Here is a 72,089-nt window from a genome sequence, read left to right on the forward strand (position 1 = left end):
TTAGATATTTTTAATACTATCCTTAACATCCCCACTACTGGGTAAATGATATATCCCTGTAGAGAATGTGAGAACAATATTATTGATCACTGTGACTCTCTGTAAAGACGATTTTTAATTAAGAACTTTTTGTTCGTAAAAATGAGACCTCATTACGAATATTTTGTCGTTCGTTTTGTGTTGTACTATTCACACGCACACATAATCAGCATCTATCCTCGATGTTTTTTGTTTGTATCACGCAACACACACACGTGTCTCTGAAAAATAATGAGCTTCGAATGTTTGTATTGGTAAGAGTAAGTGCGCCATTGCGGGTTGGGACATTACCGAAATAGTCTCTGGGTTTTTCCTTTATGGAATTCTGATTATGGCTATGAAACTGATAAACACAAATACATATTTCTATATCATACATAATGTCGATAAATTACAAACAAGAAGAAAAATTATAATAGTGCTCATCACTCTAATTTATGTCCTGGGTGAGAATAGAACCGACGACCTCCGGTACAGCAGTCAGAGCCACCAACCACTAGACCAACAATCCTGTTACTATGTGATATCGTATTATAGAAAACTTCTAGCAATAAGACCGTCCATTTTGGCAGCTTGTAACTATTTTTTATATTTATTTTTTTATTAAGTACTAGGTAGTCAAATCCTGTAATTATGTGGTGTGCAATTCAGAATAATCTATCTATGTATCTACTACGTCTAATACATTATCGATTGATACGATACATCATCAACAAGTTTAGTCATCAGGGCTGATATAATTCAGAGCTTTACAGAGGCATTTATTTGTCTTGGCCTGGCTTATTAATTTTTGTTATTCGTTGTGCTAATATTGCTTGGTTCTACACAATATACATCACTTTTCATCCACCGTTGCCAACCCTATTCGGTGTCTACGCCGACAAACGCTATTGTGAACAAGCCCTCACAGTCGCTCGCTTCGTGGTTCACAAGAATATCAATCAATCTATTGATATGACGTACAGTAAGGCGCAAAATTTTGTTGTTCCCATCGTCTAACCGTTTGGGATCTTTTGTTATTTCGACGCTCTTGTATTATTTATCTTTTGGGGTTTTCTTGGCCAAATGTAGGCGTTCTTTTATCGAAGTTTTAGGTGGTTGACCTATATGAATTGGTATTTAATAAATTAATTCAAGTTGTTAGATAATATATTTTATCATACGTGCTTGTTGCAATTTCACTAACGTTTCGATTGTAGAAAACTACATAGTCAAGATTTACTGCTAGCTTCAAAATCATAATTGAGAAACGAAAAACTGTGTTTTTCTGAGCAGAAAATTGCAGGTTTTTGGTAAGTCTTTATTCCAGTACAGAACAATTAATAAGTCAAGATGATGGACAGAATAATTTGCTGTTAGTTATTTGAACAAAATTGCCTGTTCAAACAATAGTCGAAAAAATTGTTCAATTCTCATACTTTTATTTCAATTTCTTCTTTGATTAGCCTATTGTGGTAAATATGGGTTGGCTACGCCTTTCAAGTTTCGGTCCAACCCGTACGGTCACGCAAAGTGTAATTGGATTTTTCTTCAGAAATGTTCATTATTCTGTAGTTTCAAATTGGCTGGAATAATTGTGTCGTGAATGTTTATGAATTTGAGGTCATGTTCATGGTCTGCCGATTGTTAGGTAATAATTAGGTTCCTTTTTTACATTTTTATATGGTATTGTTTTTCTAACGATTGATGTGGTAAGTTATAAAAAAGAAGAGTCAAAGACGAGATTTTTTCAGTACTTTTTAATACTTTTTAATTTCTCGAACATTATAATAGCTCTTCTCTTTAAACCTTTACTTTTGCAGGTTAAGCCTAATCACTAAAAAAAACCTTACCCGGTTCCCCATTTCGACTTAGAAAAATTTAAAATGCTGAGAAAACTTGATGAAATTCATTGCTATATTTATATATCAGAAACCAAAATGTCATTTCAACTTCAACATTAGTCATAATAAATCCAGAATACCCATTCAATTACCTGTTGGAATTAATTACAGCAAACATTGATTTAAGGTTAAATTTACTGCACCGCATGCAGGGGTGGTCAAGACAAGAATTGATGTATCACACATAAGCGCCATCAATAAACGTGAGCAATGAATCAAATATGATGTGTGGCCAATGCATTAATAATTCGATTTCGAATAGCTAACAAAATCGTTATTTAGTGCTTGAAAGATTTGTTTGATTTAGAGAAAATTTAATTGAATTTTTATCTTCTATTTAGGTAAGCTTGGTGATTTATTAGTGAATGAAACAGGTGATAAAACTCATTAATATGAATGATGACATTATTTTTTCAATATCCTTCTTATGTCTTACTTATTAAATAGATCCAATTACAATGAATGAAAATTGAGCGTGACGATGTCAGTGTTTAAAATTTTGAGGACCTGTTACGTCACAATCCCCTTCTAAACTTCAATATCTTTTTCTATTTTAATTTTTCTGATATGGTCCTAAATATTAAGTATAAGGTACTGAAGCTTGGTCTTAATTGATATATGTATGACTTGGCTGTTAATTAATATATGTAGCTAGATCAACTAGCTACCTGTAACGTTTATGACTTAAAAATATTTTACTATCTTATCGGAAAATTACTATAATTAGATAAAATTGCATGCCAAGATTAAAAAGCCCTTCATCATAAAATTAATAATTTTAAAATAATTACTACATAGTGTGGTGACTTAATGAGATAACACAACCATTATCCTCAAATTTAATGTTGAATAATCTGATAAAGCTCGCTTCATTAATTATGGGATAAAACACTATTTACAGTGTGGTCATACTCAACTAAATTATTCTCACACGCTGTTCACAGTGTACAAAATTTCATTATAATTACCCGTTTTAAGGATTAATGTGCTTTTGGTGTACTTACGGTGTTATTTCGTTGTTTTAATGGCAATAAAGGTGGGGATGGGAGTAAGGCTCGTGAGCTTATGAGTAATTTTCTTCATTTTATGCATTATGACTGACTTTGTCCGTCGTAATGTCTTCATATTATCATTATGGGTGGTTTAGACTTTTTCGTACGTAATGGAGAGTCTATCACCACGTCTTTAAGTAAATTATGGTTGTGGAAAATGGACGGCGTAAAGCGCCATCTCTATTTAACAACCGCAACACTAAGATGTGGTGGGAGGCCCCCAGATGAAGTTAATCGTTTAATTAATTATTTCATTGGATGACGTTTTTTTGTCATTAAATACTTCCAAGATATTTTTTATTTAAATTACATCGTATTAATGAAGATAATGTATAAAAGATGTCGAATACATTATATTACTGAGCTTTTGCTTGTTAGACTCTAATTGACAATGCACAACTTTAAAGTATTTTATATCAACATTTGTTGTTGTAACGGACGTATTTAACACGTTTTAGTAGTGGTTAAATATCAATTTTGTTTCCTGATAACCGCAAGCTTTTGCCCAAACAATTCATATTTCACGGTTCGGTGTCCCAAGTAAAAACATAAGATAATCTGAAATTCGGTAACACAAAGCAATGTGTGAACATATTTACAATGGCGCCGGCATTCCAAACTTCTTTCCTCATTTATGTACCAGTGGGGGCGACATTCCACAAAGTTAATAATGTGAGCGAGTTAGTAGGTTCTGACAAATTAAAATATATGGAAAAAGAGCCTAATGTGTTGATTACAATATTAGTCACGTTCTCATTTGTGAACATTTAAATCGTAAATGAAGGATGGGCGTCATTTTAATTAACTTTGTTCAATCAATCTGATAAGAGCTTTTTAAAACTTACTCAAACAAAGCACATACTAATAAAGAAAACTAATGACTATCGCAGAATTATTTTACAAATAGGCGAGATGGAAAGGATTAAAATGAAAAAACTTCAGAAATTCTTTAAATTTGTAAAATGACACGGAGACTACAAGGTATCAAATAAGAAATATCATTTTCATAATTCTCAAATAAAATTCAACGCTAATTAGTCTTTAAAAGGCTAATTTCCCGGTTCACGTTTCAGTTAACGAAGGACCCTCGACTAGTTTTAGTGGGTCTCTAAATTAATGTTTGAATGATACTACAAAGTTACCTCATTCAACTGGTCTCTTTGAAATTGTTGAAATGAGGTTTCCCTATTAAGAGTTAGAAGTAAATACTGGCCGTAACAAGTTGCTAGTTGACTTGTTGATACAATTTCAAAGCTGAAACGAGTAGCTTTTAAACGGATTTTTTCAGATTCTGCCATTTGATTTGGGTCTGTAGAAAATTTCTCCCTACGATAAGACCAATTTGAATGCAATCACAATAGAGACCACAAAATTACGTCAGTTGTCAAAAGGAATATAATTCACTTACAATATATGAAGTCAAGAAAACGTTTTTCTTTTCGAATGCAATTTTATAATTTGATGATTTTCAAAATTGGATGAACTCTATTGCTGTTTTCACCTCACATTGGGCAAAGAGATAATGAAGAGAGGTATTGTTTCGGCATCGCCTTCAATCTCCTCAGCAGTTTTGTAGTTACTTGGGGAAAATACATAAAAAGAAAGTTTTTTTTTAAATAATAACATTTTTCGCTGCTACAGTCAGTATAAAATAAATTACTAATGAATGCGATTACTGACAGTCATATAATCAAAATTTCTCCTTCGTTCCTTACTGTGCTCAAAATGTCTGGTTCTTATTGCCCCGTTATGAACAATACTATCTAAAAGTAAGAATGCCTAGGATTTAAATCGCCCAATTTGCCGTAAAAAGTGTGTCTGTCAATCGACATTGTTGGACGGGAATCGGGAATTAATTCGAGTGGAAAATTAGAATCGGTTACCATCCAGCCGCTGTATTTCATTTCAGAGTTTGTCTGGCCTCACCTTTGTTTAATGAACCAAATAAAATTCTAACAAAGGTTTTTCTTGTTTACCTTTTTCAGCCTGACTTTGGTTTTGTCGCTGATAGACTAGAAAAAAGGTGTAGATGGACCTTAGGAACTCAAAATTGACATATAAGTTCTAAATTCAATCAAGAATTCTGACTGTGTCATATTTTGAAACATGTCATTGATTGTGTTTTCAACGGCAACATTCTTCTAGTAGCTAGATCTTTTAGTAGCTATTTGAGCTATAGCGTTGAGAGTTGAATGCGTTTTCTTGCTTCTGATTTCCAAAACAGCAAGTACAAATTGTTAATTAGGAAGCTCGCATCCAACCGCCTTGGTGCCGAAGTAGGAACAACGTCTTTTGTTTATAAACTGTCTACTTATTTCTAGTCTGTGGTCACCAATAAAAAAGTTTATTTGATTTTGACGTTCTTTTAGTTTATTTATTTCGAAACTCGTTCTCTGAGATGGCAATTTCCGATTGCCGCGAAATATATATTTCTGTGAAACGTACTGGATTGATATTAAGCAATCAGGAGATCACGTGACTTGTGAGTAATTCTAGTTTGATTGACGGTCGTATTTCGTATCGGATATTGTCATCTCACTGAGAGGCTGCTCTGGTAAACTATTTCTTAATAATAGAATAGTTTTACTTTTTATTTGTGGAATACTATTCGATTTAGTAAGACTAAAGACAAGAAATTTAAGGTATTTCTTTTAGTTCAAGGGATGTGGTAGACAACTGCTAAATGTGTAGACTTCAGAAATGAATAGAAGGTAAAATTAAAACTATTATTAAATGACTATTTTGAAAATATAGATTTTTAGAAAAAAAAAACTCATTCTCATCCGGACTAGACCCCTACTTGTTACCAGGTACCACTTTCACACAATCCCTTATCCTAGTTACTGTTCGTGTATTACGTCACAACAGCAGATTGAACTCTCACTGGCGAACAATGTCAATGAGGTATTACTTAGTTCTAAATCTAGGTAACTGTGTGCAAAACGGATTGGTATACGACACGAAGACGGAGGCAAAATACTCTTGAACAATGATCAAGTGGTTTGCGTTATCTGATACTATAATCGATTTCAGTCGTTAGTTTATTCTTGAATAGTTGTGAAGGAAAAATCACCATTCCAGCCTTAGTATGGATCCTTCAATAAAGTTTTTTGATTCCATACTGAAAGGCACCAAGACGTAGCTAGTTCATCTGCCTATTAGCAAGCTGTATCTCATAAACAACAGCAACAATACCAGTCTAAGGATTTTTCACTGCTTTGCTCAAGCTTCTACCCCTATATGAAATTGTTAATCATTGATTACCACTGCAGTTAGGCGATTTTAGGTTCCAATACTTTGAGAATCCATGATGTTTTCCTTTCTCGTTTGTCTGTGGAGTCTTAGAATAGAGAAAGAGCAAATCTTTTAAAAAATCACATTGGTATCTTGCCTGCTTGAATTTACACCTCTTGCATTCAAGTGTCAATGACGAAACGAAATATAATATTTCTACAGTGTAGTGTGTCTATGTGTCTGCATGTTATGTGCCAATACAATCAGTTAATACAAAGTCAAAAATACTAAAATTACCTTAAAAGTATTTTTTCTTCGATCTTCTACCAATTATTATTATAAGCAACCTTTATCGTACCTAATTAGGTACCCTCCATTTTCTGTGGTATATAAGTCAACTAATATTTCATCATTTTAATCATCGTTTCCCATTATAGCTGTTTGTCTCCATAATAAGATAAACACGAGCATTATCCGATATGTGATTAATATCAAATTTTGCAATCCAATCCTCTTCAGCTATGATCAAGTGGTCTGTATACATCGAATGATCTAATCGATTAGTATCGAGAGGTAAGTAAAGCTCAATTGTTTCGTTTATTAGTAATTGAATAGTATCGGAATAATATATGTTTGTGTTTATACTTAGATCAGTATATTGGTAATACGAGACTGATTTGTTTACAACTGGTTCGCATGGTATTGGCTGTATTTAGAGATTGTATTATATTTCTAGAATTCTTCTTTTTGGTTGCTTTTTAACGACTTTTGCGAATTTCTCTGCTTTTGTCGCAGGGGTTTTTCAAATCAAACATTCAAATACACATAGGTACCTATTTAATATTAGACCACTTCTTAAGACACGGCGACTATTTAAGTGTTTTAAAAAGCGAAAGTTAGTAAGTATTATTATTAAGTGTAGAAAACTTTATTCCTCTAAGAACGCTCATTATTTATGTGAAGTTTAAATAAAAAAAAGTTACCAAGATCTTGCAGCCTTCGTTTACTCCTATTTTCAAGGATTAAAATAGTGTCCATAAAAACTCTTTCGACGTAGGTGAAGGCAGTAAATAATAAAAATACTATAATACTGACGTAAATAAACTCTTGAAAGAGGAGTTTTATATCTCAGTAAAGAAAGTATCCATTACGAGTTACGCCCACTTAGATTTATTTTGAAACATAAAAAAGGAATTTGTTTTGCCGGCAAGCAATCAAATTAATTAACACTCAACCTTTTAAATCTTTCCATTCTTTAGGAAATTTTCAAAATGAAGTTTTATTTTAACAAGCTTGAATCGTGTATAAGATCTGTTTGGTATTCATGACAGCATATTTAAGATTATGGACTTTGAATATCTACCCAGCAAAGATATTTACTTCAGGGATAATGTCTGCCTACTGCCACCTTGTAAGGTAACATAGCGGTTGAGGTCACCTACGTATTGCGGGTTCGATTCAAGCGTAGGACAAGTATTTGCGTGTTCTACGAATGCTTGAACACAGTCGGGGTGTCTTTATGCATGTGACTTGAATGTTTGTGAAACCCCATTGGAAAAAGATTCATTTTCTTCTTTAAGGCTCTGCTGTTTGTATCGGTCTGTCACCAGACTGTGTCTCATGAATCGTGGTAGTTATTCTATTGCAGCTATAACAGAACTTAAAATAGTTCACAATTTGATGACTGATATTTTTTTTATTTATAAGGAGAAGCGCTTATTGTCACGAGTTTGACTCTTTTTGGGACACTTTTTTAGTAGCAAAACAAGAACCCACTAAATAAACAAGATGTTCACAACTGGCACTGCGCTAAAAAAAAGATACTTAATTTAAAGAGCATCTTTACAGTTTATACCTACTCACTGTAGTTTTAGCAGTACTAAATAAGTTAACAGCTAACAAAAGCGCAATAGCAGAACTCTGTGTTGAGTGTGTGTAACTGATACACACACTCAACACGAGTTCGTCAACTAACGAGTCTTGTAATAGACACATGCGAATACAATCAACAACACAACCTATAACACTGACTTAACTGTCGACTTTATATCCAAGCACGAAGGTTCATTTTCGAATGGCATTGATTCTTGTGCTGTGTTGTTGTCTGTACAAAGTCCATTAGATACTGGGTACGTCAGCCATTTTACTGTTACTCGAAAAGTGACCTAAAAAGGTGGAATTTGATATGTGATGCTTCTATTTTGATTTGAATTGGAATCTCAGCTTCGTAGTGCAAGATAAAAATATATTTGTTCACTTATGAAGTTGAGTAATAAGCAGTTTATGAAAGTTTATTAACTATGATAGGCCACATGTGAAAGAAAACGGTCACCAGTCTAATTGATTGGTGTACGAAAGGTAGTTTATGCTGGTTTTTATAATTTTTTGTTAAAGCGGCAACAGAAATACCTACACAATATAAGAAAATTTCAACTGTTTAGTTAAAACGGTTCGTGAGATACAGTCTCGTATCAGACAGATAAACAGACCGAAGTGAGATTAATATCTAGTGGTTTCTTAGGTTTACGCGAATGTTAGACATTGAAATGAAACTACTTTTACGGATTTTATCGCGGTTTTAATTTTAGATTTTTGTTCCCGACGTTTCGAAACCTTTGCAGGTATCATGGTCACGGGCAGACTGAGATGGTGTTCGTCTTGACAGAAGATGTTGCTCGTTCTACCTTCATATTTTAATTAATTATTTGTGGTCCGACCTACGCAGTATGAGCTCACTGTGTCTTGATGTCTTGCAGCGCTGCTCTTGGGTTTGGCCTTGAGTTTATTTATTATTGGATCCCAAGTAGGTGATATCTTCCAGCCATCTTCTCTATTGAAATTAGGGTGTTTTTTAATCTCAATAGCCTCGCGAAACATCCTAGGTAGGAATTTGGATTCTTTAGCGAGGATCTGTGGTTGGTCAAATCTAATATAATGGCTGGAACCTTCAGCATGTTCGGCGACTGCAGACTTCGTTGAGCGGCGGTGTTTGACGTCAGCTATGTGTTCTTTAACGCGGGTCCCTATGCTTCGTTTGGTTTGACCGATGTAAGAGAGGCCGCAGTCACAATCTAGTTTGTATACTCCTGCATCTTGTAGAGGTATGTGACACTTGACAGATGGTAAGGACTGGCTAATCTTCTTGGGCGGCTTGAAGTATGTTTTAATTGAAGCTCGCTTCAGGATGTAACCAATCTTGTCAGTGACTCCTCTGACATATGGTAGTACAGCAGGCAAACGATCAACAGTGGCTGGCTTCACTCGGTTTCTGTGACGGGGCCGTGGAACTTGGAGCTTGTTGTCTCGCAGTACTTGCTTGACGTGTTGAAGCTCAGCGGCAAGGTGTCTGTCATCACAGAGTCCGTGTGCTCTCTGAAACAAAGATTTTCCCACGGTAGCTAACTGTTTAGGGTGGTGGTGAGATTCACCGTTTAAGTACCTATCTGTATGGGTCTTCTTTCGATACACGGTGTGACTTATGGTCTGATCAGGATTCCTTTTAACTAATATGTCTAAGAAGGCAAGAGATTTATTATCCTCCAACTCCATAGTGAATTGAATTTTGTTATTGATGGAGTTGAGATGTTTTAAAAATGCATTTACTTGACTAGATGGTAAAACTGTGAAAGTATCATCTACGTACCGTTTGTAGAACCTGGGAGTGAAAGGAGCTGTTTTTAAGGCTGTCTCCTCGAAGTCTTCCATGAATATATCGGCGACTACAGGGGATACAGGCGAGCCCATCGCTACACCATCTACTTGTACATAGAATTTATTGTTCCACAGTAGGTAGCCAGATGTGAGGCAGTGCTCGAGAAGTTCTGCATATTCTAGAGGTAGGTTGTTCTCTGCTAGCTTCTTGGAAACAATTTCAATACAATCCTTGACTGGTAGGCATGTAAACAAGGACTGTACGTCGAAACTAACCATTACTTCATTGTCATGAAGATGTAGATGTTTAATCTCATTGACAAAGTGGTATGAATCCTTCACAAACGCTGTAGTGTTGCCTCTGAGTGGTGAGAGTGTTTTCGCGACGTGCTGAGCCAATCTGTAGGTTGGTGTGTCGATTTGGCTTACAATAGGACGTAGCGGGGCGTTTGGTTTGTGTATCTTTGGCAACCCATACAGTTTAGGTGGTTTTGCGCATGTAGGTATTAAGTAGGTAACATCTAGACTTAATGCTTCGGAGTGTTTCTTAACCAAGGCGGTGGTAGTTGTTAACACCTTTTTGGTAGGATCAGTTTTCACTGGTTTATATGTACTTGCGTCCGACAATAGATCTTCTATTTTAGCATTGTAGTCCGATGTATCCATGACGACCGTAGCGTTTCCCTTATCTGCACGGAGTATAGTTACATCTTGTCTGTTTTTGAGGTTCTTTAAAGCGAGATGTTCGGCTTTAGGGAGGTTTGGTTTGGGCACTACACTTCGACGTAAAACAGATGATATATCTTGGCGTATCGCCTCCAAATCTTCCTTCCTCACGTTATTGTTGAACAGGCAAGTCTCAACATTGCAAATAATGTCCTCGTACGGTATTCTACGCGGTGTTACAGCAAAATTTAAACCTTTTTGTAGTACTTGCACGGTCGGTGGATCTAACGTTTGTTTTGACAGATTTATAACTGCGCGTGATTGGTTGACGTTTGGCGGGCGCGTTCCGTTTTCGTTTATTGTTTTGTTTGACGCGTTCGATTTTGAATTTAATTTTTCATATTTATTTATTAAGTTTTGTTTGCTTTCGAGATATTTGGTGTTTTCGCGCTTGTTTAGTTTTTCGAAGCATGTATTAAAATCGAAAGTTGATAAAACTGTTTTCAAATCATTAGTCACGATCTCAACGGTTTTGTTTAAATTTTGTAGGTCGGAACGAGTTTCATGAATTTTTTTCGTCGGGAACAAAAATCTAAAATTAAAACCGCGATAAAATCCGTAAAAGTAGTTTCATTTCAACGAGATTAATATCTATTAGTGAGAAAGATTTCTTTTCTCTTTTGTTTTCGTTAAAATAAATGTAATAAAATGTTTTTACTATCTTTTCTCAAGATTTTTGTAGCCATTAGAATATTATGCTTCAAAAAATATGTTGTTTTATAACGCCCGCCTACAAACGCGAGATTACGCTTCATGACTTCATAATAAATGTTTATTAGAATATAAAAAAATCTGCCATTATACATTTTGTTTTACGAGTTATGAAGAATGAATTGGAAATGAAAATTACATAGTAGAATGAAATGAAAAGCTAAATATATTTTTTTCATAAAAAAATATGTTTTTTTTTACACAAGCATACAATTTAAAGAAATATTCTTATCGAACTTACTAGTGTAAATCCTATTCATGTGACAATTACAGTAAGTAATTTAATTGAATTATGATGCAAATCGTAATCAAAAAGTTTATATTTCAGATAAGCCTTATTGAGACTGTTTCGAAATAAATATCGCTCTATTTGCCGCCTCCCTTAAATTTCATTCCTATGGAATATCCGAAAAGTACGAAAATTTGTATATATAGGTAATACATTTTAAAGGAAGCACAATTCAATCATGACATGAGATCAAAACGCAAAAAAAAATAGAATAAAAAATTAGTAATGAAAAATAGCACAAAACAAGCTAAGTCAGTCACGCCAATATAATAGATATGTAGTCCATATCAAATCCTAACAGGCATTTCAAGGCATCTGCTACAACACTGACGTGGGAGTGCATCTGAGATTCGCTACTGGTTTTGAACCATATCCAATTACAAGATCATGACAGATCCAATTACGAACATCGCTGGTTCCATGCAAAGAAATGCTTCATTGCTATCTTTTGTTTTTTTCGTTGTTGCAATTTTAGGCCAATAGATTTTGGTCGAAAATTTAAAAGCGATTACATTATGCATATAGGTTATAGTTGAACCTTACCATTATTTGGTAGACGAGGGAATCCTCATGGACACAGACCTCCTCGGGGGAGGAAGTGTGTAGTGTCAGACTTTGATTGACTAATTTTGAAGATCAACGCAACAGCGCAACGTCTCTTACGTGTTTGCCGGTACTTGGAAATGTGGTAGCTATTCATTTCGCGAATCTTATCCGAGTCCTGTTTCCTTGAAATCAATCCCACGGCTTACACATGAAAACACAGAACTATCATCTAAATTATACTAAAATAATGTACTATTGCATCACTAACAGCGACAAATCAAGCTGCATATTAATAAAACTATTACTGTAAATAGAATTCATCTTAACAAAATGGAATGAAACAAAATAACAAGTTACAACTAAGTACAACATAACTGGGTTAACCTTGTTCGCTTGTATCTAATCATGTGTTAACTGCGGTAAATACTTGAACTGTTCACAACTTCATTAATCTTCGACGTGCATTCAATAGAAAGTCTTTCATTTGGCTTAAGTGTATAAACCATTAAGGGTATGTGTAGACTAATTGTGTTGTAGTAGTATAGTATAATCGAATTTTAGAATAGGTTTTTGATTTCTGAGGATGGTACCCAAAGGGTAAAAAAGAGCCCGTTTGTGTGTCCATCTGTAAATCATGAGGCAGGAACCGTGTTACCTAGGAGGTTGATATTTTCGCAGATCATTTTCAACAAATATCAAAATGTGGTAGGTGATGAGAACTGTTGACAGTATATAAAGACATCAAACCGATTTGTGTTCCTCTAGCCTATTTGTACGGAATTGTTGTGAATCCAGTTGGTATCTCACCGGTTTTAAAATATGTTTTCGTTTTTAATATTCAAAAAAGTTGCAAAAAAGGTTAATTTACAATTTCAGAAAAAATAAAATGAAATGAAATAGAGTCCAATTTTAAAAATACTTACATACGTCTCATATAAGAAATTCCTAGACGTAATATAAATAAAATCTTTCACCGTCTCGTCGCGAAAATCCGCTGACTGCACTGAATACAAATGATAGTTGAAATATTTCAATATTTCACACCCTGTATATTGAACGTAGGTAAGAATAAGTTTTACTTGAAACTTATTTTACTCAAACTTAACAATGTTGCCATTGCGAACTCCTTTAGTCAGATTTTTGTCATGGTGTAGAATAGACAGCGTATTATGCATAGCTCTGTCTCACATCAGAATACCTACGTGTTGTGTTCGGAAAATGATACACTGATAGTGCACCCAATAGCCGTCAAAATTGGATTAAAACTTTTTTTTTATAAATTTTGTATACCTTTTAATTTAAATTTTGAATTTCGTTATGTAAACTCAATGACATGTCCCAAAATGACAAATCATTATGATCTACAATGGAAGCCGCTTCTTTTTTCAGTAAAAAACATGTAACATAACCATAATCTTTTTAGAAGCCACAAATCCAAAAATCATTGAATAGCCAACATTGTGTCATTCGCTTGTCTGCACCCAGCATAACATCACACGAGGACAAAAGCGTTTTCTTGTATACTGAAATTTGCGGCCAATGTTGCCTGGACGAGTGTTCGAAACTAAACCGCTTAGATGTCAGTTTCACCCACATCACGGCAGTGTAAACAATCCGGAGTGAATCCTTCAGTCCTTTCGTACGGTCCGATAGACTTGGTCCGTCGCCTTCATAAATTATTTGGGTGTGGTACAATTTGAAGCGAATGGCGGTGGAGTTTTTGTTGATACGATGTTCGGGATGTGGGAGAAAGGAGTTCAAGCGACAAGTTCACGTAATGATATTCATAATTTAAGAACACTGTCAGGCAAATTCCGAACCCCAGACAAAATAAAACTGTTTCTGGACGATAAAAATATCCTTGTTGTTTTTTTTAAGTCTATTGAGTGCAAAGTGTTTAATTAAATACTAACTTGGAAGTTAAAGATCTTACAGTACATTAAGAAATATTAGAAAATCAGAAAAAAAAGTATTGTGATTTTGACTTGGACCATACGCAGTGAATTTCATGCTCCAAATTCAATAATGGACAGAAAGGAGATTTTTAAATTAAATTCTGTTTCCCAAATGGATATGTCATCGCGTTGAATATTAATTTGTTTTTATTGACAATCACGCTTTTACTTCTAAGAGGGTTAGCAGAGATTAAGTATCTCGTATTCTTTAATTTCTTGTACAATTAATCAGTGGAGTACTACTTTACTAACTGTATTAAATCTATTATCAGATTAGCTTCAGGATTAGAATACCTATGTCCACAAAAAAAAAACATTCGAAATTGTGTTTTTTTTTTCATTCATTTTTCTTACTTCTGGGCGATTACTAAATACCTTTCATAGAACCTTAAGTACAGTAACTTAATATCACCAGAACAGCTAAACCTTTTATCCACTACAAGTGTCACTACAATCGGTATCATTAATATTAAGCTAACGTGAATAGAAACCATATTAGAATCTCACTATAAATTAATCTGAACCCACCAAACATGACAATTTGCCATCCAGTATGATAACAGAATTATTTAGTCTTGTTTAATTTGGTTTTAATTAGAATGTTCACATTAGCTGTGGACACAATAGCGGCTGTTATGATGACATCACTATATTGTCGCTGATAATTTGTTGGAAAACAGACTGTTTGAATCGCTTTAGCATGGCCTTTTGATTGTTGTATACGTTATTAAATTCTTGACTTGAGAATATAGACAAAGAAAATTAACTTGAGGAGACTTGCACAACTGGTGACTGATCTTTGCTCATATTCTCTCGACAAAATTATATTTCTAGTAGCATAACCTATCATCTAAGACGGTAGCATTGGACCGCACCGCACGATTGTTGTATCTCCGCGCGTCACTAGAATTAAATTACTTAGCACGGGAATTCGAAAACATTTTCGAATTCCAATGAATCTGTAACAAACATTTATTTTATTTACATCCCCTTTTCTGGTAGTCAGCACCAAAGGCAAAGCAGACTAATAAAATAACTGAACAGTCAGCTAAGAGATACAAAGAACAATTCGCTTTAATACACTTTATATTACAAATAGAACTATTAAACCTATACAAATTTCTGTTGAAACCCAATCTGGTATTCCAAACGTTTCATAACTTAGAAATCGAAGTTTTCGGTCGTTTCGAAGATTCATTTCCATAATAACTAGCGATGGCAGATTTACTATTGAATTCCCAGAACCGTTAAGTACGTGGAGATAAGCGTTGGCGTGTTAATTTTAGAAGTTTCTCCGTGTATAATAATATGTACTTAGGGTACACTCTAGAGTACATCAACAAGAACTGAAGGTTCTACTACTTCAAAATCCAAAAGGATGAAAGTATTTTACCTACGGAGGAGTATTTATTTGGAGTTCAGGATCTTCAATAAGATGAATGCAATTTTACCTGTATTTCCGTATGACGTTCTCAAAAACTCTTTACAAATTATATGCCTTGAAGTATCTAAACTTGAAGTTTCTAAACTTGGAGTATCTAAACGAATGATGCCGATATCAAAACGTAGCCAACGTGTAGGGCCTGATGCAAACGAAATCAATAGACAGATAAAACGGTAAAACTGTAAAGGATTAACACACTGTCTTTGATTTTAAAAAGCGAAAAACGCTTGCTAATGGATTATGCATGCAACTAAATACAAATATTACAATGATTAAAACATTTAGTATTCTTAATAAGAATCATTATCAAACAGTTTAAAATCAAATAAAAGGTAGAATGATTAAATTAATTTAATATCAAACAATATCTAATTATTTCAACATGTTCAATCGGCCCCTGGCAGGTGACCGAGATAATTGTGCGGTCGCCTGGTAATTAATTAGTTGTTTATAATTATATCAATGTATATGACAACTACTGGACCACAATTGAAAGACCAATCAGTGTTTTGACGTGTTTGAATAATGTGAATAATATATAATTATAACCCTAAAATAATAATATTTTAAAAGTAATTTAATTTCATGTGAAAACGTCGAGTGCCATACTTTTCCGAAATATTTAGGAACTCTACTGTCTGCTCTTCCGTTCTTCTAGAGTTTGGGCAAATTATCTCATCATTAAATGTCTCAATAAGGCCTCTGCATGTTGAACCTGTGTCCTCGTGCACGGAATTGAAAAGAACCGTTTTTTTCCATAATAAATTGACCTTAACTTGAACTCCAAGTTCCAAAAAACATTTTCATTTCTCCTCAAAAAATCCCGAGTTTTTCAAAAGAGATACGTAACATTTCGTCTACTTAACAAATAATAGGTCCTCCCGCTTCCACGTACCGTTGCTTCCATAATGCATAAAGCCTAAGTCTGTCCCTCAAAATGTTTCTAAAATGTCCACTATAATTATATGCAAACTTTCAAGTCTATGCCTGTCCACAAAGGTTCTTGTTGCGCCGTCGGCGTCGGCGTTTCGTTTTAAAGCCAATTCGTAGTTTCCTAGTTACATTGTAGATATCATTATGTTGTGTTACTTTGTTACCAAGAGAGTTTATACAATTTTCGTCCTTAAAATTTAGTAAACAGTATATTTTCATAGAGGAGATTATTAATTTGTTTTGTATTATTTTTATGATACTGTTGGCTTGTCTTGTAGTGAGATAAGAGTAAGAGAGATTGAGTCAAGTTTGTGCAGACCATACACTGTAACCACAATTAATGCAATAAAGATTAAATTTATTTTTTGACTTAAAATAAGAAAAAAAAACAGAACCGTCTATTAAGTTGATTTTACCAGAAATAAGCATTTAAAAAGCAATCAAAAAGATTTAATTCAAATTCATAGTTTTTGGTTTGCTGGACGTCTTTAAATAATTTTAAACAAATTATTCCGCGAATATCTAAGTTCATAATGATCTCAAAGTTAAAACTCTGTTCACCATCTTTTGTTTTACCGATAGTCGTAACAGTTGGTGTATAGCAAAAATATTTGCTTTATAATATGCTTTTAGTGTGAGCATTCGTGCATATGAGATTAATGACTCACTGGGGAGGTAGAGAGAAATAGTGACGGATAACGTGTGAAAAGATATAACTAAAATCGATTAGGCAAGTTTATTCTCAAGGTGTTTTCAATTCCCTCTTCGTTCCATCGCAGCAAAAGTTGTTTATTGTGTTGCTAAGTTATTTCTACGCCAATTAGCTACGGTAACTAATCACCTAAAACTTTTTGTGTACAATTCTTTATTGTAAATATAAAAGGTTTCCGTGAAAGTTTCTTTTTTTATTATGGCGATTTTTATTCTGGAAAATAATGTACCTACGTATTATCTTCGAGTATGTGTTATTAATTTAAGAATATAATATGTAGTTTAAGGATTTAGCAGAAGCGATCTGTGAGTCTGAACCTAAGTACTTATAGCTTAAAAAATTTGCTTAAAAATTACCTAACAATTTACTGGGATATAGTATCGTCTCACTTTGTTGTTATCTTAATCTTAATTTCTTCATCAAAATAGCCTTCTTGAAAACTGCGTTTGGTTCGCCATTCAATATTGTAGTGCATATCTGAGTACTTCAAACTCAGTTTAATGTCTAGATTTGAGTTAAATTAAGAAACTATAAAAATATAACATTAATTCCTATGAATCCAAAATAACCAAAACAGCGAACTGAAATTTAAATTGTTTTCTAGCGAAACATAACTATTTAGTATGTATTGCTTAAAGTCTAATAACAATAAAGCTAGACCAACACGAATAGTAATAACTTAACAAAACTAGTAATCGTATACGTTTGTAGTTTTATTTGTTAGCTTTGCTTTAATTGTGTATGTTTCAGATTGATTTTTAGTTTATTTTAGAGGAATTTTGGGTACTTAGAAAATGAGATGAAGTTCTCCAATTTCAATAGACCAGAGTAGAGGACAAAATTAAATTATAATTAAGTTACTTGGCAACATATCGGTAACCACACCATAATAGTAACCTTATATTTTTTTAACTTCATGCTTAAACCATTTAGTGTTTAATCTTATTTTAATAACCACGTATTTAATATTTCAATTTAATAGCTCACTTTAAATGAAAATTGATAAGTATTTTGAAACCTTTAATTGATAATATTTCAGACATAACCTACATTTAAAACATGTACGTGTAAATATGTATTAAAACGCGAAACTAGTAAATTTTACTATTTAAAACCCCTATCCTGCAGCTTTTTGCTAATGGGATTCTTAAATATTTATATAGATTTCGTTAAGGGGTCTTAAAACGTGAACTTTAACTAAGTGTTTCGATACTTACGTGACTAGGGCTTTAACACTTTGAGTGGACCCTCAGGTTAAGTTTTGTTAAATTTAATATTGGATACGTCGCAAGAGTTATTAGTAAATAGTTGATCACCTAGATTTGGAACTCCGAGAATTATTTATATTAATTCTGAAATGATTATTTTATCTTTAGATCAATGTCTTTTAAAACTAATGCGTATGTAAAAATATTCGAATTAATGACCAAGAATTGCAAAAAAATATCGTATACCTATTTTTTACTGAAGACATTTCGGCCTCAAGCCTGTGTTATATTGTATAAGTGATAATATATTTAAATTAACCTTATCCTAGACTATGATACTTTAAAGAGCAAAATAATTTAAGCCTTTGATTGTATTCGCCGATTTTTTTTATCGCCTTCAGCATTATATTACCTATGTATCTTGTAAGGACTTGTAAGACAAAAGGGTTATCAATAAAAATAAAACCAACTAGTAATAACACAGATATTTTATTTTATAATTTCTCTGCGAGTACAAAGGGTTTCACTATCTGATGTTCCATATGATTTTACACAAATATATAAGTACTAAGAATTTGGATGTGCTGCACTTCGTACCTGAAACAATTAAGGAATCCGTTAGTTTTATAGTTTGTAGACCTTTGAAGATAGAAGATACAATGGAAAATGTGAAAAAAAAACAGGGCAGGTATAAATCATAACTTATATCTTCTAACCACGGGGACGAAGTCGCGGGCAACAGCTAGTGTCTATACACGATGGAAGTTTATTTCTTTTACTAAAATAAATAACACTTTCTACAATCCATCTTCATACGCTCGGTGGACGCCCAGATAGATAATGAACAAAACAATTATTCTATTCGTGTACCATTATCACTGGGCAAGAAGTTAAAATGAATAAATTAATTAAGATGTTCTGGTATTAGATAGTCTATTCATAATTGCCGTTTAGCTCTTCTTCATAGTCTTTCTGGCTTTTATCCTTTCATAATGTCTTTTTACAAACTGTATCCTTATAAATTACACTAACATAATTTAGTCCTATTATTTCTTTATCCTTCTTTCTACTTTGTTGGTTAATCTGCTTAATTAGTTTTGTATCATTAATGAATTCCATATAATCCCTTGTACTAAGAGGATTTCATTACGAGTTTGGTTACTACAATAAATACAATTACAATCTAAGTTATATATCAATTAACTTGATCAGTGGTGCGATTCTAATCTTATACGATTTTATTTAGAAGATTACTAAAAAAGGAATAAAGCTGAAAAAACACGGTTTTATTGCTGTGTTAATTGACTGAATCTGCTTCACTGCCTACTCGAAATGGGGACCTATTTTTTATCGAAATGAGAATGTTGAAACTAAATGTAAAGTAGGTAAACACGAGTATTTAAACTTGGAATAACTTTTCAAGAAATATTACATAAGCTATAAAAAGTTACGCAACAACATCAAAAGTTGTAATAAGTATCCTCAATCAATTCTCAAAGTAATACTTGTTAGAGGAAACTTGAAATGTTTCAAGGCTAGTCACCAAAATGGCAAGTTTATTAAACATATTATTGACACAAAATCTATCGGGAACCAAATTATCTGCAAACTTAGATCCCTAACAAAAACATTAAGTCCCAGGATCCTAAGAAATACCAACTGTCTCCGAAAGTTTTGAACTCGAAACTAGGAATCCAAAGTAAATATTGTTAGAGGATATGTAAATATACCTTTATCTATAGAGTTTGGCATAGTTATGCTGTGCATCTCGGAGTCTCGCAAGAAGATATAGTTTGCTTTAAATCCAGTCGAGTCAAGTCTGTCGTTAGACTTGAATGTGATTCTAAGGAAGTTCTTCTCTGAAGTCACTTGGAGTTCCTTCAGCTGACCGCAGTGTCGATGGCTTTGTGATTGGATCATCTGGCTATAGAACTGGACGTAGTCACTGGCTGACACGGCTTCGCATCTGTAAATAAAGTAACTCTAGTTTGAATTCAGCACTCAACAAATTAGGCAAGATTGACATTTGAATTTGTATTCTAAAAGGCCAACCCAAATCATGATAAATTAGGACACTAACCTGTTGTTCTGCTGGCAAATAAAATTTGTACCTGTCTATTGAATATTTTAAGTTTCTAGAGAGTAACCCTCATCAGGGCGAAAGCACTCGGCTAGTGACGAAACTCGCTTTCTTAAAAGTCTTTCTAAATCTAATAGCATTCAAATGAATTACTTACGGGACCACACCTTCAACGTCGAAATAAGTGAAATGTAAATGTACTCTCTCGTTTTCGTTGCCGTAGAAGAAGTAATTGCACTCTGTGTCCCTCGGATAGAGACCAGGGTGGTTTGGTGACGTCACAATCCCCCTTCCCTTCTCACTGCTATTAAATACGAAGGCACATGGAAATTCTAAAAGTTGTCTCCCCGTTGCGATTCCGTAATCTGAAAGTCAAAAACATTTTACTTTTGTTTTTTGGCTGTCCATGAATTTGGAATGTAATTGAGATGTTCCGAAGTAGCGACTGTTTTAAGATATTAATTTGAGTTTTGTTTCTTCACTTGGAAAATTTTCGTTTTCAATGTTTTCCTTTATGCGAAAGTATTCTTTTGTTTTCAAGGTAGGCATATTTGGTGGACTAAATTGAGGCAGTGCTGATGTGCGACAAATAATTTCCAAAACTTTTCCTAAAAGTTCCTCTAGATGAAAGTTCGAATACTCTCTGAAAAATTAATGTGAGCAAGAATTTCTACTATTAGAATAAAAAGATAAATGCACCGTCACCGTGTTTGAAATGCGAACGTTCAGAAAAATGTGAGGAATTACGCGCGAACCGCATCAAGAATGATGAGGCAGGCATGTGGTTTGAATGTTGAGTGAGTAAATGAACGGTTTTCAGACGCGATGGAAATATAAAGACTGTGGTCGTAGTACACTGACTATGAGATTGACTTTTTCCATTGGAAAATTTTAAACTTTTTGCATTCAGTTATTTCTACAAAAGACATCTTTGTAGTAGTTCTAGTTTCATGATTTTAAGTTCGTTATTGAAATATTTTTTATCATTTAGTAACTGTTCATGTAAACACAAATATACAAAGGGAAAACATTTCATAGGCCTTCAAATTTAAAACACACTCGATTAAACTCAACATTCTCAATCATGGCTGTTACCAAGTTTCGCTAAGCCAATAAATCACATCCACCATAATCGACGAAATCCTCCAAGTCTTGCACTTATGAGTGCAAAATTTCCAAAAGCAAATCCTATGAAACCGATACACGAGAACAATAAAAAATCGCTGCACAAATTGATTGACGTCAATAAAAATAAAACGAAAGCATGACTTCACATGCCAGATTAAGATAAAAGAAATATAAACATAGAAAAAGTACCTTCAACAAAAGAATATGATATCTTGAACCCTCTGCTGTGTCTAGATGAGTATAACCCACGGAACTCAATAGATAACTTGGGTCCATTTGACATTATTGGCTTCGGTATATCGTTGCCGCAAAACGATGCCATCTTTTCAAGACGACCGTCTACATACAAAAATACGTCTAGAGAATCCATACTCTCGCAACTGAAACAAAGTAAATTTGCTTATTCGATATTCTTTCAAGTGCTGTGTTTTGTATTATTTATGCTTTTAAAGTATTGCTGGTTATTTAGTTACCCCATACTTTCCATGATGCTATCGTAATATTGTTGGCATTGCGTTTGTATCTGGTATCAAGTTAGAGGCAAATTGTAAACCTACTTACTTATGAGTATGAGTTTATAGTGCATATCTATAGTTTTATATATGCACTTTGTAGTCTTGCAAATAGAGACAAGTTTCAATTGTTTTAGCTATGTTTTTCACCACTGTACACGGAGGAATCATCTGACTAAATATTAGGGTTATGTCATTCACAGATTTGTTGTGAATTTGTTCCATTTTTTAATGGAAAAATCTACGAGGAATTTTTGCTTTGGTGCTTTGGATATAACTGACTAACTTAGCAGAATACGCAATGACATTTTCAAAAAAATTATTAAGAAGATTATTTTTTGTTATGCTCTTCTACATACACTTTTAGTCAGATATCCCAAATTGATCTAACTTAAACCCTGAAATCTTATCATAAAACTAACAGCAATTAAAAACTTACTCAATAATGTTCTCAGTTATTCTCTGCAGGCTGAAGTCTTCAAAAACGAGCCTGACTCTTTCCCTGCCTCGAGCCAGGAAGTCGTAATGACATTGTGTTTTCTGGGGGTATGGTGCGGGGTACAGCGGTGACGTCAATTTGCCGGTCTTGCTCTTATCACTGTTGAATACTTGATGACAGGATGACGCTAAAATTAATGTGTCACTTTACATAGACTGTTTAGGGTTAAGGTCGTTACAGTTGTTGGTTGTTGATGTGAAAGAAAATGAGCAGGTGGCTGAATTATGAAATATAAAATTATTCCCATAAAAATTAAAAAAATTCGGCCATTTAAACTTTTTCTTCGGATCATATCTAATATTCAGAATAATATAAGAATTCCAATGACACTCCATATAAAATAGTATTAAGCTTCCAAAGTAAGGAACAGTTCATAATTACATGAAATAATAAAGAATAGAAAACTTAAAAAAATTACACATTTTTTTGCCTACACGCACTTAGAACGAACTTAATTATTTCCTTCTTCAAGGATACCATTTGGATTACGATGGCTAAAATCACGATCTAAATAGAATAATGTTCATGATCATTATTTTAAACTTTGTTTAAGATAACTTTTACAGGAACACACATTTTAACGAAATATAAATGTTTCAACGAAATACCAGTAAGTACTTTCTCAGAACAAAAGAAAGATTTTATCTGCTTTTAAGGAATATAAATAAGAGAATCTGATATTTCCGCCTTCGTATTAATAAATTCTCAACCAATTTGGCACGATCCTATGAACCGAACGTATTCGAGATCCGAGAAAAGGATTAGGTACATATACTTACGAATATTATTGTAAATGTAAGTACAATTTCTTTTGTAAATGTACCTGTAGGAAAAAATATCTTTAAGTAATGTCTTTTAAATTACTAAGGCTCGACTATCCGTCCATCCATTTGTGACCTTGACTGTATCTCATCAACCATGTTGAATACTGTACAAGTAAAATCAATAAAAAAATCTAAAATCTAAACCGATCGGTTAAGCACCATTTGGTACAGCAATCATTTGAACGATGTCCAATCTCATGTTAAATGTATTGTTCTTTAACGCTTTTTTAAGGAACTTTTAGCATTTCATGAACTTAATTCACGATACAATTATGTTAACTATAAAAATCGCTATGCTAATGTTTGGAATTTTGGATAAAACTAGCCGTTAAGTCCATATGAGGAATAAGAAATTAAAAAAAAACTTTTTAAAACCTAAGTTTCCTTGTCTACAACTACTTAGTCCTCCTTAAGTTTAAAAATAGAATGTCCAAAGCATCTTACAAAAATGGCGTTCTCACAATATACGAGGTGATTTTGTTTATAAAAACGCAAACGCCGTGTTTTTAAATGGCAACATTATTTGAAGTACTTACTGGCGGCGCTTACAGCTGGCCCTAATCCGGATATTGCTTCCGCTGTGCTTGATTTCTTATTAATATCCCCATCTGGTGAGAAAGCGAAAATTATTGTGGTTTTAAAGTTCGTTGCGTTTTAATTTATTTTATAATACACTGAGCAGTTTATTTACCACCTAAAATGTTGTAAGTTGTGTTGTAATAATTATGTATTCAGAACGCATTGCCACAATTTTACTTTTGATTTAAGAATACCGTTACCTTTAAAATTCAGCTTTTTGCTCTACAGGACTACAAATAATTTGTTTAAAAAAAATCAGAATTAAAAATAACAATTGTTTATTTCAGTTTCTTTTACTTTTATTCTAAATTATTTTTTATTTCGACGAAAATCATTTTTTGTTCGAAACGACTACTGCTCCGAAATTTCATCAATATAATACAGGGTTTTCACAAACACTCAAGTTACATGTAGAGAATCTCCCAGACTCAGAACAAGCATTTGTGATCACATGTGTCGCAGGCTAGATCAGGAATCTAGCCTGCGACTGCGATATAACGCAAACAATCGATTTGGCGTGGTGGCTGTTACCAGTTAGCTGTTTATTCCGTCAAACTTTCGAAAAAATGTTAATGTGTCATAATTATTTGTTCCACTCGAACTATCTGCTTAACTATATCACGCTTACTAAACCTGTGTTAGGGTCGTCTTCAATTTGAAACTGGTAGCTTGCTTTGAACCCTTGCCCAGGTATGTTAGAGTTGGCTGTGAACTGCACCAACAAATCAGGACCAGTCGAGAGAATTTCATAGCCTAAAAAAAATGTATTTACAACATATTTAAAAAATAAAACGACCGAACCATATGGATTTTAAAAGCATAAAAATGCAGTAGTTATCAAATATGTAGTCAACTATTTTCAGTAAACTTTTTGGCTGTTAATATTAATTGAAATTCCAGGAAAATTATTGAAATGCTAGTTTTCAGTTAATTTCTGAGAATTCTTATTAGCATTTATGGACTTAAAAACGTAAACCAATGAAAATTTTGCATTTTTTTTATAAAATATGAAACAAAATCCGTAAATAAGACTGCAATTCCGTTTTTGACGAAAATGTGACTGCAGTGAATGTGTTTGTCCGTTGTGCATTAACAATACGTACCTACAACTTCATTACATAGCATTGCAAGTACCGGAGCTAAAGAAGTCCTTCCATCAAACACTTTTATTATGTCCGCACGATTGAGACAACTGAAAAGTACAAAAGATATAGCAAAATGTTTTACAAAATAGTGTAATGTACAAAATAAGTCTTTAAGACCGGGATAAATATAAACGGAGCATATGAAAACGGGTACGAGTACCTACGCCATTAACACTTCAAACTAACAAAACAAAGTTAGTTCTGCTATTCAGGTTTTTGTATATATATTCTCGTTATTTAGTTGATAGTTGATATCTTCTTGAAATCGGCCAAAATGAGCTCATAAAACTGGTCTGTAGCGGCCTTAATAACGAAACGCAATCTTGTTTTGTCATACAGCGATGGCACAAATACTATTTCAATTCGCCTTTGTAAAAATATTGCGACCATTTCAGTAGATTACGAATTTAAAATTATGAGAATTCACTGCTCTATTAATATATAACTAAAGAATAGAACATCTAAATACCTCTCATCGCCTTTTTGGAGGAACGACTCTTCAAAAACTAACTTGATCCGCTCGTTCTGCCTAAAACATTAAGAATGACGAGTTTCAAAGTATATTTAGGAATGAAAGTTTAAGTGGGAAATTTGAGTTTGGATAGAGTCGATTCGTTCATTTTACATCATTTACTCTGTGAGGGATTTGTAGATTCCTTTCTTTTGAATGTCAAATATAAGTCGGTTTTAAAACAACTTATGTACAAACAAAATATGTACACAAGTAATATTATGAGATAGTTTTTAAAATGGATGTGTACAAAATACTGTAAAAAGTAGAGTTTTACTTAACGCTGATATTATTAACATTATCTGAGAAAATTTGTAAAAAGAAATGATCTACATAAATATGATATTTATATTTCGTCCACATTAATGTATTTTTCATGACTGCGGCACTAACAAAACCAAGAAAACTCAAAACAACGCCAAGAAGTTAACCTCTCTACAACAGAAACTAGATCTAAACTCACCTGGCGTTAAAGTGATAAGTACACCGTACATTACTAGGGTAACTCGAAGGATATCTCGGACTGTAGAGGCGTCCGTGAGCAGGTCTGTTCGCTTGCGACACGAACATGTAATCACACCACGTCTCCGCTACTTGTACTCCATCTGTCTCGAAATTTCCTAGGAAACGAGACACAAGTTTTATAAATTGGAAAACTTTAGAAATCGATGAATGGAAGTCGATCTGTTACGTGAGTGAAATGTTTGTTTGTTTGTATATTGTGTTCGAAAGAAGTGGCTCGTATAATTTACTTAAGTATCTACTCACGTACGGAGATTTAATCTGATTCGTTTGTATATTGTATGTTAAAAACGTTTTCCACGGAATCATGAATAAACTTTTTCGATTTGTTGACGATTCTATGGGCTTCGTAACGTCTAACTTAAACTAAGATAAACGGGATTCCATTACATTCTTCCCAATATAAAAATGGCATTTTGTGCAACTGTGATTTCAAATATAAATTCCGTACTTCGCTACATTAAAAATGGCACTAGTTTACCAAGTTAAATATATATTTAAGTGCATTTCATCCTCATAAATTTTGTACCAAATACACTGAAGCTATTTTTGTGGAATTAATGAAATTAATTGACATATTTAAGGTGGATTTATCGAACACTAATTTGATCGGATAAAGATGGACAGCCAAGGACGCGAGAGATTGACTCTAATAGGAATTAATGATCGCCGGGAACAAAAAACTTTGTTGAACGAAACAATGTTTCAAAACAAAATGAGTTGCTCGTATAAAAATAATTTTGTTCTGTTTTACTTAAGCACTCAACTCATAAACTTTTAAGTGTAACTTTAATTGTTTGACTCATTATTGAGTGGATGTTTTAGAACTTGTTTTATATTTTGCTGTCTGGTTTAAGAGCAAGCCATTACTGTAATGGAATGTTAGAATTTAATTTACTTGATCGTTTGAAATGTGTTTTTTGGTAATACGTTTTATTTCTTTCAAATTATTAGAGACGTTTTATGCCTTTTCTATTTAGGTCTTCAGTATTGTTAGAATTATTAACTGTAATTACATTGTTTTAGTGGATAAGAGCTATTTCTGAAAGCCGAAACAAAATTCGCGACATTTTTGTAAAGGTACCATCGTTTTGGTATTTGCCCATAATAAAAGATCAGACAAGAGAAAAAACAGGCAAAGATGTATGAAAATAAGTATGTACCAAAATAGAAAACGATGTAGATGAGATAGAATACTTACTTCTATCAATAAACCTGTAGTTCCCAACAAAGCCAGTGGCATTTGTAGCTTTGATCCCAGTATGTAACTCCAGGACCAACAACGGTCCATGGGAGTACAACGCTGGTGGAGCATCGACTCTACTGCCGCAGAGCACTCTGGACCAGACTGAATACTCGTTCACGCCGGGCGGACCCGGGCCGTGGACCCCGCCTTCGGAGTAGACTTTAATATAGTCCCCTTGAGTGCAACTGTGGGAGAGCGGAACATGTTAGAACTGTATTTTTTGTACGTTGATAGTATTACTGTAACGTGGCTTTCTGCTGTGTTGTTAAAGGCAGAAAATTTACACTCATTATAAGTTTAAAAAAAATACGCTATCGACAAGGATGATTCCATTTTTTCAATCTATTTACATTTATTTGAGTTTCCCCGTTCATAAAAGCAATCAATCAATTCAGCCTATCGGCGTCCACTTCTGTCGGAACCCAATTACTGGGAAATATCGATATGTCAAACTTTCCGGTTCTTGACACGACGCCTGTCAAAGATGCTCGTAAGAAAACCGGGACTAATGGGGTAACTTCCTCACCAATTTACAAGTCAGACACTTCGACTGAGTGACCAATCTACGTAGTTATTAGGAACTTTCGAGAGTCTTAAATAATGCCGATTTGTTTTTTCTTCTTTGTTTTCAAAAAGAAAACGATTTTGTGATGTTTAATGTTATCAAACACAGGAGGCGTTTTATTGCTCAAGAATATTATTGTTTTATAATTATTTATGGCAGAATTTAGTTTGAGATTTTTATCTAAGTACAAAAACACTGTGTCCCACGATTGGCCAAAGGCCTTCCTAAATCTTTTCACAATTCTACTTTGGGCAACTTGGAACCTAGGCGTATGTATGTATGCGTTTAGAGCATCTTGCCACTGCTACCTTGGCAAATTAAGTTAAAATATAATTAAAAACAGGGCATTTTTATATAAATAACACACCAAGATTGGTTTCCCTTTTTTAAGTACCTGAACATAAGCAATTTTTACGCGTCCCGTAATTAACATAACATCGATTAACTATAAATATTAATAATATTTAAAAAACTCTTACTCGTGCCTCTTTATTTCTATAAACTTCACTACAAAATCTAAGTTACAAAAAAACTCTTATTAAGTAGTATTTTTTAAAGACTCTATCATAAAACTCTGAAGAATATACCAGACCACTTAAACATTGAATATTTATTTAGGACAGAATAAAGTTTCAAATGATAGCCTAAAGGCCTGAAAATAACAGACGTTTCATCTCATATAACATTTATCAGGCAACCTGTTAAAAGCGTCAAAAAATGAACCGTTAAAACCCTTTCAGAATCTAGGACCAGGTGGGCAGTTATTAGCCAAATATAATCCCTTAGTGCTCTTTTATGAGCCTTTATCTACAGATGGCCTATTTTAACTCCGGTTCACACGAGCCCGCATATTGTGTTACTATTTATCCACTAGACTTTGCAGTCAGTAAGTGCCGGCAAAATGTCATTACTCTAGAGGGGATGTGGAACTTTTAACATAAAACTTACACTAATACACTATGGCTGGACGCTTAGCCACTAAAGCGTTTAGGACTTAAATAGTCTAAACTCGAGTAAAATCCGTGTACATTGTTCTATAGGATCCGTACAGTACGTGACTGCATGTTCTTACGGCCATTTTCTCGTGCGGCTTTCACATGCCGTTTTTACTACGCTGGTTGGACGCTAAAATTTTAACAAAACAACGTCCTGTAGTTTTTCTTTGAACTTTATTGTGGTTATTTATATGACTCGTGTAGTTCAGTTACCTACGTTTTTATTTTTTTGGGGGTGCTGTGAAAAGATTTGTATTTTAGATAATTCCACTGCAGTGTTTATCTTATGGAATATGACACGTAACAGCTCTTTGAAGGTACAAGAATTTTGGGCTTGGTCATATTAGGGGTGTTCCGAAAAATGTTCCCTTTATGTAACTAGTCGTTTTACCATAGGACACAACCTGATGGCATTGGAAATAACATTTGGAATTGCGTAAAGCAGTAAAACTAACGCAAACTAGTTAGGTACAGCCAAAGGTACAATTACACACCTATTAAGGCCTTTGTAGACTTTGCTAGAACTAGCACCAACTGTATTCCCATAACAATTCAACTCCACCTCAAATGTTAAAGCTAAAATCCGTTATTAAAATGTCGTGAAGGCTAAGTTGAAGTTCGGAACATTTTGTCGAGGCAATAGTTTTAATGAATTTTGTTGTCGATACCCAGTTGGTATCGAAATTTGGAAATTCATATTTACGCCTCCGGTTTCGGTATTTGTTCTTATTCCGTAGGGGCTTATTAATTGTTATTGTTTAATGAATTACGATGGTCTGTTAGTGGTTTAAATAGAAGTAGATATTGAGTGTACTATTGCTTGCGTAACAATACCTACTTTTGTTGCCCTAATCGTTTAAGTGGAAGGTAAGTTCTCCTTTTTTTTGGGTTTGTCTCGTTGCTGTCTCGTTTTTCTATCTCAAGAATCGTATTTCTGTTGCCGTTATAAAAAAATATATCATCGAGGTTAAGCAACGTTCGGTAAGTTTGTTGGGTGACCACATTCTTTCAAAAATTTAATTCTATATAATACAATTGACGAGTTGTTTTTTTGACATCTTAAAATTATTATGCGGGGTTCATAATGCCGTAGACCACGCTACAAATTCACAAAATGACAAATAACATAAAGAAAATGGAAGAATTGATAGATTTATACCATTGCAGGTTTACAATAGTGATTAAAAATAAATATTTTCATAACATACGTTAAAAAATCATACGCTTCAATATAATTATGGTGAGCCAAATGTTAATCAAATTGCAAAATTAGACCGTTATCATTTCATGCAAATTCCACAGAGAGGAAAATTATATTCATATTTGCCGCGTTTCATGATACGCGGAATAATTACGAACGTTTAATGGGTTTCTTTTCTGGTTTAATTTGGACAAATGTTTGGATTAATTATAAATTGGTATATTAATATATTGGTGGTATTTATTGTTTTGATGTATCATATTATACGTTGTGGCCCAATCTGGTGACGGTTTGGGCCAAATGAGTTATTTTTTGCCCTTTGCGATTTAGTATTCAATTATGGTCCAAATGGTATTTTTGCTTACTCATGTGATCATTTTAGTGTGTTTAAAATTGTAGTTTTTAAACATATTTTTTTGTATTCATATTCTATTTCTATTTTAATTTTAAGGCATAAATCACTCTAAAAGCAAACATAAACAATTTCAATTCTTTTTTCTCATTTTTTTTTCATAAGCTCTTAATGATGACTACTATTTACTGCTAAGCATGCTGTTTAAAAAACGATTTTTAGAATAACTACGAATCAAACAACTTAAACTTCTCAAATAACACCATTCATAACTCAAGTGTCCACAAACACGGTTTCTAACAAAAATCAACAGAATTTATTCCCTTATCGTTCAGTAAGTGCTTGCAAAGTGGGTACTAACCTACTAACTCTTCTATGAAAATCAAGGGGTAAACTTCTACATTGTTCCATCCAACATAAAGTTGACAGTGACAAAGTTACTGAGAACAAATCATTATTCTTTATAGTTGGAATTTACGTAACACTGCTCTTGGGACGGTGTAAGTTGAGATGGTGATTGTCGGTTTTCATGTGATGTGTTGTGACATAAATGTAGTTTTATTTAACTTCTTAAGGTCTTGAGTTGAACAGTGTTTTTGACTTTCAGTTACAATTAAGAATTCAGTTAGAATCCAGCTGGTATGTTAATATTATGTGTCTCTTTATTTTTCACTTTTAGGAGCTATGTTTTCCAAACTTTCGGAATAAGGCTTTATGTTGTATATCTCTGGTTGATCATGTAAATACGCGTAAATACGTATATATACGTACTATTCATCCCTGTAAATACGCTTCAGCAAACCGTTCATAAGTAATAACAGGGTTGTAGACAGTAATAATTTAAGTACTTTAAAATTTGTACCACTGAAATCATAAATTGCCAACTTCAATACTGACTCATAACATGTACAGTTTATATTTACTCGTTCAACAATACCGCCCAGTTTTGCTGTCAGATACGACGGAGCACAAATTCAGATTTGCTAGTCCAATAGTTTTGGTATCGACGCGTAGGCGTCTGATGGATTTATAGTCGCAGATATTCATTACAGAAACGATACCGAGGTTTTGGTCGCATATAAATTTAACGCTTCTATAAATATGTTCGAGTGATAGAAACAACATGCTGTATATGGAAATCGAAATCGATTTTAGATTATTTGGATTGCTTTTTGTGAACAAAAATGCCCAGAATTGTACATTTATCATAGAACAATTGGTTCATCGTTACTTTTAAAGGGAACGTAACTGCAAAATAAGTAGAAGAAATAAAAGTTAAAATGCCGCAACAAAGACGAACCCGACACGCCGGTCTGAACTAGGAAGAAAGTAAAACTGGTCAATTGTGTCTCACCTTCGAAACTTTAGGTCCCAGACAAATAGGTTAAGATAAAAATTGATTGGGTGATTTAATTAGAGTTTGTATACAAATTTACTTACACTCAAATTTACAAATACATACACGGACAAATTGATGACCATAACGACCGTTGTTTTTTGTTATAGCGGAAATAGTATCAACAAAAATCATCTATGAAAATTTTAGGGTCTAGTTAACACCGTTCCTATCATACAGCCTGTTGACGGACCGACAGCCATGTCGAAGTATGTAAAAATACCCTAAAACCTTATTGAATAACTGGCTCGAGGTACCGAAAAAAGAAAACCAACTGTTTGGAATTCGTACATTCACATGAAATAATATTCTGGTTTCAGTACAAAATATTGCAACAATACAATTCACAATAACGCAGTGAAATATTCACAGCAATATGCTGTTATAATGTGGTAATTGACTCGAATGATTTCTACCAGTTTTTAATTACCGAACATTAAGTACGTGGTTAATATGGTAAAATGTTTTACTGGTTAAAGTTGTGTGGTTTTTCCTTATTTTGTTTTTATTTAACCCGAGTGCATAAACCTACTAGGGTATTATAATAATATGGTTCAGGACAACTAGTAAATAATTTATTTTTTATTTCAAATGTTAACGTTTTTTTATGATACAAAATGGCAGCTACCTCGCGTTAAATGAAAAATATAATCAGCAAAATTGATTCAGAAGTCGAGTCAGAAGTTCTGAGGTAACAAAGTAAAAATATACGGACAAATTGAGAACCTCCTAACATTGGATGTCGGTTGAAAAGAGAACATGCATTTTTCCTACCGCAGTATCACCACCCATTAAAGTAAGATTGTTGCAGATATGACAGATAAAGCATGACGGTACAAATGTAAAGCCGGGTCTCTCTTCCTGCTGCAACAACTGCAATTGTTTTCTCAATAATCCTTCTAAAACTGTTGCATACAATCAAAAAGAAGTGAGTAAGATAAACACTTTTTAATTAACAATACTGTTCATATAAAACATGCATATTTACATAACTTAGTACTCATTTATTCTCTTAATACAATCATACCTATAGAACAAATATCACAATGTGATTATTTTCATTGTTAATAATTTATTCGATTGGGGCCGGAATAAATACATGCAATATTTATGTAATGTTAATAACAGTAATGTATGTAGATGTCTGTTATCTATTTACACATACATGTACTCGTACCTTTATGAAATAAAACCGGTAAAGTGATAGTTGGACTTGTGACTCGTGAATCTGTTAGGTGACAAAAAGATTTGAGGATAATCACAAATTTATTCGTCACCTAACATTATTTATGACTGTAAACACCATAGTTTAGCCGAGATATTTATTTTAGTGTTCGTTGTTGTAGCGGATTGCCGCTACAACAACGAACACGTCGCGAACGGACACAAACGTGTCACGAACAGACATACGTCATGTGTGAAAATTAAAACCGTTTTAAAATGATTCATGAAATACAGCCTCGCGACGAAATCAAGATACACCTAACAGTCTAAATTTTTATTTTTTGGGTGAAGAAAAGAAATAAACATTGTTTAAACAAAAGAAGGTTATAGTTGACAATTTCTTGCGTATTTTTATCAAAGGTACTCATAATAAACAGCTAGTTAGTATTTATGGCCTGTACCTAAAATTGATGAAGTTGATTTACGAATCCCGGTTGACACTACATACATCTTTAGGCAGTCTATAGCAAAAAGTGTAATTCAATTTTATTTCTGCTGTCCCTCACATTACACTGCCAAGAGCGAACAGTGTTCGGCGTTTAAAATGGCAATTTCCTGGCATTCGGTGGGCCGCACAAGCATTGTATGTTTACGCACAAGCATGTATTCTATTCACAACGTTATGCAGTATTCCCATTATTTTGTGTCATAGCACAATGTAAGATACAATGCTTATTGTTTGCGTTCCCTTTTGATGATTTATGTTGTGAATATTCTAGCTGGGATAAGCTAGTGCCGGTTTAATTATGACTGGAGATTCAAATAATTTTATATCTTGTTTAAACAGTTACAAGTTGGTATTTGTTTTTTGAAACTAATACTTTTCTGGTCAATCAATTAGTTTAGTTCTAGTTTGGAAGGTTTAGGTTTAGATCTGCGCAAGACGCTGACCCAGATGAAATGACGTAAGATGGAGCATAGTTATACGTAGATACTAGAATAGAGACCTGGAAAACCAAATTGCAGTAGGCTTGAAATAAAATGGACAGTTGATATTAATATTGTAGCAGGAATAAATAAAGGGAGGAATATGGCAACTTTAAATTGAGAGCTGCTTAAAATACGATAACCTAAATCCAACCTACACAAATCCTAAATTTTTTACCGTATTCCAAAAGTTTGTACATATATTTCACATTTGTAGCACCTACAATCCAGGAAATCCGAGTATGTGACTGCAATATCAAATGTTTATCGCTTTCCTGTACACATACACATGGAACAGACGAGTGAAAGGAAGTGCCTAAACACTGCCATGATACTAAAACCAGTGTAGTTACACTCATATAAACGCTGTCTTCTTGTTATCACTCTTTAAGTTCTATGAAAAAAAGTTCATTTCTGAAAAAATAGTGTTGGGATTCAAAACCGATGGCCGAGGAAATGTAATTTTGGTAAGATATAAAATATCTTCAATTATAGATTCAATAGTCTGTTTTTACGTCACTTTAGATAATTAAGGAAAATGAAATGGGAAACAATTTCTAACCATATTCAAATCTAGAAAATCAGTATGTCACTAAAAGTAAAAAAAGAAATAGGAAAGAATTTTAAACAGTGTTGAGCACAACAAAATAAGGATACCGAATAATAGTAACAACAAATACTTACTAAAACTGAGGAACTTCTCTCAAATACATGCTATTAGGTTGATCTTCTACTCAAAATGAGGACACGCGCCCAAAATCATACTACCACTTCCTTTCACTTTCCTGTTGAATGTATCCACATATAATATGTGTAGAACGTTACAATAAACCTAGATATCGGGTTTTATGAAGGCAAACAACACCCGTACCGGGCCCGTCTTGTTCGATGCAGTGTATTGCAAATTTACGAGACCGTATATCATATCGATAGAAGCACGGTTAGAAGTGTTCCAAAGCCGTGTATTTATTGCTTTGGGTCCGAGACAATATGTATGAGTAATTAGGGGTCGGTCCACATCTGAATCTAACAGGGTTCCGCATTGTCGGTTGCGTAACTAACAAATTTCACTAATATTTAGGGACGAAAGTTTTTGAGCGTTTGCGCGTGTCTATGTTTGTCTCGTCTCCACTTTTAAACGGCTGGACCGATTTAGCTTAACCAATCTGGATTAACTTATTATTTTAAATTAGTCTATTTAATATCACAATGCTGGCCAAAGGCCTTCCGGTTTTTCTTCCAAACTTCTTTATCTTTTGCAATTTCTAAAAAAGTGCATTCCGTATCTGGCAAAATTATTACAGAACCTTCTCCGATGACAACCTCGACGATGATATCCATACAGGCTAGTTTTAATGGACTGCATCAGAAGCACGGTATTGCTGAAAAACAAGCGACCAAACAACCAAAAACTACTAAAGAAAGACAACTAGACGGACTGACCGCAGTATCGTTTGACGTTTGACTTTCCGCTAGATATAAACTGAACCCTAAGGGTTGAAATACTCCTTAGCTTTATGCGCTAATTATTGTATCTGTACTGATTGGGGCGTATATAAAGAGCCCTGTCTGTATTTTATTTCCCATTGATTAAGATTATGGAAGGTTTTGTGACATTAAACCCGTAAAGCACGGAAATAAATTAATAGTAATAGCAATGATTAATGATTGGGATATTTTGACCTTACAGTTTACTGTAGTAAATGTATGTGCCATGAAAACAAAACAATATTAAAAATAAATAACCTAAGATGTGAGATATAATTTTTTTTCCTTTTTAAGCAGTAGACGAAGAGCGTTGATGTATAAAATACAGATATTCTTTTAATTAGTTCAGATATAGGATGCTATCATTATAAAACTAAGGAGACTTAAAATAGTTCATGACATCCATTCAAATGTATCATATGTTTGTGTGACAGAAAAAAAACTCAAATCTAGAATCTATAATACTCGAAAAAAACATTAAACATTATCGTTAATTATGACGTTAAACTGAGGCAGTCTTTGAAAAGACAGCAAAACAGTATGTTCTTTAAGCCAATCTAAGTTTCTTGGTTACTCTGTCCTGCTCCAATAATTTGAGATTAGCACCATGTATTTTATTAACCCAATATTCAATAATTGACCTTAATATTCACTTTAATTATAAATATAAATTTACTATCATAAAACAAAAATTGAATACCTAAGTTGTGTCTATAAATCACAATTATGAAAGTTTCTTTATCATGTTGCGTATCGATTTCTTTCACGCAAAACTATATGAGAAGGTGTCAGTACTTCGGTCTAAAATGAAAATACATTATGTAGTATACTCCCACGCAATTAACAGACTTACTGCTAATACAATAGCAGACAACGCAGACTAAGAGGATATCACATTACTTTTATCAGGAGCTAGGCTTTATCTTAAGGTGTTAATAAAATCTAGAATTATGAGTTAGATGTGCGCTAAGTGAGTCGTTCTCTTTGTATACCTACTGGCTTGTATTGCCTACTTACAATTGTGAACGCTGATTAAGGATAAAATCAATAACATATTTCAAAAACGTTCATTTGCATTGAAAATATGCTGAAAAAATACAAAAAATTAAACGTATTATCAGGTAATGTTAATTTAAAATTCTCCTCTCTTAACCACGCATAAATCGTTTAGTTCATTTTATTTATTGTGCTCAAATATTAAATATTAAACATGTCTAGAGGCCAACAATTAATCACCGCTTAAGCACAAAGAAAAAAAAAATGTTCATCCAATTCATAATATAGATATATTAGCTTTTCAATTGTTTATTTAGAAATGAGTATCAAATCAACACTTGGGCTCATTTTGACACAGAAACGCCATCTGGACAAGATCGATTGCCGACCCAAATGTTAGTCTGTGCTTTGATATTTGACCGAGTCTTGTCCTTCAATAGATGCTCCAAAATAGACACGGGTTTCTGAAAAGTATCGTGTGATACAAAAGAATATCACACTCGACTCACTAGGTGCGTGGTTAAAATTCCAAAAGAAAGAGTCCTTATCGTGGTTAAAAATATTGAAATTTCTTTACATTAAAAATGTGCTGAAAATAAAATGTTTAATAGAACTTCGTGCCTAACGTCCCCACTTTAAAGATCTTTGACAGTTTTTGAGTCATGACGATTTGGATATTATAACTAGATTATATTTTCAAATCGAATATGCTGCTACCCAGTAAATTAGCTGAATTCAATAAAATATAATAAAATTTATTTCTAAGAAAAATAACTTAAACAATCTTACAATACATTGTAAAATAAATCGCACCATGGCATATGTGTTTGTGTTTTATAACAAACCTATCTCCATACATGTAAATGCATTAGACTTTAAGCCTCAAAATAGCTCATTCCCCATCCCAGCACAAAAAAATGAATGAAATAATTATATTTGTACAGCTGCCCTATGATGATACACCTAAAAAAGGCTGTAAACAAAAACCAGCACGATTCCACCAGCAATTTCTCTTCTGTATCTCAGTACTTATAAGCTGGCATTATTAATATACTTTCCTTTATTCCGACGCAATTCTAAAAGAGTTTTGAGAGAAAAATAAAAGACTGCTCGTTGTGTACCAAGGCAATTATCAGATCGCGCGGCCATTGTCAAGTCTGTTACATAAGAGTACTCTAGGAATCTAATAATAGGAAAGTTTTCCGGGGACTATTTGTGAACACTTTTGTTTACACTAACAATATTTGGTGTTTTATACTTTTTCGATTTTAAGCTTGCTATTTTTATTGACTAGGATTTTTAGGCGGATTTGTGGTTTTCGATTACCTCATACATGTGGTCTTAAGATAGTAGCTAAGAAATGGTTTTAGAATAAAGCTGGACTAGGGAGTGTGCGTTGCCAAATTATTCTCAATCTTCATTGCTTTTTAATTTTTAAAATCCACATGTCAAAGTCGCTTTAATGAGCTATTTCCCGCTCTAAACTGATTGAAGTATTGTAATTGAAAATTAAATAAATAATCCAAAAAAATTATAAGAAATTGAATGCTATCTATTATTTTTAAATATGCAAATTAAATTATATGATATACCTTGTATAAGTACAACACACACCTCAGATAAACCTACACAGAATCACTAGATGCTAGATAGACATCAATGTTATGAAGATATTCCATTTCTAGATTCTTAACGGAATATTTACTGGGTGTGTATGTCGGCAATGTGATACGCAGATCATAATCTGAAGACACATAGCTTCCGATCGCGATGTACGATAGCGAAAGTACACAGTTCGTTAGATTGACTTAAAATATTAGTAAAATTGGAATTTTTGTTTGTTTGTTTGTCGTTCCAGTTGGATTTTCGCCACTCAATTTTGAGGCGCTTCCCGATAAGCTAGCAGAATGAAAATTTCAGGGTAGCTTCAAGCCCAATTACCATGCAATTTACAACTATAAAAAAGGCCGGACTGATTTATATAAAATTTCAATGGAGTGACAGTTAAAAAGGCTGGTTTTTATGGCTGGCTGGTCAATTAATTACTATAGCATTGTTTTATTAAACAACTCTTTATATCGTACATTATAAAAAACCTTGTGAATCATGGTTGTATTATCAAACTGAAATACTGTTTCTGAAACATCCACAATTTCTTTAAACTAACAGTCGTGGAGACAATAATACAATTCTTCCTAAATTACATCACTGAATATATTTCCATAGGATCCAAATAGCAGGTGGGTAGTCGTTAAATGTAATAAAAGGAAAGGTTTTCAGTTAAGCACATTCCGGACCTTCTGTATTCATTATTATTTTAGGTGTTTCAACGAACATTTCAACTTGGAAAACTATATTACGTTGTGTTGATATTCAAATGTAAGTCTTGGAAAAACTTAATAGAAATAATGTTGGTATTTTGAGCTCGAAAATTTATTAACGTCTTGATAAATAAAAGAGTAAAAAGGAATGATTACTAAGCTGCCTGTGTCTGCGTCTGTTACCAGGCTGCATGTTCTGAGCTGGGATAGCTAGACCAATTTTCAGACAAATTTGATAGTTGACCAATGTGTGTAAGTACAATTTGAATTCCTTTCTCCTATTTTTATGTAATCCTCTGTGCCGCGAGACCAACTCGAACGTAACCGGTATTTTTTATTCATGTGTTTGTGTTTTATCTACGAAAACCCCACAGGAAACAGACCTTCGTTATTTTCACACTAGAAAAAACATCCGCAACAATTTAACTAAGACCTAACCGCTCTCTGTTGGCTACATTGCATAAGACAATTTTAATTCGTCCACAAAAAAAAACTCAGAAACAAATTAAAAAAGAGCGATTCCAATAGGATTTACATTGCATGTGCAAAAAAAAAACTAAGAAACTAGAAAAGCTTACTTACTTATTTACCCAATACTATAATTGCTACAAATATGTTAACACAATTTTTTTTTTGTCAAAAACTTACAAACAAAATGATCATAGCCTAAAAACAGACAAAATAAATCTAAATCTCTAAAAAACTATTAGGGCTAGAAAATAAATTATGAAACTCCAAGCAAAACGACGTAATCAAATCCATTGTCACGTTTAATACCTTACAATTTGCGAAGCCATTACGATTCCTCTGAATTCAACAAACAAACTTACTTCGAACATTAGTATCACAACTTTCATTCATCCCAACACAATTATGCGTTGAAATATGACGGTATGTTAGTCAAATTACGGCCGCAGGTGTATTCTGTTACTGACGATGATTGATGACGTATGCATGGCAAATGACGCGTATCGCTTACAAATTATTCACGTACACTATATGGCGTGTCTGTTGTCGTACGGAGTATTTAGGTTGGAAGTAACGTCGGTATTGTGTGATCAAAAGTATGTATGTATTTAAAAAAATCTGCTAAACGTATATGGATTACATTTTTGCGGTCAAGTTGCAATAGATTTATGTACATATGGGACTATTTGAATGAATTCTCTACGTGTCGGAATAAATTCGTCCTCTCCTGCTGGCTCGAACTGGATAAGGAACTTGGAAGACCTATGTCCAGTGGATAATATATTAGAAATAAAAATAAATTTACATTCCGAATTTCACATAAAACTAGAACAACCGTGATGATAAATAATGAAAAAACACCTCAAATGTTAATTTAAAATAAACAAATCACATTCGCACTTTAGTAAAACTTTACACCTCGATGAACTGCGCTTTGTAACTACTCATATCAAAGGACGTTAAAACCACAAAAACTTATTCCATTCACTCGTTAATTATTCATTTATTATTCAGCGAAACGCGCAATACAAGGGCATGAAAAACAAAACGTGTTTACGCTTCGTATATCGTTTTAAAACTACGAAATTAATGTTCGGAATACGGACTCTGACCACGTTTCTGCCGGCTCCCCTAGCCCGTAACGTTGTCTTTTATTTTCCTTTTCGACTAGATAAAAGCCGTTTCCCGATGTTATAGCATTAGGTAAAGCTTCTTTTAAAATCCAAATTGGCACTGAAATGTGTTCGCGTGAAGTTTCGAATTTGTATAATGCACGGAATTGGCTTGCTTGTGTGGGTGTTAGTGATAACTTTTTGGCTCGAACTTTTAGAGGAAACAATTTGGATTTACTTCGGAAAGAAAATACTGTGCATCGGAAGCGGGCGTTTGCAGCTTGTTGTTGGACTGAATGGTATATAGGTGTGTTTGAAACCGGAAAATGTAGGGATTCCGTATTTTGCTGATAATGGAAGCTTAATGGTCAAGTTGGATTTATGTGGGAGAATAAACTAACCCCTAGTTTCCGGGCTTGAGCAATTTAATCCGATGTTAATTCTAACAATAATTGTGTTAATGGACCTTTGCTCTTCAAAGATAGACAGCTGATTAAAAAAAAACGTGGTCATATTTTCTTCAATTGATAAAAGAAAACAATTTTCTGCAGCCAGATCTACATTTGTGTTTATTTTATATTGAAATCTATATAATGAGATGTAATTTGCACGTAAATTAGAAATGCCTGCACAAAATTGAAGTCAGTCAAATTTACATCAATTCGTTTTTCGTGATGCCTTAGCATTTTACGTCTGAAATTACCCTTTTCTCTTTTCTGCACTTTTTCTTAGATCGAGATTAATAATAAAGTCTCGACTAGTCGGTAAGCTCTTCTAAATGTTTTACATAATTGGAAAACTTTATTACTTCGACTTTTCCCAAGTGACCTTCTTCAAGGACATCAGTAGTAAGGTCAAAACTTTGGAAGCTTTATTGTTTGCTCCAAAAATAATGTTCCCAAACTTTTTGGTACCTATAACGAATCTTATAACTCGTGCTAGGTTTGCTGGTGGAACGAAATTAGTTTAAGTATTAATATAAGCCAAATCTTATAATTAATGTTTCCCAAAATACTTTTGAAGTTTTTTTTTGGAGAGACATATTTTTGCAAAATTTACTTGATGGGGGTATATTTACACACGTGTGCAGGCTACATGTCTTTTATATTCGATTGAATTTTATAATACCAGGCCAAACATGTCTTAATGCTAGGCAATGAGAGGCTTAATTCCCTTAAAGCGAAGGTTTGAGAATTAACCACCACACTTGTTCACAGCTGGTTGGCGTTTACAGATTCCTTTATTTCAGATCCAGGTTTCCTCACATTTTTTTTCTTTACAGTCCCTATTCTTATAGTTCAGTTATTGTAATTAGTTTTGGACTTTAACTCCTTTAACATTAAAATGTATGTCAATAGCTTCCTCTACTATCGTTGCTTTTTTGTTTTTTTGTCTTACAATTTCTTTTAATGGTTCTTTCTCATTGGGTTGGCTTGTGTTTCTATAATGAGAGTTCATTTCGAGTAAAAGCGAAGTAACTGCACACGTAATGTCGAAATTATGTGTTAAATACTGTGTGCCGTCCTTTCAATTAGTAGAATGAGTTGGTTAACTAAGAGTAACATTGGATAAAGACTGTTCTTTACAGTTCATGAACTAAATTTATATGGATTACTTGAAAATAAAGTTAATCTAAAGTGACTTCTATTTGAAGCAGCAATTTGAGAATTCCATTTAATAAAGGATCTTGTATAGTTTTAGGCCAGTACAAACATGAAAAATAAAATATACAGTGGTTTCTCAAATCTGAAATGACAATCTCTTCAATCTTTACAAGTTTTAATTAGCCTCATGCAGTATTTGTCATATTATTTAAGTGAAAAGTAGATATGCATATACATTTAAGAACGTGTAAAGGTTAAATGAAGTTTTAGTATTCGATGATTTGACTCTCCGGTGGAGTCTCCACCTCTCGTTGTGGAATTAAAATTTCAATTACCTATTCTTATTCAACAATAACCGAAAGCATATTTCCAAAAAAGTTCTTCACCATTGTCACTTCGTAACACATTCCCCTACAGTACACCCAATCACCGATCAATCTTTCAGTCTTACCCATACTGCGAATGTTCTGTGAATGCCGAACAATGCATTTGCAAAAAGAATAAAAACGGCGTACGTGTGGCGTAAAACTGGACTCCCGACTGACAGCAGAATAGGTTTGCACTTTCGGTTTATATGATGAAACGAGCTTTTGACAGCGCTTGTTCGTGGTCGGCCTTTTTTCATACGAGCCCTTTGTTTTACTAGCCTATGGTTAGGTGTTTTCATGTAGAGTTCAACTGTGCGTGTACGTAGTGCGAGAATTGTTTGAGATTTTAATAAAGGAGTTGTTGTTTTACAAGACGGTGGTGTTTGTTATGGGCTAGTATTGGGTTTGGTTAGACGTAGCAACAATTGAAATAATGTATAAGTACTTAAAATATACTTTGTTTCTATTTTGTAAGCTAGATTGTTATTCCATTGTACTCACGAATTTTCATAAAATAAACGTATTTAATAAAACATTAACTCAAGTGAAACGTAGCGTAATTGTAAGATGAACTATCGATTCCAATAAACGTTACTCCATCATCTGTAACGTAATTCTAATATTAATCACCCAACTATGTTTATTACCCGATGAAATTGCTCCACCCAATAAATTCACTCGAAATAATTTACGTACACGCTAATATATCAAACAGTAACGCAAAAGCGAGCGTACAAAAGCGTCAAACGTACCTATTCTGTACAGCGTCGTTTGTTAGTTCCGCGCGATTAGTCGCTACGACGCAACGACAGTCGCGTCGCCGCAACGCGTCACGTGATGTATGAACGCACGCTTTGATGTGATAATCTACGACGTTACCTATCACTTAAAGACGTATTAATGTGTTTACGAGAACTATTCATAGAATAATCTAAGGCGGTAAACGAATTTACATATTAGACGCACACGAAAATGAATACTGAATTTCCGCGACAATTCTTTTGTGAAAATTGTTGATATTCAAAAGACAATTATGAAGACAAATACAAATTAAATAGTGGTTATCATTTGACTAGCAGTGATTCGTAAACAAGTTTATGTAAATATTAATGTGAAAAAAAATGAGGAAGTTCGCCCTGAAAATGAATATTTGGATAAAAGGGGACAAATGAAACAAACAAACGCTCTGAGGTACAGAAATTAGATTTTAAAAAGCTTTTATTATTGCTAAGTCTAGAAAAACCTAGCAATCCCATTTGTCAAAATAGTATCGGTTGACGGGAATTATGACTTAAAGATGTGTAAATATTCAGGAATTCAAAATAAATTATTCACAGAAATCCTCTGATATTTGAACAAGCAATTTGACGCTTGTGTCTAACGACAAATAATAACTGAGAAAAAAAAATTGACTCCATAGTCCCTTGAGGTCTCCCAAAATCAGTTGTAATTGAAATCCCTCTTATTAATGACATTTACAAGTAGATAATACATCTTTGTCACGTTTGTTTCTCCATAGTGACAGCTGGTTAATTAAACCTTTTTGGAAATTATACCTAAGAAACTGTTTCGGCTTACTGGCTTTTAAATTACTTTCGTGGAAAACGAATGGGTCAAGCCAGCCTTAGGTCAGCCATTGACGTGAACTTATAGATAGTAAGTAGGTCACCTTGTTTTAACCTAGAAACTATGTGAGCATCACTTAGCATAGCATATTCTAATGTAAAGTTACCGCATATATGTCAACAAATTGACGAAAATTGTTATTGAGGAAAATGCTGTTATAAAATATTTTTCTAGAAATAACTCTTGAGCCAATGTTATCGTATCTAAAATAAGTTACTTTGTACCCAGTATAATAGTAAACAATAACATGAGACGGAAATACCTTCGAATGAGACACCAGTTTGCTTATATAATAATGCAATACAGCATTACAAGATGGGAAGCCACGTACTTTCACAGTAATTCAATTACTGATTACGAGCAGCCGGCTCCTTCGGGTGTCGTTCAAATATACTTAAACTTGCCAACACTAGTTAAGAATATATCACTAATACAAGTCTCATATCAAAGAATACAAGACATCTTCATAATTCTGACACGAGGACATTTCGCACAAATTATTCGAACTACGACCAACCTTTCTCCATAATGAAGTGCTTAAGAGAAAATTTCGTCAGAAACAATGTACCAAATGATAAAACTAAGGATAAAAGCAATTTAAATCCCTAATGGCACGGTTCTAAGCGAATTCGTCAAAATTATTCAAAAAGAAAGAGGGTTGGATTTGGGAATCCCTGTATTATTCGCTTAAGCAGGGCTAAAATGGCAACGATCTCATCGTAAATCCATCTTTTTAGAAATATGTATGAATGTATAGCCCGTATATTATATTCCTCGCGAGGTGTGAAGCTTTAAAAGCTGCCGCTTTGAGGTATATATCGTAAAATCGCATAAGTATTGACACTTTGCTACCCTATTCCTGTTCCTCATAGTTTGATAGTTGCGAACAAAACTGAATATGTGACCTACTATTAACAATTATCATGTTATATTAGTTAAACTTCGACTTCTTTATGTAACTTTCTAACGTATATGTATCGTACTTACTTATATCATAAATCTGGCAAACAAAGTATTTAAGGAAAACGGACGAATCCATAATAATGAAACAGGAAGTTTAAATGAAAACAATAAGTATATTCATATGTCTATTGACAGCAACCATCGCGACGAAGTAGATCAATACAGAAACAAATTACAAGAAGGAATTGTTTGCTCACAATTCATCTTCCCATATTTTATCGCAAGCGAATAAAACAAAAGAACAGTAAATCTTTTTACTGATGACAGACAAAGTTGTGAAAATCTTTTTTTTGGTAAAAAAAACTACGTGGTACAGAAGCACCGATAGTTTATTAAAGTAAAAAGTTTTTTTTGCAAGGAACAACACTTCGCTACAACGCGGAATAATTTTGCTACTTCCGACAATTGTTTCTTTTTACTTTTGTATATAGTTTTGAAGATTCATGGACGCTGCTCGTTTGTTGTAGTGAAATCCGATAAGGAAACAATTTGATTTAGCAAAGTGTGCAAGTTCTACAAAATTATTGATTACTTTGATAGAAAAAACTTCATAATATAAACACATGAATAACCTTTTTTTTTATGTAAGCTATTTGGTAGATAACTTAATGCTTGGACAAGTTGTTTTATATCTCATTTCGGATTATTACTTAATCTTGACTCCTACGATATTGTGGTAACCTTATAAAAGTATTCATACCACCTGTGACCTTATAAAAAACCTATACTAATTTTCTACTAAAAATAGGATTGTACTTAAATAATGAAAACAACAGCGTATCAAAAATTGTTTTCCGTAAAGATATTACCTTCGTTCAGAAACAATAAAATTTCGTATAAATATATTTTCTCATATTTTCCTCTTTTAATTTAACACAAAATATTACCTTGTTACAATAAATACGGAATCCGTTGAAATACGTTATTTTAGCCGAAAAATATCTTCGTGTCGCAACACATTGAACAATTTCCACTTACTTTCAGGTGAGACCGTAATATTTATGGCCAACAATAGTGGTACACGGACAGAGACAAATGACGGACAAACAAAAGATAGTTTGTAAGTACCAGTGTCTCTCAGTTTTATTGAATAGTTGGAAATCGTTGAAGAGGATCAAGGCTTTGACAGGATCAGTGTAAAATGACTAAAACATTCCAATTAATTTTAGATTAAAATTACGCTTATAAATTTAAATCAGACCCAGATGAAGTGGAACGATAACATCGAGAACGTGTCTGATAGGTTTAAGATAAAAGGCTACATTAATTTACATGAAAATATTGAATCCCAGCGAACCGCTGCAATGAAAAATATTAATGGCTTAATATCCAGGCTAAAGACAAATTTTACGTAGGTATAATAAAAATTAAGTGCAAACATAAATAAAACGCCGAGAATGTTCCTACGAGTAAATGGCGAGAATCTGTAGTTAAAACTCATCCAACACTGAAAGTGTAGGGAACATTAATTTTATCGTAATTGGTTCAGGATACGAAGTGAATAGAGCAATTTCGAGATGAGATTTTTTTGCTCTCAATGTATCTATTGTGAGGTGAGATTAAAATAACGCCACCTACAGTATTTGAGTCAGCATTTTTTTCGTTTTTCATTTACCGAATTGCAATCACATCGATTGGCTTGCTTCTAGGTTTTGGTTCATTATCTAAATTAGGCTTGGGAACTGAATTCGTTTCCCTTGATGGAAATTTGTTAGCTGTTTTATTAACCGTATCTTGTAGGTTAAGAGATTACCTAATCGTTTATTAATGTGAGATTTGTAGGCATTTCATGCAGTCCTAGGTACTCTATATAATTACTTAAGAGTAACATTCTCTTGGATTGTGACGTGCTTACAAATTTTGCGGGTTGATTTAACTTGAAATCCCATTATTTATAGATTAAGGAAGATTTTTAACTTTGAGAAAAACGTTTTTAAGGTATTTATTACAATTGTAGTACACCAATGAAACAAAAAGTAGTTTTTAACCTGAACATCAACGAAGTAATTTAAGGAGAGCATTATGCTAATGTGCAAATTTTACTACCGACCCTTTAAGCCTTTACCTATAGTAATTCGATATTCAACACCTAACTTTCGAATCCTATCTTTTGTTAAGATCGCCGTATAGACCTTCGTAAAACACGAATAATAATAAACTCGGTCGTATAATTTAAAAGTCGCATATTCAGGGATTCCTTACACTTAAATGAGCATTATTGCGCTCCCAAACTGCTGTCTTCAAACGTTTACATCGGCAACTTTATTGCTACAAATGTGACGAAAATGTAAATGCGCCTTTACATTCATTTCTTAGGACTCTCAAGCTGGTTATTGTCGAGTTAAAGTTAAAGGCCAGTAATATTCTATGCTCGCTTCCCCTTTCATTTGCTTAATGAAAAGGGTTGTCATTTTGACGTTCGTCTTTTCATAGTACGTCATGTATCAGTTCTAGACATTGACTGTTTAGCAGAGTGTATTAAATCTCAACATCTTTGATCCACCTACCTGAGTAATTGCTTTTTTTTCTTCTGTGCTTTTGTGTTGTTCTTTTTCTTTTTACTCTAAGTATATAAGTATATAATTATGCTAGCTATTTGGTCGTTATTGAAACGTTTATAAAATATCTTATCATATATGTGAGCAATAATTCAAGTGCAGTGTATTGAAGTCACCTATTATCCAATTTACATTGACCTATTTCTTGTTATTTGAGTATTACGAAAATAATCATGGTCAGAACTTCAAACTACACTGTAACTAGCGTAATTTTCCGCAAATTGCATTCAGCTGTTAGTTCTTACCAGGCTCGGGTTACTTTCCATGAACTAAGCTGTATTTTTTTCCACTATTATACTTAAATACTTTTCATTATCATTACTATTCATACAATTCTATCACATTTTTCATGACTTCAGCTTTCTTATTACTCTAAGTGTCAATACTCACTCAAGATGTCCTTTATAGATGTCAAAATCAGTGAACACCAGCTCGACGATTTCATGAGGGGCAGCGACGAAGGTGTAGAGTAGACAGTCGATGCGCGCTGGGTAGGGTCGAGGGTAGTCAGGGCTGCTGAAGGTACCCCGCTCCTTGCCGTAAGACGAGGTGAAGCGGATGCAGGTACAACCTGGGAAAAGGTAGGTAAATGTAGACAAGTTGGGAACATAATTATGCAGACACAATGAAATATACCGGTCTAGTGCAAGTCAGATAGGTGAAACCAATTGCTCATTAATCGCGGTAGGAATAAGGCGCAGACGCCCGCGCAGATGATCGATCTTCGTAATTATATTTTGACTTTACGAATGTAGTTTATGAACAGTCAAATAAACATATAAACGCTTAATAGACAAGACTAAAAATCTGAAGGTTAATGCAAATGTGATTGCAAAAACAAAAGACGATAAGGATATTTTTAGAATCCATTAAAATGCGTCATTTCATATTTGTTAAATGAATAGCATCATATCTTGACAATAACATTTACCCAGGCGCGGCTTGTTGGTCCTGCTGGGACATAAACCCTCATACAATGGCCTCCAAAGCAAATAAAACTCCAAGGAGAGCACATAACCAAAAATATAAATCTATTGTCCCAAACATGTGACATTCGCCACCTCGAAATAAAATAACAAAAAGTACAAAAGCCCTCATTGTACAACGTAATTACCTTTCGACGATATAATAAAAGCTGTAACGACAATGCTTAATGAAACAGAGGAAAAAAATAAACCGACGAAAAGAGGTGACTCACATAGCACGCGATTTGAGGCTTGAGCTGGGTACCTATTCATATTTTATTTGAGAATAGGCGACTAAAAATATATCTAAGTAGTCCGTTAGGTAGGTGTCCCAAAAACTTTGAACACGTGGGGGCCAGTAACATCACTTTCCAAAACATACTAGTAAGTGACGTCACACGAGGTGTAATTTTACAATTTTTATTTACGAGATAAAAAAATGGCTATATTTTTGGAATCAGGCAGATCAAAAAATTTATGTTTGTTTAAATACCCTATATAGTGGTTTCTTAGGTATGCGAATTTTAGACATTGAAATGACATTGAATTGAAATGAAGGTTTAATTTTAGATTTTAGTTCCCGACGTTTCGAAACCTTTGCAGGTATACGGATACCTGCAAAGGTTAGGCAAAGGGCAATAAATACCCTATTCTCAGAATCTGACTTGCTGAATTGTTCAAACATAATCTTTTATGGTCAAAATGAGATGTTCAAGACGTTTTTTAAAACACAATTGAAGATAAACTTCCGTTACACAAAATCTTATTTGCGGTATAATTTTTGAGGAAAACGTCCCTCTGGTGTTGCCAACAGTAGGTATAATCGTCAGAAAACATGATATTTTTGGATATTTTATTACAATGATCCGGTGCTTGAGGGGATTTTTACACTTTTCTCTTGGTAAGCTTTTTGAAATTGTATTTTATTTTTGATACTTTCGCTGAAAAATAATACTCAGGGAATAATGTCATCAGGTTTTTCTCGAAATTTCTGACTGGGATATATACTGTACAAATACTATAAATATTTAATTTATATAGATATCTAACGACATATTTTATGATCTTTAAGGAAATAGAAGAATGATTAACAAAAAGATCAATGGGAAGCACACAATAGTTTTAATGGAAACTAGACTGGAGTTTGACAGTGCGTGTTTTCAACACGTTGACACATTGTTGCGAGCGAAAGCTATTAACATAAAGCTTTTACGAGTGTTTTCCTTTACATACAAGCGATATGCAAACAGCGGCACTACGGGAAACTTTACTACAGAAAATTCAAAACGTAAACGTCTCTCCAAACTATAGACCATGAATATAATTGTAAGTGTTTTTTGAAACTTGACATATTGTAGTTGGTTATATTTTAGACGTTTATTGATTTTTGGTTTTTGGACGAATTTAATTTGGTATCTTTTGATAGAATACCTTGTATTTCTTGACTTGTATCACAGAAAATAACAAACTTGACATCAAAAACAAGATACAAGATCGCATAGCATTATGTTCATTCATCTTAAACCTACCAAATTAATTTGTACAAGAACAACCCTTTACTTAGAAGCACGTTGCCCTTACATACGATGCTCCGGAAAGCCGCTATTAACATAAAACTTTTACGAGTGTTTTAACAACACGTAACATACATAAATACAGCTATATCACTCGAAAGCCAGCCTAAATTGTCTCCTTGGAAAAGCTCGTAACCCGCGGCAAATTGAGCGAAATCCCATCAGTGTTACACCTTTGGCGTTTGTTACGGTTGTACTACGATCAGATGTTCTTTTGTTTAATCGTTCATGTCTAATTATGGGACAGGTTACACAGTCTTGTCTACCATCAAGTCTATCTGTCGTACAAATATTTGTTTTATACATGAAAATACGTAATAATAGCGGATTTATACCAGAGGAATTCTTTACTCGAGAATTATGGTTAGTGCTGATTTGGCGATTCCAAACAATCGTATAAAATTTGGTTTCCACATGTTTTCCTTGGGTAATTTGCAGTACTGTCTCCAAAGAAGACGTTACAGTAAAACCTTCATTTGGTTTCCATATGAAATATATACTTTTAAATATATCTGTTCGGTTCTGATTCTCTAAATAAGGACACCAGTCATAATGTTCGCCGTAGCTCTAAAACTTCAAGAAAGTGTAGAGATTAGTACATAATATCTAGCACCATAGCATAAGCTGTAGCGCAATGCAGCACAAGTTTCACTCCACAGGGGATTCTTCAGCTCCGAAGACTGTATTAGTTCTACTCTGTTTTAGAATAATGAAATTGAAGGAGCTGTTTCAAGGGGTCATGAAAATCTGGCGAACAATGTTGACTTGCTGACGTTGTTTTGGCCACGACTAAACTTATTTTCATATAGACTTCAAAACTCAATTTTCAACGGAGAGAACGTTATTCGGCATAGCTTAAACAACTTGTTGCTTACTTGATATGCAGCCATGCAAGTAATACCCTACTTTATACTGGCATTCTCTTGACCTGAATACAGAGGCAATCCAATTTCATACCATAAGTATTTTAACCACCTTGACAGTCTATTATAGTTCTTATGCTTGGTATATTACATAGTTATAATTATAGTATACTAGCTGTTACCCGCGACTTCGTCCGCGTGGTTAGAATATATAACTTGGATTTTTTTTTAATCGGATTAGTTTTTTTGCGTTTCTGCCCTTAGTTGTAACATATTTCATTACTGATCTGCTCCTATTAATCATAGATTGATAGTAGATATACATATATCCTATTGCCTTCCTGAGTTAATGGTCTAACACCGAAATATTTTTTCATACCGCTCAGTAGTTTCTGAGATTAGGGCGTTCAAGCGTGACAAACTCTTCAGCTTTATAATACATGTAGGTATGTGTAGGTTATGTGCATATAGGAAAAGTTAAACTAAAGGTATATCTTTTTAATAATATCATAAAGAGGTAAAATTTGTGGGTCTGTGACATTGTGGGGGGTAATCTCAACATAATATGCTGTACCGATTTTGGAAATTCTTTTACTAAAAAGAAAGCCATGTTACTTTTCTGCACGCCTGGCAAGTCACTTGTCGTTCAAAGATTGGACAGGGTTTTTCATACACACCCACGTATATACCCATATATACCCAAACAAAGTCGTCTAATAGCGTGGGTACATGGCAGCAAGTCCTCAAGATGATGGTAGAGTGTTTCAATCCTTTGCACACCGATCGCGTGCTTCTGCCGGTCAGAAATATGAGCCGGTGGGTCATTTTCTCGTGTTGTTTCTAGTCATGATAATTCGATACGAAATACATTTGTAAAAACTGTGGTTAATTTTTAGGCAATAATGACCAATAAGGTGGTAAACTAAGGCTTGCACATTCAATGTTAGCATAAATCGGCCTTCTTAAATCTGTTGCACCAAAAGATGGAATGTGAATGGTCACCGCTTAGCAGTCTTAATATTTATGAAGGATTTTTTAATATTTCAATACGTACTTTTCCAACTGAGAAGAACATACCGTTTGTTTCTTTTTGCCATTAAACACCTTCATAATATATACCGAACCATATCTGATGGCGGAATCTGTAGCGCAGTCAATCATAGGAGTATAGGAAAATGCACTCCGTTCCTTATCAACCTAAGAAAGGCCGCCATGACTTGCGGCAACATTTTGAGACACATCCGATACGTTATGTCAGATGATTTCGACATTGTTCAAAGAATGTCGAAGGCGATCAGAATTCAAATGTTCGTTGCGCTCTTTTTCTGTTTCTTCGACTTTCTAATTGATTATGAATATTTTGTTGTGTGAGTGTTCGGTACAATTTATGTTGATCTCGGTCAAACTGTTGACCATCACGTTCATCACTTGTTTCAAAAGACTTATTAGTAGATATGCAAATTCGATGAGAACTCAAGCATCAGTAAATTAACGTCTGACTCGCCATACAATGCGTGACGTTCACGATCAGCGGACTGTCGCGCATCATGTTCTGCACTTGCCTCTAGAGATCTAGAAGCAGATGCGTAGATACGCTGAGATATCAAACGCAATTAACGCTACGGAGCGAGTTGCAGCCTGATGTTCCCGAACAGCATCAACTCTCTCCTGACGCTCTTCGATAGATTCTTGGGACCTTACGATCCTGCATATTTTAGCTCCTTTGAAACGTTAGGAAAGATTTACCTTTTTTTAGTCATGGTTATAGTTTTATTGCAAAGTTACCTGATCAAGTAAAATGTAAGTGACTGGTTACTACGTAGGTTTTATGACAATATATAAAACAATAAAGACTTCTTTTAATTTACTTTTCAAGCTATGACAGGCATCAAAATATGTCAAATGTTTGACATGAAAGTAAGGTAAAGGCACCTAATTCCGCGGTGTTTTCATTATAACTTAAAAGAACATAAATTGAGTATTTAATATACCTTTCTGTAGAATTGGTATTTTTTATTAGAAGTGTTATTTATCTTAATTTTGAAATATACTCACAGATTGACTGTATAAAAGATAAAAAATGTTAAATAGTGTAAAATGTAAAGAATTCCAATGCATTTTGTTCCTAATTCTGAGTGTAAAAAATATTTAGTAAAGGAGAAAGGCAAATCTCTTTATTGTCTTTGGATTTTAAATCAATCTTAGTATTTAAAAAGGCTCGGTATTTAAAAACTTAATTTTCTCCTCAATTCTTGAAGAAATATTCGAGAGTTAAGTGTTTTGTATAAAAAATATAAACCTCATAATATTTTGAACTAAACAAAAACTCACACAATATAAAACTATCATCTTAAACACTATTTAGCAAATTTAGTATGAAACATGCATTCAAGTAGCTGCTAGCCTTAAACTGAGCGATTATTAGAAAACCTACACATACTAAAGCCATCATTAATTGTAAGCCTATTTGTGTGTGTACATAAATTATTAAAAAAGCAGCTAAATTATTAATTAAATAAGACCTTGCTTTGTTAAGACCGTTTTTTTTACAATATCGAAATATGGTGCCTTTACCTTAATTTATATATTAATTTACCGTAAATTAAATTTGTTAGTTTTTCGCCTTTTCCGCATTTTTTTCAAATTTTCTCACCGTTTAAACCTTCCCTGGACTTCTACGAATACTTCAAGACTAAAAAAAGCCAAATCGATTCAGCCGTTTTCGAGTTTTAGTGAGACTAACGAACAGCATTTCATTTTTATATATATAGACGATATAGAATATAGATATATAGATATAAATACATATAGATAGATTTAGAATATTAGTGGTTGTTAGCTGATTATGAGGGTACTTATAATTTACTTCTTGCCTTTTGCACAGTCCTCCACGTTTAGGCTATAACAGTATCAATATGTTAAAACAAACTATGACAATGATTGCCTATGATGTTCAGCAATAAAGAAATCGTCTCTAAATGGAAGGAGTTTTGAAATGGATGCCTTGTATTCCTATATACACCTCACCCCATTAGCAAAAATTTTACAAAACTGTTTTGTTTTAGATAACCTCTCATTTCTTATTTCAGCCTTTGTCTCTAGGACAAGAGCTAAAAGTGTTGAAAATTTATACAATTTAAAATAACGGATTTTTCTAAATATCTGTACTCCCACTGGGCTCTGTAATATATATCAAAGAAATTGCTTTTCAACTTGCAACTTTGTTTTAAAACTACTATTTTCTATTTGTCCAAACATATGTTCCTCAGAGCACTCATCGGTAAATTCTAGTCACGCGGCTACTAAGCAAATCTTGCCGTGAATTTAAAATTTAAGGTTATAGAATAAATATTTAAGTTCGACTTATAACTAGGTAGATAGTATTTCGTAAGAGAAGTCATATATCATTGTATATCATGTCTATGCCCAAAAGCTAATCAATTAAATGTCACTCTTGGTCTTATGCTGATACTGTCACTGTAAAAATTAAGAGACAAACAGACTTATGAACTTTCAAACACAGTCTCAGAAGAATCGTATTTGTATATCATGGACAGTTTTTTTTGTGATGTTTTTATGGACAAAATAAGACGAGAATATTGACATTGAGGTAGAAATAATTTTAGAGCCCAAAGTGAACTCTTAAATAAAGAAGTATTTATTATGATAAAATGTTTTATCTTCCATACTTTCATATGTGCTCATATTTTATAATCATATTACAATAACGATATTGAATGTTAATATTCAACCGAAATTATTGAATCACAAATTATAACCCATTGCTTCAAATGTATGTATATAATTTTGGTAATTGCCATTAAATCTCGCAATGTACGTCGTTACAGCCACGTGTATTTGATTTCAGGATGCATTTGATTTACATTTTAATGGGATTGCATTTCTGTAGCAGAAGTTTGGCTTGGTTTGATTTATTTAATACATTTTACAAAAAAATCATACTTAGATAATATATGTAAGTGTGTATTTTTTTCCATTTACATTCACCCTGAATTGAAAAGCTCCTAATTTGGATATTGGGGTCTTTATAATTTTACATTACGAAGTGATATTAAAAGTTCTTTACCAAGCATGCTCTTATGTCGTTCCACAATGAAAGAAGTAATTTCAAATCAAATAAAAGTCATAATATTTGCCATATATCATATTGAAAGATTTCATAGTGACTTTAATGCTAGCAATAAAAGAGTTCACATTGACGAGAATATAATCCAGACAAAATTGGATCGTAAAATTTTGTTTGACATCACAAAATTTATGGAAGAAGTGGTTTTAGAAATAATGAATGTTTTATGTTGTGTCATGATAGTATGGCCATTGAAATTATATTATATTTATTAGAACATCTTGAAACACTCTTGATTAAGGACTGTACCGATATTAAATAAAATAATTATAAATCTGTCTATGATGAATTATTTTTACTGTCTTATCAGATTCAGCCAAAGCATTTACCATAAACTGGTTAGTGAACTGTTCAATCTAGAAGGTATTCCGAAGACAGGACAATAATTATGATTTTAGTGCTCTTTTAGTTGCTCCCTATAATTTTGTATGTCTATAAAAATTATATGAAATTTCCAATTTTTTTTTAAGAGATACTAAATCTTTATTTGCTTTTAATTATGCCCAGAATACTTTTTATTTAATTCTACCTAAGATACCCAGGGAAAAGTCTAAATCTTTATTTGTTTTTAATTTTTGGGCAAAATACTTTTCATTTACTTTTGCCTAAAATATCTAGGGAAAAGTTCGAAGTAAGCTAGTTCAATAGAGAATCGATAACTGTAAATCCGGTTCGTTAACGCTTTCGGTCCACCGGTCCCAGCGGTGGACTTCTAAATATATACTATTCAAAGAGATCGGCAGTTGCTTGTTTGCCGAAGTAATGAAGTAATGTCTTTTAGTTCAAAGTCAGATTTTAACTGGGACAGCAGTAATTGAGGTTTTATCGCTAAATTATTAAAGTTTTAAGGCATCTGTAATATATTCAGAGATAAAAATCTATTTTTTATCATCTTTTTGAAAAACCTGCAGGAAAGATAGTCAGTAAATTTTTCACATGTTGTTTCTTCTTCTCCCGTTGCCTACGTTTTTTTGAGTCACTTGCAGTCACTTCCAAAAAAAATACGAGGTTTATCTGAATCTTGTAAAACGAACCAACACAGCTTGGGCTTAGGTCAAGAAGAGATACAGGAAGCTGAATGTTTCACTTTTTTTTTATTAATCTTCTAAAATACATCAAAATAAGGTAAAACAAAAAACCTTAACAAAATATCGACAGGCTACATCAAAAAATCACGGCAAAACATTCAGAGTCGCGAAAATCCCCTTTATTATGCCACAAAAGTAACAAATTACGGTCGCAGTAAACAAAATGATAATAAGCCAACAAAATAAGAGTACTTTTATACTTACTTGGATTTATGGCGAGCCCTTCGTCGACTGTGTGAAGAGATAAGTGGAAGAGGAGAATGAGTGCCGTCGATGTCTGAAAAATAATAATAGGGTTAATAGAGGCTTGTTCTGGTGTAGTAGAGTGGAGTTTTGAAGAGTGGAAGTTCTAATGTCTTTGTCTAGAATTTGGAGCTCTGGATGGGTAGTTTTGGATTCTAATATAATTTCTTTTTAATTTTGTCTTTAAATTTCAATTTTTCTGTTTCATTTTCCTAATTTAAAGAAAATCAAGGGAAAACTTATTCGATGGTTGAATTATAGGTATTCAATAGCTTTTTCAACATAAGCAAGTAGAGAATTTTTATTTATTTAATATATTCCAGTTGGTCAAAAAAACGAAAGTCTTAAACGCTATCTACAAAATACCTTCCCAGCACCCTATCGTTACATTTACACACATCAGTAAATCTGTCACAACATAATCGAATTGAGACACGAACGAGAAAATCCTTCTAAACAAGTTGACAACGCACCGAAGCGTCCAAGGGTACTTCAAAACAAAAGGAACATTTGAAATCGCAAGCGGAATACATTCCGTATCGCTCTGTAATCCTTGCCGTTCCGTATTTCGCATTTCTGCGTACTTTTCGACCTGTATCCGAACGCATCCGACGGAATACGAAAGACTTCATTTCATCGCTTATCGCCACCATCGCTAGCCTCCATCTGCATCGGAACGATACTTTTGAGAAATCCCGGATTTGAGAATTCCCTTTACAGTGAAAACGCAGAAGTGTGTCCTACACATTCGTGTTTAAAAACTATTTAGTTATTTCTAAAATAAAACTGGACAGTCTCGTATCTTTTGTGTCATTAAGGACTGGTCAAGTCTTTTATAAGTCGTTTTTAAACCTCAAGTTCGTCATTCCGCTGTGACAGATATAATCGTAAAGAGGTTCATTGTTCTCTTTCTTCTGAAGTGTTATTTAAATAGATTGACGTTTAACATTAGCGTAAGGCTGAATAGATTTGTAAGTTCGCGTTCCAGACCTAGGGTTAACTAGGCATGTCACGTCATATTACTTCATTCTCCGCCTGACATTTTCGTGTTATAAATTGTTATTGTCTGAATACAAATGCGAAAAAGATCTACATTACACAAGAGATAAATGCGAAAAAGCAGGGGTGTTCCACCTTTTTGCTCGCATAATAATGGTATGATAAAACACTTGCGTAAAAAGATTTGCACGTAATAAATATTTGATAAGAAATGTAAAATACATCTTATTTAGAGGAAAATGCGTTGAATCGAGTAAAATATTCTGGGGCTTAACACTGCCTTGGTATAAGCGAAAATCTGTGTAATTCGATATTTACATTAGAAAACCTCCGTCGGCCTCGTAATTATGACGTACACCGGTTACATTATTTGCAGTACGTGTGTTCAGACCCGTATATTATTGTAATTTATTTTACGTTTAATGGTAACCCTAAACCTTAATAAGAAATTATGTTATTTGGAATGCGATTTGTGTAGACACCGGCTTGTTACTGACCCAGTGCAGGCCAAAGGTTAACACAGCGTATAGTGACTGAGCATTGTGGGTTTCATGCTTTGGATTCTAATCTAAACGATTTGACTTAATGCTTGTATCGATAATATATGGTGTTATGACTCAATGCAACAACTCTATGCAATCATTGAACTCAGTATATCAGAGTCGACTTCATTTTAATTTATGTATGATCTTAAATATAATATTTGACTTATTTTTATTGTTTCAAGGATTAAGTTCCTGAATGTAATAATATCAGCCTAAAGATGTCCCACTATTTGTCACAAGACTACTCCCACATAGGGAAGATTCGAGCATAGGTCACCACGCAATTAAATTATACCTATAAGTATTCTTAAATGTTAATAAAGTATTGCTTTTAATACTTAAGGTTACCCATATGGCATAGTTCAGAGAACAGAAATGGATTGTATGGAACTGAATCCTCTAGGGGCTGTTCCACTAATATGATTGGCATTTCAGTATCGGTGGTCGACGAAATAAGGTTTATCAATAATTGAAGTGGCGGAAACGATAGCTGACCTATATTGTCATCAATGTCTAAGTACTGAAACATGAAATAAATGAAAATGGAAGAATCATTTAGCATTTAAATAAATAACTATTTGGTAAAGGATTTAATTGCGTCACATATTGGCAATGTTTAGATTTTCGTTTTTTAAAGTGGTCTCAGCCCTGTAATGGAAGACTACTTCATGGTTAAAGTAATAATATATTATTTTACATGTTTCTTAAATGGACTGACTGCCTTATATGCCAAATGGACTTGTTTTTCTAAAAACTTTTTTTTTAAATTAGGATATTTCCTGAACCAAACATAATTTATCCTATTTCAGGAATTAGTTGGATTTAATCTAAATTGTTTTCTATTAAGTGTATACAACTACATATATTGTCGTCTTTAATCCGAAGAAACCTTATACTAAGCACTCTGTATTGTCTATGTGAGATTAATTAAGTGATTCAATTAACTATTCTTGTATGATTATATTACGTCTGTATCGTATTTATTCACTACGATAAATGTGGCTATGCATTGCCATGCACCATATTATAAACGTGATAAAGACTAATGAGCCGATTTTGAACATTCTTATTTTTTTTTGTCCGTCCTTTCTCTGTCTTTAATAGCAGAATAATTTAAAAAAATGGTAAAATTACGAGAAAAACTATCATCATCATCATCAACCTACATTTGTCCACTGCTGGGCATAGGCCTTTCCATTTGCACGCCATCGAGATCTAGATACCCATCCATCTTAAAGGAAACATATTTTGTTCGAAATATCGTATGTAGGTTCTCGATTCTTGTACTACGAGAACTACGCGAGCCAAACCACTGTACCCAATTGGTGCTACTCAATTTTAGGGCTCTAAAATTTAATTATCAGTCTAGTATTGAAATTACAAATAGATTTGTAATTCATTTGAGCTTCCAACCATTACTAGCTATAGTTACTACAACAGAGATGATTTGTTCCGCAACAGCAGTAGCTATTAATCCCGCCCTACTGGCAACCACATTTGGCAAATAAGCCTTCAGCCTGCCTATTAATTTGCTCGTTGTAGAACTAAAACCTTTTAATCAGTTACGTTTGAATCAATCAAGTTCATTTGTTCTCGTACCAACATAAATAGTTTGATGTAATTGGTTCCGGAATTTGGGAATAAGTTGAGGTTATAAGTATTTATATTGATATAATTATAAAAGGTTAATAATAAAATTCCTAACAATAATTACGTAAAGTAACTTATTCTCAAGTATTCGTTTCAATTTTATTGATAGTTCATTTTCGCCCCTTTTTACAACAGAATTAAAAAACTTGAGGAGCTTAATATTCGTCGTCAAGTAATGATTTAGGCTCATAAAAATTTCGTCAAGGTCAGTAGTCTTTAATTAAATTCAGGTATACCTACGTCTTTATTGTTAAAAAAAGTATAGTCTTAATCGATCACATCGTAATTTATTTTTGCAAATTTTCGATCTTTAAAACAGCAACTACGAAAATTCGATTAAGAAACACCTTACTAATACAAATAAAAACGTGCTAATTAAACAAACCTAATTTCTGTGTCCCAAATAATCCCATTACACGATTACCTCACAGCAGGAAACAAGAACATGTATTACTAAGGCTTCCAGCTCGAAGTAATGCATTAGTCGTGTTCCCAATGTTATCGGACTGCTGATAGATGGTGGAACTATTTGAATATATAGCTTTCGAAGGTGTTTTGTAATTGGAAATTTAGAGAAAATTAACGACGTGTTAAATAATGTTAAATTTTGTATGCATTATAATAGTTTTATATAATTCAACGGTCGTTTTCTAAGAGCCTTTTAATGAATTAATTTACAAATTTCTGATCCTGTGATGCCCTTAATAATTTAAATCCTTTTATACATATGCAAAATGGACCAAGACCCTCTGGGTTTGGTCTATTTTGTATAATATAATTATGAGATTGCAACTTGCCTAGGTCAGTAAAAACTTATATTATGATTTTCGTAGAATATTTTTTTTTGTTCATGAGCAAATTTAATTGCTAACCAAAATTTTCTAAAACTTAAAGACCATTTTTTTCTTCTATAAATCCGTAATCCCCAACCTTGATCAGAGAAAATCCAAGAGGCAAAACTACTGAATTAGAGAGCAGAAATTAGGAGAAATGTTACATAGTGCGACACTAGCAACGAGCTAATAATATATCACCGTTGAGCACATTTACACTGGTAGCATTCCCGTAATACGGTTCAAGTTATGCCAATTTGGTGCACAGGGTTGATTGCATTTTGGTACCTGAATTAAAGTAAATTTTAAATTGGCAGCTAGTTTTGTAGCTTCATCTTTTTGATAAGATATTACTTCCTATTTTTTCGTTTGTAAGAACAATTGTGACATTTCAAATAAATAACATTAAGAAAATTATCCAAAAAGCTTGCATATATTTTCATTGCAAACTTCTTAAGCTCCACCATGAAAAATTATTACAACAGCCAGCGCGTGAGTCCTATAGGTACCACTATTTAAGTGTTTACTGATAAAATGTCCCGTACAAAAAAAACGGTCTTTATAATAATATCCCACATAAAATTCAAAGTAAATAATAGCTAGTCACCCAGAAACGCTTAAGGCTTTCGACCAAAAAAAGGATTCATGTATTTAAGCTCCACAATACCCGAATTTATTTCCAACAAACAGTTTCCCCTTCAAATTCTATTTTCGATAAACGGAAAAAAGTAAATAGGTAATATTCTGGCGTCAAAAACCTCTCAATCACAAACCCAAACCATTTTTCACAGTTATTAGATAAGGGACAGTGACCCATATCTGAGTCCCTCATAGGTCGAAGGGTCTAACTAAGGCATTGTTAGCTGGCAGTCGTTGTATGACGTGAATACGAATCGAATCTCAAGGTTGATTTACACGTTGCTTTTCTTTAGTAAACTGTTTGAGGAAGGACACGTATTTTTGACTTGGAGGAAGCCAAGATAGTCAATTGAGACTAGGTGTCAGTATGTATATTGTATATATTGTAGTCTAAATTTCTTTGTATTGACCCATTCGGCGAGAAGCGAAGACTAAATATAATGTTCCTTTACTGTGACTTGCTACCAAAATGGGGATACCAGGGAATTGGGCAATAAAGACATTTCAACTAAAATGTATCTGAAATGTTGGATACATTAACACAGGTGAAACTAGAATATTCTTAACGTTATCATAAATTAGAGGCTACAAAGGACTACTACCAGACACACTAATGATTGTCTGACCCAGTTCTTTAAAGCAACCGACCTCAAAATCAACCATTGAACAATGAACAATTCTAGGAAAATTCTTTTGTAGACACAACAAGTATCGTTGATTAAAGCAGCTTACAAATTTCCGCTTCTGGACAGATATCGAGCAATTTCAGTTACTTACGAAAATATATTTGTCAAAGGGTTTCATTAGAAATGTGTACACATAATTGGCAATTTGGAATTTTTGTTATTGTTCTGTACAATTATAATATTTTTTGTAAACGGAATGACAGCGTGCTGCTGGGGAGTTTGTTGCGCCGTTTCTTCTCTCACAGCAAAAGCACTTAGGAAGCGGTGAAGGGTGGGCGAAACTGGGTGCTGTCCAATGTAAATGACCTTCAAAAAGTGCTACTTAGTAGCCTAATTTGAATAAATGAATTTTGATTTTGATTTTGATTTTGGAAGATCAAGAGCGCTATTAGTAACAGGGGACTGGATCGGATCAAATACTTCGGTATTTTATCGAAAAATTCTCTTACACATGATCCTAGAAAACTATCCTCTTTATTTTGTATTGTGAAAATACTAATTAAAAGAAAATTTGAAATTAAAAATTACATCTTTTGACAAATATCTGTTAAAGATCAGGTACCTTTCTAACCTTAATCATTTTTTAAATCTCTCAATCTCATCTACAAAAAAATCAATGACAGCCACAATTTCTTCATTCATCAAAAAAGAAAATTTCTTCGCAATCATTTTGACTAGATATCATCAAAAATCCAAAAATAGAAAGTAATTAACAAGGTAATCCTATATAGCTACCCTAAAAAGTTCAGAAGAAATACAGTTGTTTGACTAGATGGATAACAGTACACAGTGCAGTAATATTTCGTATACCGCGCGTCATATATCTACTTATATAAAAAGGCTTCCACCATCTCATATTAGGATAAGAGGATTACTTTTGGTGTCGAGTTGCGTTCGCTACGAGCGACTTGATTCAGGTCTCGGCTTTATCCACATATTCCATTTTTATTAACACTGACACGTCTCTAGGTCTAAGGAGACTTTAGGCACTCCGAATTATGAACACTATACGTTATTGAGAAAAAATGTATCATAGAAAAGGTGATTTATCAAAGGAGGTCCGAAAACTTTGGGGAGAAAAAGTTTTGGGCATTATTTACAGAGTAAACGGACACATTTCGGAAAATGTTAGATGTTTTTTTGGATACACTTCGTTGTTTTTTGTAGAGGCCTACATTGCTTTTGAAAATCATAAGAAAACAAGAGGCTTTTGTCTGGTTCGTGCACCTGATCACATAGTCGTGAAGTTTTATTGTACCGCCCACTAAACTAAAACAAGCAGATTAAAGAAGCCTTATTTGGAAAGGACAGACCATTTTCTTTTGTCACGTAAAATAGATCGCCATTACACTTGCGAAAAAACTGTGTCAAGATTTTTCTTTGAGTATTTTTTTATTCTTAAAAATACAATAAAAGTTCTTTGCTAAAATGAGACTCCTCAATTTTGTAATCTATTTATTGTAACGTAAGTAATGTTTCCACGATTGCGAAATTCAAATCATCATGCTGGAATATCAGCTGTGGCTGAATTCAGGACGATTAAATTCAGGCAAGTGTAACAGACTTTTGTTCAATTATAAACCTAATATAAATGTGAAATCATAAATATGAAGCAATAAACTTGACTAAAAAGCTTTACCACTTGTCAGATATTCATGTAATATCTGGACACATTTAATTTCACATAGTGATGCCCGCGGGCCCGGCCGCTTTAAATTTCATTACTTTACTCAGTAACAGGAAACGCCCGACTTTTGTGCTGTTCCCAAATTTATTCAGTTTTAATTAGTCAAATATCAACATTCAACTCGTGTTATAACGTTTGTAGGTTACAAAGGGTAAGTTACTATTCAAATAATATTAGAGAACAACGTATTTAATGTACTCTCCTTGTATTTAAATAAGGTGGTGCATATGCAATATGCATTTACCGAATAACTAGAAATATATGAGGTCAAGTGCGACATCGACTTGCTACAACTGAAACAAAGAATTGTAAAAAAATTAAATGTTAGCAAATTCGATTACGAGTTTATTTGTCGTCATAGCGACACAGGTAATTTATTAAAAAACATCATCTCTTTAGCTATTACTGTACATGAGACACCAGGTTGCTGACAGACGGACGGATAGACAACAGAGCCTTAGTAATACGGTTTCACTTTACCTTTTGGCACGGAAACCTAAAAAACAGAGCAAATGATTTTTAAATATTATACCTTAACGTGTTTGAGTCCCATAGGATCGTCTTCAAATCGTTACCAGGCTATAGTAAATTAAGTCGCGTTCGACCGTTTCATAAATGTCTAGACTAGTCCATGCCTTGAAAACGCTGTTCACACGTTGATCTTTATTCTGATATTTGACGGCCATGAAGAGTCCGGGAAATTTTAACATTTTTTCAGTTTTACCATGAGAGAAGTTCGTGGCTAAAATACAACAAGTTGATCTATCACAGGTTAAGGTACACTTGATACAGTCGGGTCGTTGAATGGTGACCATCTATGCCCAAACAAGTTGATAATCGAACTTCGGAAGACACGTTAAATTGTGGGTCCTGGCTGTTATTTATACATATTTTTCAGTTAACCAGTCTTACGAGATGGTATCGTGTTGCCCAGGTAACTGGGTTAAGAAGGTCAGACATCCAGCTATAGCTCCTTTTAAATCTTACATAACGTACCTGACACCTCTCTGTTGATTAGTTGATTCGGTTAAACTGGAAGACTCCAACATAGTTGGGAAACGGCTAGGCTGATGAGTAATTAAGTATGAGATTTCATAAACTCATGAAATAGAATAGAAGGGTCAGATATTAAGTCACTTAATGTAAAATACGGCGACCAACCTCAACAATAAACATGGCATAGAAAAAGCCCAGTGAGAAAATCAAAAATCCCTCAAAATATACAAAGCTCAAAATTATCTACGTAACACGTAAACTGCAAAAAGCCAATATTATTACAATTTCCGAATGTAAACATTCCGTATCAGAAAAATAAACATTCTAAGGGTCAACCACGAAAATACTCGAAATCTGACGATAAATAAAATCGCGAGAAACAAATTGGCTACATTTTAAGGGTTTTCAGGGGTCTTTGATCAGCTGAAAATTCCCATTACAACTTGATATATTGCGAGAGTTACTTTACAAATGTTTACGAAACTGTGAACAGTGAGAACAGTATATTTGAATGCCAATGTAAAAGCTGTATTAACTAGAAAAATACACACATGTAATGTTGTTAGGATTTTGTTTTATGATACTTTTAGTATTTATTATAGAGAACTTTTGCATTGGTTTTGTCCGCTTCATTGGTCTAGCGTTAGATTTACGACTGGATTCTTGGAAGTTTTGGTCAACAAGTTGAGATTTCAAAGTTTTCGTTCAAAGAACTTTAATTAGATATTCTGGGCTTTTATCTTATATTATGTGATGGATTACGCATTTATTTTTAGGCACATTTTTTGAGCTAATATTGCTTACTGATAGTTGTTGCCAGGTAATAAATATTTTATTACATTGTTTTTTTTGGTATTTAGTTTATTAAACTCTTTCTCATATTGATGAATTAGAATTTTTGCATAATCTTCCGAAACATATAGTAAGTTAATTTAAAAATAGAAGAATACTACTATGTCGAGAGTCAGTTTTTCTAGAATTGGATGAATAACTTGATGCTGATTGTTTTCGCATTGTCCGCTGAAAAGCTTTCATTATGCCTAAAAAGCAATGTTATTCTATTTTATGTAAAACTCCATTAATTTATAATTATGTTGTGTTAATCTTGCTTTATAGGTACATAATATTATTAGTGTTTTCAAATTTAATTTTCATTTAAGAAAGACAGAATTTGGTGAATTTATTATTGTAACGTCTGTACTGAAATAAACTAGAACTTGAACTAAAATAGTACCTCACAGTTATGACGCAACATGTTATTGCAGTAACACAATATGAAATTACATTTACGTCATAAGATATCCTGGATAATAGTTATAACAGATTCCTTTGTTACAAAGACTCGCTTTTGTTCGCCAAAATGAACACGGTCACGGTGAATGACTGAAGACGTTTTCTAAGATTATTCCTAACTGAACCCTTTTGTGGATCGTTTGTAAAACTTTGTGTAATCTATTCTAGATTTAAGCTTACTAAAGTCTGATTCTGATGTCTTATTATAATTTAATCTATGATTACTAAAACAGATTTGAAAAGGCTTATGGTGAAGGAAGGAATTTATGTGCTAGTTATTTTATATCTACGTAAAATGCAGGCACTAGTACTAAAAAAAAATAAGTTAGTCTTAATTATGGTTAGAAGTTTTCATGGTCACCATGATCCCTCAACTAAAACTAAGTACGAATGAAAAATAAAGACAAAATAAACAGGTCTAAATTTATTTTTGGCATTTATTTTTTTATCTACCACAATATCACACTATCAGCTATAGAAGAAAATCTACTCGTTCAAATCGTCACGAGCTTACCTTAATAAAGATTGACATATGTTCCACCTCATGTCAGACAAGAGAGAATTTCGAAAATCACCTTTATTTCCAAGTTAACAAAGACTACGTCAATTTCACCGTTACTTTACGACGTAGAGTGTATGTTCAATGACATTTGTCAAGATTCAAAGCTGAAGTCGTTTTCAACATAAAATCAAATTACGTACTGGCAGTGAACACGTGTTTTGCATCAACAGAAAAAACCTGACGGCTAAATAAAAGAGGTTAGCGTTCTCAAGAGAGATTTTTAGGGTTCTGTACCTTTCTGATGATAATTTACTACAGAATGTTTATTTAAGTTTGGTTGAAAAAAATCTATAGGCTAAATGTCTCCAAGATATAGAGATTTGAAGAAGTCAAAAGAGTTTAGGGTTTAAAAAAGGTGCTTAAGTCTTTAGTTAACATAGAATAACAGCCACAGCAAAGAGGTTTCAATCCTCGTTCTAAAGGAACTCTATTCCTTGGCATGGTCTACCGAGGGATTCCCCAGAGGGGAAACATTCTGAGATACAGATGAGATGTTTTTTCGGGCAAAACTACTTCCGTCGCGGTCCTTGCGTCCGACGGTTCCTGAATGCATCACAATTTGTCATCTCCCGAGGCCAAATATTAGCATAACAAGAGAGAAGCCAGACCTCCCGTTTCCCCACCATTTAATTCCAACGAATGCCCGTTTGTTAGGCCTAAGTTGCCCAACTACCTTTGTTACCGAACTGAACCGTTCAAGTACTTTAAAAGTTTGCCGAAACTAAAGTTCGAGTGAATAAATACCCGAAGTTCGGTTGCGAGATACTAAAGATGTTTGTAAGTACATTGGTAGACATTAGAGGTTAGTTTATGTAAAACGCCCTGAAATATTTAGTGGGTGAGTTGAGTAACAAGTTTAGCGTAACTTCGACCGTAACTCATAAATCTGGTAATGCGTTTAGGCCCTCGATGCTGTGAAGCGATCTCGTAAGTGTTTACTGCATACACTATGATCGATCGACTCATAAAGTTTTGTGTATTGAACATAGACGCTTGAAACTTGAGGGAACTATGACTACTGAATTTAATGTTATTATTTTATAAAGCTGGTTTATTTGTGCGAAACGAATATCTACACCTTATACACGGTACATTTAATTTTAAGTGTATTTTTGGGACGGAAAAATCATTAATCTTGGGATTCAAAATTTGACTGATGTGACAGATTCAATAACATATAGTGACTGTTAACTGGTGAACACTTTTCTCAACATTCTGCAATAAATATCGAAACAAGATCAGTAAATTGTCCAGCGAAGTACATAAAACATGAAAGGCACGACCTTATGAGCCACGTTAAGAATTCATTGAGGAAAACGGATTACTGTCGTGTTAGGCTCCTACATTCACATATACAACTATGTATTAAGAATTGATAGTAATGTGTGCGAGAAAACTGTATTCTCCCATTGTTTACTCATGTGAATAGTGTGAATAAAAGGAAGGCTTCTTTACTGGGATTCAACACAATTGAGGCATATTTTGGATTTACTGAAGCACTTTTTCTGTTTTATTTCGTAACATAATACTGCTTTTTGTGAATGTTTTACTTTTATATTATGTTGAGGTAAGCTCTTGGCTGTGTTTATAGTAAACATGCGAGTGAAATGAAGGTATCCAAATCAGTTCATTGACCTTTGTGAAATCGCGCGCTCTCATCGTCACCCAATAAGTCTGTTCTCTAAACCCAAAAATAGAAATATTGTTCTTTCATTTCAATGTTCGTTCAATTTTCTTTTTTTGTATTTTAATATTGCTTTGTGCAAAAACCGCCTGTATTTGTCGTAGTCGTAGGCAGAACTTCATGTGTAGCAATCCCGCATTATGCCAAAGTGGAAAATGACCCCGAAATAATTGCAAAAGGATCAACACCATGACTTTGTAATGCTGTGCCATTGTTATCTTGACGATTAACACAAAGAAGGAAGCGTGCGTACCACCATACTTCCTCATTTACAGTTTACCGTTTCGATATCGATGAGGTATTCTACGACTTCTTTTCTATTTATGTTTTTATTATTTTGCATTATTCTACCATTATTAAAGGATACAACCATTCAAAGAATAATTCTCACATAGTAACTACAAAAATATTCTACCATTTCTCTGTAATTTTTAAAGCATTTTCTCTTAAGAAACTTAAAGTGTGAACTTTAATAATTATTCTAGCTGAAGTTAAAAGGGATAGTTTACCAAAAATATCACTGCCCCAGTAAACTTAAAGACCAAACTTTTAATATTCCCCATATTTCCACAAATACATTTCTTAAAATTTCCAGATTCTCATCTGCAAGCTCGTTTTTGCCGCTGCAATATTTCCCAACTTTCGTCTGCCCAAAGTTTCCCAAAGAAACGGCATAACTGGAGCAATCGAAAAGTGATTCTAAAATTTATTCCAAAGGATTTCGTTGAAAGGTGGGCTTGGAGTATGAAATAAAGAGGCACTCAAGTTTCAAGGAGGATTTGAAGTCAACACTTGATGGGAATAGGCCTCATTTATCAAAATGGCGAATCGTAACTTTGTTTGGTATTCTACTGGCCGAACAATGGTTTTTTGATTAGCGGTTCTCGGACACGGGAAATTGCTCAACTTGGATGGAATTGCTGAATAATGATTTGAATTTTGATTTTAGTATTTAGAGCTTAATTGGATATGTTGAATCCCAAATTGCGTGCACGTCTTTATTAGTGGCTGTTACGATTAAAATGATTATACAGCATGTTAATTCGAGTAGATATTGTAGTTTTAGGGCTTGAAACCAAAAGCGTTAAAACAGAAACTCGTGACTCAGGCTACGATGCCTATCCGTCTATTTGTCCCCAGAATGTATCTCTTGATACAAGATGTTGTCGCAATAACTAAAAATAATAGAAGTAAAAATTGTGGTTCAGCAACGTTTAGTACGGTCATAAGTTTGATGGGTGAGTATTGTCTGTAGGCACTATTTTTTTTTATTTTGCCTTTTGCTAAGCAACGCTCTTGAGTTGCGATTCCGACTCGTACCTGACCATTTTTTTTTGTAATCTCTACATATTTTCAAATTATTTAATAAACCTCCACAAAATGACAAATAATGTATTTTCATATCAAGCCCAGCAGCCAGCATATTCATTCAATAACGAGTCTGGATAAAATAAAATAAAATTTTAATGAAACTTTATTGGACAAAATGAGTTACAAAATAAATGTAATATTAAATTCATCAAATAGGGCGTTATAAAAACGAGCATACTTTTATAAAAAGTTTCATAATAAAGTCCTACATATTCATGTATTACAAAGCTTAACAAAGCTTAGTAATATACTCATAAAAAGCTAGATTTATAACACGCTTTTGTACTGTAAACTTTTTCATAGTGACAACGAATAAAATTCTAGCCTTATACGCAGATATTATATAGCCTTTTGGGTATTACCCACTGGTATTAAAATTTCGTGTGTATAAAAAATGAAAGCTATAACGTAAGTTACTTTATTGGACAAAATTTCGGCTAAAGTTAGGAATGATAAGTTAACTATAAATTAAATAACATAAAATTTTCAAGTTCACGTGAAAATAATAAAACGTTCGTAAATCTCACTGAAAATTTTACTTAAGATACTGTATTTGCATAAACTTACGATTTATAATTATTAATTTAAAACTAATGCTTGTAGCCAAAGCAAGATTGTTTTCACAGTCTTTTTGGAAACCACATAGGTATTTATTACTTCGAATACATATTGTGTGTAAACAAACTATGTATTTGTCTTTTTGTATGATACAACACAAACATTAAACAGATAATTTAAATTCAACAATTCTATCCAGATTTGTTTGTTAGTTTAAGTGAAAAAGTCGATCGAATTTCGACGGATGTCTCGTTATGTTTAATATCTCAAAACTTTGTATTACTTCAACAGCATGTTATTCAAAGATATTGTTCACTCCAACGACAACAAAAACAAAACAAAATCGTATGCTAAAATAAAATCCTTGCTACACATTATTCTTATACATTTTGCTCAAGTCGTCTTCATTTATACGAAACGTAAGCTAATATACCCCAGGAATGCTTTAAGCGGCCCCTTCCCACAAAGCCTGACCATATGGCCATGTAATGTTTAATTTACTTAATTAAGTTCGGGACCGGTTTTTGTTCTAACTGCGTATATTTTTTGTTAGAACACAATTACTGTTTGTTTATTTTGTTCATGATAAAGGTAGAAAAATGTATGCGACACTTTTTGCGTTGAGGAAATATGTTTTGGTTAATATTATATAGTAGGTAACTTTTATTCGAGGATTGAGTTTCTTTAACCAAAAAGGGTTCATGGTAAAGGGGCACACTAGCTGAGCTTCGCGATATCGCTCGAATTTTTTTCACTTACCGGATTAGATAGTCTTTTGTCTAGATTTTCTCAGAAAATGCACAAAAACTAGCTTTTAATCATACTTAATTGTAGAAAACATCACGCAACCTTCTTCCAAACGGACAAAAAAACTCTTATCTACATTTTCATTACCGAGATATTTTGCGAATTTATTGCTTTATCGCGGAAACGCCTTGCAAAAACTGAAAGCATTTGCGGTAAAGATTTCAATTTAACTCATTCCTCACAAACATACCTCTAATAATATCACAGCAAACGATTTTTTAAATGTTTATCTTTTAATTCAAGTCCAACGTGTGGGCGTAGCTACTTTCACATGTTTTTTTCCATTCTCAGGTAAACTTAGACCGACACAAGAACTGGTCGTGGCTTAGAGGTAAATTGTACCCGGGTTTAAACCATGGAATACTTTTTATCCTTAAAGCTTGCGGCGTTTAACATGCGGTCGGCGGCGGGAAAATCTAGTGAGGATTAATTAGAACATTTAGTGTGTGTACGACATTTTGTAATGTTGTTTTATTTTCTTTCCTTTTGTATAAGGTCTCATGTTTGTAACAGATTTTACTTAAAAGGGTGTATTTACTTGTTGGTTGTAATTAAACCTTGTGGAGAATGTTTTCTTTTTGAAGATTCGGTAAAGGCTGTCATAACTTTTACCGGTACCGGTAAAAATAAAATGATTCTGACCCAAGCTTCAGTCTTAATTTACCGTGAACTAATTGCTTCTTCAACGTTTTTGTCAACTATGCATCTTGAATTTAGATTTCATTTTCGACGATCTTAATTACCTTAGGCTTAATAGAAAAAAGCAATAATTAGTAAATCAAATATTCCACTTAAACAAATCAGTTGGTTGTTTATTAAATAGTTAAATATAAAAATGAGGTCAAGATTTTTATTCTATGATATGATTATTTGCCATTTTTCATGGGATAATATACCTCCTTACCCAAAATGTATCACAAACCAATAACAGCCGTTATCAATTACAACGGTATGCTGGCTTTGATTAACGCCTTACCTTAATCCGAGGCATGCGACCTTTAAGCAAGGATTTACCTGTCCCTTCCTTACCCTAAGGTAAAATTACAAACAGTAATGTAATTTTAAAGGTAAAATTAATTTCTTAATTAAATTATCGTAAAAGTATAAAAATGCGAGCGTGAAATATTATGACTTGTAGATAGCATCTAATTATCGTAACTTAATTATGTTTGAACATAATTCGTTAAAATTTTTCCTTGTTTTTGTTTGTTTTAAAAGAAAATTTAAGATTTAATAACCTTTGAGTGTCTTTTTTAGGAAATAACCTACTTCGACGCGTCTATTATACAAATAGAGAACTTTACCT

At 33.4% G+C, this 72,089-nt stretch overlaps 2 protein-coding genes across 2 annotated transcripts; both read right to left on the reverse strand.

Annotated features, from left to right (window-relative positions):
• Positions 1-18,702: 18,702 nt before the first annotated feature.
• LOC113496742 (suppressor of lurcher protein 1-like) lies at positions 18,703-25,780 on the reverse strand. The gene is made up of 10 exons (XM_026876063.1): positions 25,776-25,780; positions 25,620-25,679; positions 25,109-25,197; positions 24,639-24,758; positions 23,963-24,034; positions 22,543-22,729; positions 21,781-21,971; positions 20,621-20,828; positions 20,114-20,349; positions 18,703-18,980 (listed from the first exon to the last, which is right to left on the reverse strand). The coding sequence occupies exons 1-10, from the start codon at positions 25,778-25,780 to the stop codon at positions 18,910-18,912; spliced, it is 1,239 nt and encodes a 412-aa protein (XP_026731864.1). The 3' UTR covers positions 18,703-18,909.
• Positions 25,781-26,051: 271 nt separating this feature from the next.
• LOC113496743 (suppressor of lurcher protein 1-like) lies at positions 26,052-57,126 on the reverse strand. The gene is made up of 5 exons (XM_026876064.1): positions 57,058-57,126; positions 56,435-56,507; positions 47,984-48,164; positions 27,385-27,614; positions 26,052-26,281 (listed from the first exon to the last, which is right to left on the reverse strand). Exons 1-5 carry the CDS (start codon positions 57,124-57,126, stop codon positions 26,121-26,123), a joined length of 714 nt encoding a protein of 237 aa, XP_026731865.1. The 3' UTR covers positions 26,052-26,120.
• Positions 57,127-72,089: the final 14,963 nt, after the last annotated feature.

This window comes from Trichoplusia ni, chromosome 8 (assembly GCF_003590095.1).
Source record: "Trichoplusia ni isolate ovarian cell line Hi5 chromosome 8, tn1, whole genome shotgun sequence".
Classification (NCBI taxonomy): domain Eukaryota; kingdom Metazoa; phylum Arthropoda; class Insecta; order Lepidoptera; family Noctuidae; genus Trichoplusia; species Trichoplusia ni.

What these genes read in the sequence shown, in the direction of transcription:
- LOC113496742 (XM_026876063.1), bottom strand. An exon ending in CTCCAAAAAGGCGATGAGAG is followed by an intron (nt 25,198 to 25,619) that starts GTATTTAGATGT and finishes TGTACTTTTCAG; the next exon opens with TTGTCTCAATCGTGCGGACA. An exon ending in ATAACTGAGAACATTATTGA is followed by an intron (nt 21,972 to 22,542) that starts GTAAGTTTTTAA and finishes ACTTTGTTTCAG; the next exon opens with TTGCGAGAGTATGGATTCTC.
- LOC113496743 (XM_026876064.1), bottom strand. Translation starts at nt 57,126, where the DNA reads ATGGTGGCGATAAGCGATGAAATGAAGTCTTTCGTATTCCGTCGGATG. An exon ending in GTTCGGATACAGGTCGAAAA is followed by an intron (nt 56,508 to 57,057) that starts GTACGCAGAAAT and finishes ATTATTTTTCAG; the next exon opens with ACATCGACGGCACTCATTCT. An exon ending in ATCTATAAAGGACATCTTGA is followed by an intron (nt 27,615 to 47,983) that starts GTGAGTATTGAC and finishes GCTCTCCCACAG; the next exon opens with TTGCACTCAAGGGGACTATA.